A 72,089-nucleotide genomic window follows, 5' to 3' on the forward strand; every position below is an offset into this window, starting at 1 on the left:
CTACTTTATGAAGATAGTGGGACCTGTTGCATTACACGTTTTACCTAGGAAAAACTGAAACATATTCTTTCCTGTCTTAAAGTCAATGGCAGCATCATAATAACCCGAGTTTTCAGTTCTTACCACAGCTTTTCTAGAATTAAACGTTTTATTCAGCAGGCCCCTAACGTGTTTTGGAAGATGTATTTTGTGCTGACAATTCCCGCTTTTCTTGCAATATGCAGAATTTAGAATTGTATTGAATTGTATGTGTGACAGGTCCTGGAGTTGCATAAAATAAAGTGAAATGAACTGTGAAATAGCCGCTTTAAGACAGCCGCTTTCATTACTTTCTCGAAAGCAAAGTTCAGAGTCATTTATGTGGGATACCGTCGGGAACTAGAATTGTAAACAATCATATACTTGTAATTTGCTTGTTAACTGACAAATTGGCAATGTGGTCATTCTTGAGCCACTTTTTGGCGATCGTCTGCTGACCTGTTTGTTTTAGAAGGATTTCCTTGTTTCTTATAATCTTCAAATATTTGCTACAGTGTTTTCAAGATGCTTGGAGTGTCTTGGATATTTCTGCTATACTTCAATATAATTGAAACGAAATTCATGTATACCCTTCGAAATATAAAAAGGTGTCTGTATTTTCTTCAAGGGAGAGGGTTTTTGAGGAGTAGTCGAGCGTTTGTTTTTTAGTGTTGGGAATTTGCAATTTTTGCAGCTCACTTTCTAGATTAACTTTATGCTTATCAGTTTCATAGTCAGAATGGGTTTACTGTGTACTTAAAGAGAAAGAAAACAAAAACATTGGATGTGCACAGACACATTAGATCTCGAATGTAGGCATATTCTTGTATTGTGGCGTCGCTGGATGCTTGTTGGGCTATGAACTTTAATGAGGTGATTTGGGTTTAATTGCAAGTATGGAATAAATGTTGGGGATTGTAATAGCTTGGCCACACAACATGTAGATCCATTGTCACACTCAACGATTACCGCATAAGATAGTTCCGTAACAACATCTTATAGGCAACAAACAGCCATTGTAACATTACTCATCAATGTTGATATGTCAAAGCCGGCATCTTAAAAAAATCCAACATGGTTCCAAATTGTGCTTTCGTTCAGTTCACAACCATCTGATACTGACCTGGCATTTCAATTGTCTTTGTGGTTACGAAGTCCAATCCTTCAAAATATCTTGTGGTGTCTTTGTGATATTTCGGCATGCCATACAATACATGACAGATATTGCTTTGCAAATTCCAACCGAGTACTGGGATCCATGGTGCCCCTGTAGACAGCAAACAGAGTATCACATTATTCGTTACTGGTATGTAGGCCTTTGTAAGTTTGCTCGTTAAGGGGATGGCATGGTTTTGGTTGAGATGGGGATTCAGGTTTTGCCTTTTTACGAGATGATTAGAAACCACTTAAATAGAATATGAGAAAGCATGTATAATTCTAAGAGGAATTCAAAGTTTATTGATGAACATCGGTTTTGAAATGGCTGAGATATCAAAATACAAAGTGGTCCTATTAAAAGATGGGATCCACCCTTTATTAGGACCTCTTTGTTTTTAGATATCTCAGCCATTTCAGAACCAGTTTTCGTCAAATGAAATCTGAATTCCTCTTAGAATTGCATGTTCTTTTATATGGATTATAAGTGATTTCTAATTATCTCGTGAAAAGTTAAGACCTATGATTTCCATCTCAACCAAAACTATACGATACCTTATCAAAGGGATAGTATAGTTTTGGTTGAGATGGAACACAGTAAAAACATCGGTGTTAGATTTAACACCATGAGTGTTAAATCTAACACCGATCAAACTTCAACAGAGGACCACACCCACCGGTGTAGAAAATGCACTTTGATGGTGTTGAAAAGTGTTCACCTGACACTTCGTGGTGTTAATTTGACACTGTACCTGGTGTTATTTTGACACTGTACTGGTGTTAATTAAAAAATGACACCAGATGGTGTTGATATGATATTTGTTGGTGTTAATATCAATGGTTTAACACCCGTCCAGCTTCAATAAGAGACCACACCAGCTGGTGTTACTGTGGTGTAAATTTCTTTTCACATTTTTTCAAAAATCTACTATTTTAATGTGAAATTCTTGATCGTCTTGTTTAAATCAAAAATCAACAAGAAGTACAGTTACTAAGAAACTCTTCAAAAAAAGTTTTATATTTGGAAATGACACTCGGAGGTGTTAATTTAACACCATAAATGAGCACCGAAAATTTAACACCAGCTCGGTGTTCACTATTTAACACCGGACTTTTTGCAGTGAATGATTGTACAATGATTGTACATGTTACCCTTTCTGTCAGTTTCACGTATCCACAATTGTCATTTTTACCTCCCTATTTCTGTCATGAGGATCACTTCTCTGAATGCATGAATCAGCACGTTCTACGTGTATTCGTGCATACTGTATATGATGGTTACATTTTCATAATCTAAAACTCATCCGAACGAGATAGCTGAAAAAAGGGTTCAGCAGAGTCTTGAAAAATGCATCCCTCTGACCTTCCTTTCTATACCAAGCATTGTATTAGCCTCATTTTCTGTTCATGGCAGTATATGTGCACACTATACTGCATGCCTCGAGCAACGGCCTTGTTTCTCATATTCTTTCCTCCAGTGTTTCTATACAGTTTGTATATATATATATATATATATATATATATATATATATATATATATATATATCTACACTGAATCTATAAAGCAGGCAAATTAAGTACCCATCAACATAAAGTATTGCTACTAATTGACATAATTGCCCTTCATCGAATACACTCCGATTTTTCAGTCTTTTGAGTAACAGCAGCGATAAGATCCGAGTATTTATAGTTAAAGCGCTTAGTCTAGTTGACGGTTCCATAGACTCTGTACATGATCGGAAAAGTTGTTAAGTACAAGGATTTTTGCTGATTTGTGTTCTAGAAGGGCATTGAAGTAAATTTAGCTTGGTTGCCATCTTGGCAACTTTTGGCAACTTTTTTTAATAGCCTAATTAGCATAATCATGTAAGCTTGATTTACTTCAATACCCATAACACAAATCAACAGAAAATCTTCTACTAGACAACTTTTCAACGTCATGTACATGGTACCATCTACAGAACTAATAAACATAGGCAAATTAGCGTACTATATATGCTAATTTGCATGTGTTAGGCACTGGCATCATTTCATAATGGAAACTGTTAAGAATGGATTCCTCTTCAAAGAAAACCCTTGAAAAAAATGTATTATCCGCGTTTTCAGGCTTCCGAGATTAGTATTAGCAACATATTCCATATTATACTAATTAGCTGAATTTAATAATTAGACTAATACAGATAATTGCCCAGGGCTGTAAGCTGCTTCTAGAACACGAATCATCAACAACAACAACAACAACAACAACAAAACCTTGTATTCAACAACTTTTCCCGGTCTGAAAAATATCTACCCGACTGTGTCGATAAAGAGCAATTTGTCAATCAGTTGCAATAACCATTAGTATGAAGGAATTAATAATTTATTACTCGTGAATGAGATGGAGGTTCAACTGTTTGTCCCTTGCAATAGCAGTGTGAGCAATGCAAAAGTTATTTATCTGCTCCTGGTTTTAAGTCAAAGAAGTAATTTGACGAAGACCAAAAAAAAAAAAAAAAAAAAAAATCAAACAAACACCGAAACAAAATGACAAGACTACACTTCTAGAAATTCACATTGCTTTTGCAAGCCCATATTTAACAAAAACAAAAACAATAACAGCAACAACAAAATTCTGCTCTAATCGTAGCACGGACTATAATGTGTCAATGTATATTTAGGGGATGGCACATGTATAGTAATAATTTAAAAAAAGGGTTTGTATTATCAAATATCATATTTTCACTTCAAACCTTGAAAGGCTGGTCACATTCCTGATAAAATGATATCGATTCGTGTAAATTGTCAACTGAAACGGAACAAGGATGCAAATAGTATATTTACGAAACAGAAATGGAAAATGTTATATGTATTCAACACTACTGTTTATTTATCATCACTGGTTTTGACCGCAAGTATACTAATGCTTACCTGATAGAACTGCCACAATAATATGGAAAAATAAGCCGTGCATTCGGTTCTCCATCTCAAGTAACAGTATAGTGTTGCAGATTTAGCTATAAATAGATGAAAATGTTGGAAAGGTTCGGGTCACCACTTGCTTACTGCGAAGGTTACAATCGTCGTATTAATATAGGACCAATAATGATACCCTTGGTAGGACTGGAAAATATTCTGCTGCACACTACCTGGTGTGTTGACAAGAATTCAACATATTTGAAGATGCAACCTTTGGCGATGTTCGTGCGCATTAGTCTGTTCAAATAATCATGATAATAACTGCCTCCCGAATGTTTTCAAACTTTTAGGACGCATGTGGGTAAAAATGCATCTGCGACTGGGATGATGTACTCACTGTGTACTGCGCCCGAGTGAACGATACAAATTTTTCTAAACATGCTGCACCCCGCAAAAGAGCGCACGGTGATGAAACCTGGCCAGCCATCGATCGCTTCATGTACGGAAAATTTCATGGAAAGGCATAACCTTGTGATGGTTCAAGGCTGCCTTGCTGAACTTATGGCTCAACGATATGATACTCCGTATTTTGTGAAATACGCTTCACTTTAGATAACAGCAAAGTGGATTAAAAGTAGTTGACCATGGAATGGCTGACAGTCCCCCTCTACGTCCTCCACAAGGTTAGAGACAAAGGCGTTATTGTTCCTGCGATGGTCCACCTAATCAACTAATAGGCCTATATACATCGTTTCGCACCAACTATATACGGGAACAGTTAACGTTTGGGTTGAGAGGGCTCTTCCAGAAATATACAGGGGCGGATCCATGAATTCTGTAAAGATGGGGCGCAAATAATATTTCTGGTGCTACTTCCGGGTTTCATTTCATTTCATTTTTTGTTTGTTTAAACAACAAATAAAGAGTCCGAATCCGCCACTGATATATTATGTACCTATATATTTTCATAAAAGATATAGAGAACATTATGTGAAACTTAAAATCAAAGCAACAACTAAGGTTTATTAAATCAAAATATTGCTAAAGATTAAAAATAAACAGACAAGCGAAACAGAGAAAAAAACAAACAACAACCGAATATACAAATTAAGGTGGCTATGACATACGGTCAGGTGCCCAATCGGATAAAATGCAGCTGGATCATGATAGATCTATCTACTATTTGAGACTCTATTGACACTTTGCGATAGTATTGTTTGTGACACCAAGCAAGTATGAATGATATAAAGAGAATAATGAAGAGAATTCAACATACTTTCATTTTTTAGCATAATGAGAAGGCACTTAAAGGACAAGTTCACCTTCATAAACATAAGGATTGAGACAATGCAACAATATTAGTAGAACACATCAGTGAAAGTTTGAGGAAAATTGGACAATCGATGCAAAAGTTATGAATTTTTTAAATTTTTGTGTTGGAACCGCTAGATGAGGAGACTACTACAGCTTGTGAGTCATATGCGTACAACAGTATAAAGAAAATATAAAAGAAAATTCAACATATTTTCACTTTTTTCGCATAATAAAAGAGCAATTGACTTGCCTCTTTCTAAAGGCAGGGGGAATAATATTACCCATAACATTTATCGGTAACGAGTCAGGGGAATGTGTACTTTTTTCAAAAGATGGAATTTTGTGAAATTCTCTTTATATTTTCCTTATATTGTTGTACGCATGTGATATCTAAGTTATTCATACACTAACAGTAGTCTTCTCATCCAGCGGGTACTGCACAAAAACTTCAAAAATTCATAACTTTTGAACGGATTGTCTGATTTTCCTCAAACTTTCAATGATGTGTTCTACTAATATTGCTACATTCTCTCAATCCTTATGTTTATGAAGGTGAACTTGTCCTTTAAATTACTTCTTTCAGAAAACAGGGGAATTATACAAATCTTGACATGTTAGAATCTAGAGGGACAGAAATTTTCATATTTTGTTTTCCTTCAGAATCGTCTTATTTTTCTTTATATCGTAGTTCATAATATGCTCTACGTCACGAAATGTAGTATTTTCATCCAGCGATGGCTGCGTCGAATTGCATAAATTTTGAAGCGATTCTTTTTTTTTTATTTTCCCCCAAACTTCGTTGATATATATTCTACTGAACTTGCTGCATTTTACTTAATCCTTATACCGTAGTTATATTTGAGATTTATTCCCCTTTGATAGATTTGTCTAGCCACGGTGCTTCTTGGGTAAAGTCACCCGTATAAACTAGATGGCTGAATATATAATAAGAAGACAATTCCATATGGGGCAAATCTACAATCTATACATGTACATATCATGCGTTTCTATGACACATTTACACAAATTATATCAGTAAGCATTATTTGTAATTTGCCCATTCGTCACACAGTGGCCGTATGCCATGCTCAAAATCAGACCGTTATTAGTGAATAAACCTCACTGGTATTAATACCTGTACAATTAATGTGTAATATCGTGCCACGACGACTGCTCGCTTTCCATATCTCTTGCCGTTTTCTGTCGGGCCATGTCAGATTGTTTGCTGGCAGCCACTCATATGAATTATGACAAACAAAATACACTATTAAAAGTTTTTCAGGCTTATCCCAACTTACCAAACAGCAATTGAAGCAAATACGAGATCCTCTAGAAACCCATCATGTATCATCTTCATTCATATTTACTTAATTTGTTCATCTTACTATTGTACAAAGTATTCAAAATCTCAACCAAAAAAGGTATTTAAGATCATTTTGTATACCACTACACCATAAGACTGTCAAGAATAATTATAATGAAAACAAAAATGATGCACAAAAACTTACACTATAAATAACATGACGGCTGTCCCGTGGAAAGAACTGGAAGTAAAAAAAGAAAAAAAGAAAAGAAAACTGAAGCCAATAGATAGCAAAAGGTGCATAAAGATAAAATCTTAATTCTGCAAATTATGGAAAAACTGCAGGGACTATCCACTTTTTGGCTATGATACACGAAACTATGCAGTTATTTAAATGTAATGGTTTCACAACACATAATGTAAGTTTCCCCAGGCTTTAGGACATTTCTTGGCAAAATTAATGTGACAAACAGACCACCTATTATAATACCTGACGCAACTTGCAATGCGTAGGCCTATATGTATTACGCTTCACAACTTTTATCAACCATTGCTTTTTTTTTGTGTGCGAACCTTGACATAATTTGACAAGATTATGCTAGTCTGTGTACATGCATTAAAACGGGATCAGTACTACGATACTTACTACAACATGTGGACTACGAATTACTCTCTCTCTATGTACGTATATGTATGTATATATTTGTATATTTATATATATATATACATAATATATACATAAATATGAAATATATATATATATATATATACACATATACATATATATACATCTTCTGACTTGGAAGTTTTTATTTAGTGGTGTTCAGTCATTCCGACCTTTACAATCGAAAGCCTGCTTCGCGAATAAGGTGTAACTAAGAAGCAATTGGATTCTTCAATGTAAGAAAAACCACCTTTGGCTATTATCGTTGGGGACTCTTCGCGAAGTAGACTGATTAAAATACTGATTTACAGTTCATTATGTGTACACAATTGACAACTCAGAAATATCATGTTATTCGGGTTTTTTTTTGTATATGGTCTCTTACATTCAGGAATTCAATTAGGTGAGCATTTTACACACACACACCCATGCACACATACACAAAGTTTGTAAGATAAAGAAATGTAGAAACACGCCTCATGAAAACTAAAGTTTCTGCTCTTTACACTGTGTACTATGTATTGCGATGTATAGATAATTTATGTGGACTGGAGTTAGTTAAGTTAACGTATCATTGTTTTGTGAATGGATGAAAGTTCTATTCTTCAAACAAGAAACCAGTAACACTGACATTATAACATGCCTGATATATACAATATTAATATGAATGCATGTATAATTATATATATGTATGTATATATATATATATATATATGCATATATACACACATACATATTCTATATTATATACATACCAATATTAAAGGCATAATTTACTATTCGCAGATTAAACAAAAACCAGCATTAGTGCTTTAAAATAGTTCTAAAATGTGAGTTAGGGATAAGGTTAACCACCACTGTAAAAAATTGAATCCGTATAATCGATGTTAAGTATTGTGAAATACACAACATGTGAACAATAGTTATAATAAAAATGTTTCCAGACTAAACCGTCTACAGTTATGGTTTATTGAGAAAAATATTGATATCTCCGTACATTTTAGGCTTTATAGCGAAAATTTTATATGGTAGGATTTTTTGTTGTTGATACAACAGGCCTACTCATATGCATCAAAGTAATGTGATATTTTGAACATTTTTTAAATCACTGCTCCCAAAGGTAAACTAGACCTTTAACTTATATAGTTTTATAGGAGTTTCAGCTTACTGCGATAAACCTTATACATGTGTCATTATTCGCGAGAAATGACAGATGACACTGGAAACAATGATTACAGCTCAATCCACTTAAATTGTTGATTTGAGTACAATATGAAGCAAGAAATGCGATACAAGCCCAAAATACTTGTACTCTTTTAAACCCTCGTGTAGCTAGGTGATAAAGAGGAATAATATTGAAATCTGTACTTATAAATGTCTATATAAGATAACGTAATCTTCATTTGTGAACCTACAGTTAGTGACTATTCAAATAATAATAAACCTCTACATGAATAATAACCTAAATCAAGGTTTAAGTTGTTTAAATGTTCGTGTTTCAGCGTTTGAGATTTGCTATCGTTAAAACAGCTTTGTCACAACTACTCTAGCTTCACTGTACCTAAAGAATATTACCAACACATGAATGTATGCTAGAAAGTAAAGTTTGAAAGATGTTATTACTCTGATTATCTTACTCAACTAACTTACTGAGATATAATATAATCATGTAAACTGTTATGAGTTCGCAAAAATCGCAATCAATATACAGCGTTGTCACAACTACTCTAGCTTCACTGTACCTAAAGAACATTACCAACACATGAATGTATGCTGTCAAGTAAAGTTTGAATGCGCCTTAATTGAAAGGTGTTATTGCTCTCATTATCTTACTCAACTAACTTTCTGAGATATAATATAATCATGTGAACTGTTATGAGTTCGCAAAAATCGCAATCAATATACTGATGGTATAGTTCACAGCTATTTCCCTTACTTCTTCAACTAACCTTATCATTTTGTTTGTCAAATAATATGCTGATCAACGTAAAGGAATGTGATTATATCAACTTTGGAGTATCATGCACTTTTCACCGCATATATCTGTGTCCAGCCTGTGATACTATTTAATACTAATAATCCGGTTAAAATGATATCTCACGAATATAAAATCGCATACCACCCAAAATAACCTCTATGTAGGCCTAATATCCACTTGATATGTAACATAATATTATATTCATAAGCATGAACACGACAGAGTATGATGAATATCACCTGTATAATACCAGTGTTATTCCTTTCTTTGAATATAAGTGATACTAAATCATGTGCAAAAAAAAACATGACATCCTTTAAACACCTTTTCAGTTAGAGTTGTAAACTGTTATAAATCCACTAGTTTATCATTTACTCTCCAATAACAATCATGTGCCCATATCATATTTACTGTACACTTACAATCTCCACTCATATTGGGTTTTTTTTTCTTTCATCAGAACTTCACTGTAAATTAACACTGTTACTGAACACTGATACATTATTACAATCACCTCACGACATAAATTATAGCTAAGGACACTACTTCTTCACTTCTGTGCAATGTAAGCTTATATTTCTACCTTTTCACAAGCATATACACAGCTTATAAATCCTCTCTACTCCCGTACTTGACTTCTACTTTGCCTGTTCTGTACATATAAAAAAGAACTCTTGTGTCTTGAGTTACATGGGCTACCTATACTGGCAGTATAAATCTCGGCAAACCTTACTGTTTGCTCTGACTAGAAAACTGCTTGAAATCACTACTTACTGCTGTATAGTACACATCAAATAATGCTAATAAAAATAAACGGCATATAACTACAATTGTCTTTTCAACCAATTGGACCTGATTGTTGTCCTATCACAAAAATCCGAAACCTTTCTGCAGAAAGTGTATATGAACTTCTCCGCGAAATCGATATACAGTAGCTTTAATGTTATGAACAATCAATTCTTGTCTTGACCACGAGGGGAGAGGGGCCTGGGTAGTGTAAACAAAACTTTCTGAGAAAGGGAGAGTTGATTATATTCTTAAGTACGTCTAAAGCCCTTTCTAACAGTATAACATATGCGTAATATTGTATTATATATTGTAAAATAAATAGTGATTCGATTGATGCCTTGAGACAGTTTGCCTCTTAATACTCCAATATTCCAAACTCAACGTGATAATAGTAAGCAAATAATCAACGTTGGTGAAGGTGATGGGATAAACTATCACTTCCGAGGCGATTTGGATGTAGCTATCTTTCCGAAGCGCAGCTGAGGAAAGATAGCGTACACATTCAGATCGCCGAGGAAGTGATAGTTTGTCTCATTGCCTGAAACTAAAAGTTGATTATTTGCTTTATATTCCACATCTAGGGTCCTAGAAATTCCCATTTTATTCCACATCTGAAACTGTTTTAGCTGTCTTTAGGTATCCTTAGGGCTTAGTCTACGTGTGCGCGTAGATGACAAAATAATTAATTTGCTGCGCGCACCGCGCGGCACCGAAGTGAAAGTGCGTTGCACTGTGTACTATCAATTGACCTAGGTCACATGATAGTCCACAGTGCAACGCACTTTTATTTCGCGCGTTCTCATCTCGCGCTAGGACTGAGTGGACTGTGTGGAGATCAGCGAAACAAAAAGGGACTATCAACATAGAGTGTAACGAACTTTTCTTCTCAGGTGATGTGATGGGCAAAACTACGCTTCATCACGTGATCAGCTCTTGACCAATCCTATTGCAACATTCTTAGTATGTGGAATATAATAATGATAATAATAATATCTTATTTGTCCAGGATAGGCCTCGTCAGTGTTGCCACTGCTCCACCAGCGGACCCTGTCATTATTATTGCCCTAGCGTTGCCAGGTACCCATTTATACACCTGGGTCGAGAGGGACATGATGGGGAAAAAACATCTTCTCCATTGTGGTCGCGCACTGATCGGGAATTGATCTCAGATCCTCCGATTGAGAGTCGAGAGTCTCTTACCACCTAACCACAGCGCCCCCACATGATGACACTCGCAATATCATAAAATTCTACAGGGGCTCTATACTTGATGATCAGAAGAGCCATTATCTACTGAGTACCCGAGGTTTTTAGATTTCAGAATATGTAATAGAATTAGGGGTCATTGTCCATCATAACAAGCTGCGATGGATTTATGCACCTGTTCTCTCACATTTACTCTGTGTGTCGCCATTGACACACGTAAGAAAGTTCCACTTTGACGGGCCCATCATATTGATGGCAGTGTTTTTTTATACATGTAATAAATTGCTGTCCTGCTTTGGTGTAATAAAAATGTGAAAAACTGGAAAAAATGCAGGAAAATAATTCGTGGAACTCTTACAACGTGGAGACCCCCATTCCTTGAGCTGTGTTATTGTTTCTGTTTCTTTTTGTCGATCATTCCATTGTTTGCCTTCATAGCAAAAAAAAAAAAATGACAATGATTGTCATATCAAGATTATTTCCTAACGCTGATGGATAAGCTATGTTTAAACGTAGATCCGACATTCAAGAACCATTGCTCAACATTCATTGCGGATAAAAGGCAGATTAACAAAGACTATAATTCAAGCCAACTATATATTGTAATTGGATTCTAGATGCTGATAGCGTTAGGGATGTCACTTGGGTGAAGGCAAGTGTATTTCTCTTCTCGTGACAGGTTCCTCTCGTCAATCATCCCTCCAATCTTCTCCAGGTCGGCTTGGAACCTGTGGTATGAGAGAAACCAATCATTACACCCAATGTCACCAACTTTGTACGTGCCAACACATTTTATTTATTTCTCATTTTTCCTTCATTTATTTATTTATTTATTTATTTATTTATTTATTTATTTATCTATTCAATTATGTATTTATGTATGTATCTATTTATTTCTTTTTTTTATTATTTGTACACGTTCCCTATGGCATCAATTGTGACTGGGTAGTCTAACTTTACCGCAAAAGTGCGTCAGATATACTCAACCAATGAGCAAGATTCTTATATCACAGAAATGGGCGGAATCCCTACTTTCGGAAACCGTCCATCCCAAGTTCGTGCGACCCTCCGTTCCCATATTGCAAGACGGCAAAATATGCTCAAATTCGATTTGATCACCGCTAAAACACATACTTGACTCCAGGGTCCCAGGTTTCATAAACGTGTTATCCTGCAGCAACAACTGCCACATTTCTATGACAAATATGCTTTCAGCCAATCAGATGTGACGATTTTAGTAGCTTATAACAACTATCGTAACTTGTTATTGATAATAAGTTTGGTGAAAAGGGGCCCACGAGGCAGGTGGCACTCACAGTTTGAGCGAGGAACAGCCATGGGGGTCGTACAGGTAACACATCTCGAAATCTCCCAAAGCCTTTGTGTCCCGGGTGCTGAGCAGCTTGGTGAAAGTCATGACGCTTAGGGTCTCTTCTAGGTCAGGTAGTTGCTGCAAGATGTCCTTCTCCGTCAAAGGAGTCTGGACGGGATTCCCGAGCGGGATTAGAGAACAAAGTTTTCTATGCTATGAACCACTGATGAAATTGCCCACCAAGAGTTTCCCAGAGAAGTACTTGTCGTTTGTTTCTTTGTTTGTTTGAACGCCATAGAGTTAGATAACAGGTGATAAACACAACAAACATTGTCTAAATCAATCCAGCAAATGTCGAAATTTGGTCAATTCGTTGTGAAATGCCAGGGGTGGATATAAATCTGCGTTTATTCTATTGCATGATTTCCATTTTACGTAAGTCGCATGCTGGATTTTCTCCGATCCTAGTCTCAAGCGAGGGTGACATTCCAACGTACCAACAATGTACATTACGGGTCCTAACCCTTTTCTTAAAATTCAGGAGCAAATATCATTATGTTTAACAAAGGAGGACAAAATAAACATTAAAAGACTGTTTCTTTAGTATCGAAAATATAAAAACGAGAAAGAGAAAAAACTGTTTATCCCTTGAACACACCTTGTCGCGAGGCGGCTGGCCGTGCAGCCTAGCGGGATAGCTCGGAGGGAAACCATACTGGTCGTATTGACCAAAGTTGGCGGCTGCATGGCCCGCGCTGCAGATGAAGACAAAGTTGGTAACTGTTTCTGCCACTTCATCAGTGGTGAGGAACTGGCCGCTGTTGGGTAGTCCCTGGGACGGACAAAAATTGTAACAAGACATGCAAGCTGAATTCCGTAGTGACAGTGACATTCCCATTTGTAGACAGGAATGAACAATGATTTCCTTTTTTTTTTTAAATAAGATCTCTCTTTCTATATGCTCCTCCGATGGAACCAATGAAAAACCAGCCATTATAGAATGTTATGATGTGGCAATTTGAATTTTACAGGACCACAGACTGTTCAATGATTTCCAAGTGTGTCAGTTGAATTCACGGTGCTAAGTTACCAATCGCCTGAATTTGAATGAGAGCCTTGTGTGCTTGTATAAAACGTCTTTATGTTTGTTTGAAAAGCATAATTCATTCAGTCATTAATCACTAATATCTGGAGAGTTCAAGAAGGTCCGTCATCAAATAGAACAACAATATAATCTGAAGAGAATGCCACACCTACCTGCATACCAACCGTCGCCTCCTCTGCATTTTTCGGCTCCCCTCCAAGAAACCTACCCCATTCCTGCAACTCTTTGTCTTGTTGGATCTTCTCTGATGAATCTATTGAATAGCATAGAGAACAGACTAGTGACAGCTCTTTCCAATGATCATCCCGTTTTCAGCAAGTTGCTGTTTTTAAATACACTTTCAACGATTTTAGAAGTGAATTTCTTTTGTTCACACTCAAAGCTCATTTTAAAAACATGGTTGGTGCACGGGGGAAAAATAGCCAAAGACGTTTCATTATCAAACTAATTCGGGATATTTATTGTATAGTAAGCCTACCCAAATGATGTTTACGTGAATGACCTAATGCATTTCAAGTTTTGTGGTATGAAGACGGGAGACGTAATCGTGACATCGGGTGGAAAGATGATTCGCCTTTTCATCTCCCTGTGCCAGATTAGCCATTCAGGATTATTTCAATTTCATTTTCAATTTCAATTTCATTTTTTGTTCATATTTCTCAATGCAAAAATACATCAAATAAAACAGACTTAAATATCCAGATAGGAGGCATAATATTACAAAATGAAACAGGGCATACATGATATCCAGCTATATCCTCGGAGACATATATATAATATTGCAACATAAATATAGTGGTCGATCTATGAAAGTTGGAATCTGAGCATGAATGCTAAAGAAATATGAAGGAACATAATTAAAAGCAAGATTGTCGAGCGTAGATCCCAGTTAAAATCATTATCTTCAGGCCTGTAACTAGGATTAATGGGAGCATTCAGAATCAGAAAAAGTGGAACATTTTAGTTCAAGTTTGTGCTTAGTTTAGTTATTAAATTAAATAGGGGCACAAAACACAATATTTCTCGTGCCACTTCCGGGTTTCATCGGCTGACAAAAAAACAACAACAACAACAAGCAAACAAACAAACAAACAAAAGCCAAGTTAAGGACCTTATCATTCACTGCATGGCCTGTCGATACTGGACATCCAGAGCTTGTATAACCTGATAACTGCAAATTTGAATCACACATCTGATACGGAAAAAAAACCCCAAACTTTTTAAAGTATAGTTTACGAAGGCAGCTTTTTGCTTTAATATGTCTGGATATCAGAATCAAATCTGACATAAAAGGTTTGTAACGCTTATAAAATAATCCTTGAAGGAAGCACTTGGCCGCATAACATGGGGAAGATCCGAAGGCTCACAGACTCACAAACATATAAACACAACCCGGTTTTGAATGAATTTGATCCTGCCATTAAAAAAAAAAAAAAAAAAAAAGGTGGATGACAGAAATCAAAGATGAAGATGAAAAAAATCTGATAGCCAAAACAAGAAACAGAAGGTCTAAGAAACGGGTTCGAAAAATTACCTAAAGTCACTCAGTAGTTTGAGATGTCAGGTCTGAACGACTGATTCACTTAAGATTTGACGTGTCTACTCGAGTAAGGAAAGAAAGCAAGTACCCATTGACTGACTGCATTAGATCGATAAGCGATTAGAGGACATTTTGTCCCGGATGAACACTCAGCTGCCTCTGACTAGACCCTACGAACAGGAATGTTGATCAGTATAAACTTCGTTTCACTTATCTATTTGGTAAGCACTGACTTTGTGTTGATATATATATATATATATATATATATATATATATATATATATATATATATGTGTGTGTGTGTGTGTGTGTGTGTGTGTATTTCTTTCTAATTGATATGTTTTACTCAAGAAAATAAGAGTTACCAAGGCTCCTTTCTCTCCCTCTCCCTCTCTTATTCTTGATTGAAAGCAATCATTTCACTTATCTTGAATTTAGCCTTCTTCATTACATCTCGCTCTCATTTCTCCTGGATTACAGCCATGCAGACGTCCAGTGACTAACCGTAGTAACTGTCAATGATGCGCTTTACGTAGTCGAAAATAGCTCTGCGAATAAGCACCGCGTCGTCTCGGTAGTGGTAATTTGGAAGTACTTCCGGGTCAGCCACTCTCCTGTCCTCAAGGTCAGCGAGGAGGGATCCCTGCACATCGAGTCGCCATTTCTGCCACCTTCGTCTGATGATTTCGAACATTCCGATACGTCCAATGGCCATGGTGGTGTCCACCCACCCATTTTCAGAAACCAGCTCATTTACGGCAAGACTGAAGGCCAGAATAACAGAATATAAGCTTATATTGTACGTATATTGTAGGGCCTTTTTGCCATTTTCGAAAAACAACTGTTTGAATTGGTACTCCTAGCTAAAGCACGATGCATATTATTAGTTATTGATCCAACGATTTCAGGTGAATATAACTAGATATTGTTGAACAAAGTCAGGGGAAAACACAAACATGTAACTACAGCTATATAAGATCAAATATTTTCTATCGCTTTTAACACGTGTAAATGTACAATAAACTTAAAAAAAATATTTTTAGGACGTTCAGAAAGTTATGAATATGGAAATCATTCTAAGCCCATTTTGAATTATCTTCCATGAGGCGCGACAAATGATAACTTGTTTCACAATTAACAGATAGATGGTACTACGCCAGTAATCTTTTTCGGGAATATTCCATTATTCCCTTCCGTCAGGTAAATGAGTTCGTATTTTAAGCAAAGTTTGTATTCGTTTTCATTTTGTTGTGGTTACTTAGGTTGTTGACAGAGGCACGGTTTTCAAATGGCCAAATACAATTTGTCAATGAGCTTGCAAAAGAGATAACTTTTCCTCTATTTTTTCCCTCTCTCTCTCTCTCTCTCTCTCTCTATATATATATGTATATATATATGATATATATATATATTTGCTTTGTCGGGAAAAGCAAGTGTCTAAATTGTTAAAATCTCGCAAAACTAAAAAAAAAAACCTAAAAAAGTAATACCTCATGAGGCAATATTTTGTTAGATATTTAGCATTATTTTTATTTCATTTTGCAGTTGTTTTGTCATTGACCGGAGGAGTGTTAGTAGATTCTTCGTTGAATTATAGGCGTAGACTTTTTAATTGCTTTGCAAAAGGACAAATTTCTAGATACACCTGTGTGCCCATTCATTTGCCTAAAGTTATGTTGTGTAGCTTCATTGGCAACATCTTGTATGGTTTACTATAGTTCAGTTGGGTTTGGCTATCAAAAGGACATATCTCAGAAACCATCATCGGATGAGAATCCCAGAATACCACACCAAATGTTATAGATAGGACATTGGCAGACTAATTCAGTAGTATGCAAAGATGTTTTGCGTCGAGTTGAAAAATACATGCTTACATAATATTTATATGCGTATATATGATATTGTAATTGGTATAAGATACGAATTCACATAAAGATATATTCAGCAAAAAAAAATATAAACAATTTTTCAAGCTCATATTTCCAATAGAATACTAAACTACATGTTGATAGAGGCAATTTAATTGACTATCAACATGGTAGGTCGTTAAATCTTTATACATGAGTTAACACATCTGTCTTTTTTCATCCAAGGCGCAAAAGTAAAAAATTGCAAGGATGAACAAGATTAATTCTTATTCATGCGTACGTGATCTTCCATATAACAAAGAATAAAAGAGAAACTAGAAATATCACTGAAGGTGATTAATACCCCCGCCCCGTGACGACAGTCTTACCCAAGGAATGATCTTTCCTTGATCTTCTGCCATTTAAATGCCGTTACCATGGCAACGCAGCTTCCGACACGTCCGAAAAATATGTCTTGCACATCTTCCCACCAAGACTATTGTGTGTGCCACATTTCATAAGCTTTTGTCAAAAACTGAGGAAGTAGTTAAATCCGCAAGATCTTTCCTTGATCTTCTGCCATTAATATGCCGTTACCATGGCAACGTACTTTCGGGTACTGTCAAAAAATGCGTCTTGCACATCTACAACCAAAGGCACACATCTGTACCAAGTTTCATGGAAATTGGGCAAAAACTGAGGAAGTAGTTTGCAACACAATATGTGAGCTGTTACCATGGCAACATACTTTTTGTCACTGTCAAGAAATGTGTCATGCTGACCTATATCCTAAGACAAACATTCAATATGAATTCCATGAGAATTGGAAGAACACTGATGAAGCAGTTTTGCCATGAAGCATTTTGCCCTATATTTTACCAATAACATGCCGTTACCATGGCAACGCACTTTTTGCCACTGCGGAAATATGTGTCTTGCACATTAACATATTCAGATGAACATCTGTACCTAATTTCATAAAAATTGATCAAAACTGTGGGAGGAGTTCGCGACGCAAGATTTGTACCCATTTTTGCCCATAATATGCCGTTACCATGGCAACGTACTTTTGGGTACTGTCAAAAAATACGTCTTGCACATCTACAACCCAAGGCACACATCTGTGCCAAGTTTTATGGGAATCGGTTGAAAACTGAGGAAGTAGTTCGCGACGCAAGATTTGCAACGGACCGACCGCCCGACCGCCCGACCGTCCGCTGATTCCTATATACCCCCTTCAAACTTCGTTTGGCGGGGGTATAATAAAACACAATAACAAACACAGATTAATTTGGAAAAAACTACCCATTGATCTCTATGTCTTTGAAGCCACTAAAGCTAAAGAAAGGCAAGAAATCACGGAGAAAAGGAAAAATCTTCTGTCAAACCAAAATTCAAATGGCATTACAGAAGGGGCGATATTAACAAAAACAGTAGAAGAATTTGAAATAAAATGTTGAATTTGTCTCATGAATTCGTAAATTCCTAAATTAAAAGAGTAAAATATTTTGTGTCCATTTTATCACCTTTGCGGCTTACTTCCTTTGTCATTTGAATTTGAGTTGACAGACATGTCGTATTTCCCCTTTATTCTCCCATTTTGTTCTTGTTTGAGGATATACAGAGATCCCTAATTGTCTTTTTTATCATTGCTATCTTGGAAGGCATTTGCAAATGAATGACTAACTGCCAAATTCTACATATGTTAATTTTGTGCCCTTGAGGACAAAAACGAATGTGTTCACTCATTTCACTCTTGTATCAAACTACCAGGTAGATAGCCCATTAGACAAACTTTAGTATGGTATACATATCCGACGCAAAGATTTTTATCAACATCTTTTATGAAATATCTGCACTGGAAAACGTGTTAGTTATCTTTCTTTTTTCTGAGTGTACAGACAGATATTTGAGAGTACATGTACGTATGTGGTCGTATGTGAATGTGTGTTCAAAGGACACACACACCCATGGCGCGACATTTGCCCAATAATTCCGATAAACTGGGCTCATTGCTGAAAATTCAGTTTATTGGTCGATAAACAAAGTTTTTCGAGACAAAACTGCATTTATCGAGCGATAAACTCAGTTCACCGATAAACTTTGTTAATCAACTGAAAAGAGGATTTATGTCTATCGTGATAAACTTAGTTTTTCGCTCGATGAACAGTGTTTCTCTCCAAAAACTTAGTTCTGTCCATCAAGCAAAAACTAGGTTTATCGAGAAACTTTGTTTATCAAGCGAAAACTCAATTTGTCCATAAACTGTTTATCAAGTGAAAAACTATGTTTATCGTGATAAACTTCGTTTATAACTCGATTTAACAAAAGTTTCTCTCGAAAAACTGAGTATATCGACTGATAAACAAAGTTTTCAGCGATAGACGAAGTTCAGGGCGGTGAGTTGGCTCAGTCGGTAGCGCGTCTGCCTCACGATCACTCGGCCCGGGTTCGAACCCGAGTCTGAACTGAGCAATGTTGTGTGTAAGCATATACCTCTAGCAAGAGGCAAAACACTCTGTCCCTCGGATAGGACATAAAATGGAGGTCCCGTGTATGAGAGTAACAACTCATGCACGTAAAAGATCCCGCTTCATTCATTCATTCATCGTAAAGAGCAGGGTGTTTAACCCGGTGAAGTGGTCCCACCTCAAATCCAACTGGACCCCATGGAAGACCACCTTATTAACGTAGCTGACTATGGGCTATCCAGCCATCTTCTCAGATGGAAAATGAACAAACAAACAAACAAACATATTAATTATGGGATAAATGGCGCGCCATACACACTTGTTTATGGCGAGGAGAAAGAGGAAGTGAGGAGCTAGGAGACGGAAGACCGGATGGGATGGAGACAAACATCGATGCGTTGCCAAGGCGATTGATTCTCCTACATAGTGAGTGAAGCCCAGATGGACAGCCGACTCGTGGACCGAGGCATCGGCGTTGTTGAAGTAACACTTGGCCAGGAGCCAGGTGTACTCGGGATCAGACGGGTAGAAAACCTGTTTCATTTAAAATATCAACGTACAACTACCATTATCAACTTTATCATCATCATCATATTTGAGTTATTTGGTCATTTTAGTAATAGAAAACAGCAAACTTAATAGCCTAGATAGACGTTTGACATCAAAGCTTCACTCTTGGTTACCTGATTGTTGCAGATTTTACTCGGGATCGGTTAATATTTTTGAGAGGTACACACAGTAAAAATGAGTGGCGACACAGCTCAATTAAGTTTCCATGTGGACTTTATTTGAGAGGCGTTTGGAGCCGATCCTCTCTCTTAGAGCGTCAGAATCCAAGTCTTGTTCTCTGCATGTTACACAACTTGTAATCCACTTCATGCATTCAGTCACGAGGGTTACACTGTTACACCAGTTACACTGCTCTAACACACTTTGAATGGGTGAACGGGGGTGGAGTCTTTGTGTTAAAGAGGGGTTTTAATTGGGCAAAACTTTGGCTGTTATAGGAACAAAGGCAGGACTAGTTTTATAGAGGAGGTAATATTCTTGGATTTGATTTAACAACAATTCTAGTAGATGGGGGAAGGGCAGGATGTTTAGGTTTGGCTTAGCCTGGTCGTAAATTAGATGGAGCTAGAAGGATGAGGTGGAGAGTATTGGTAGGGGTCATTGACTGGTCTGAGGGGAAGAGATATATCCGGTCATAGTGGAATGGGAGGGAGTAGTGATAACTTTGTGTATCATTACACAATAGTACAAAATTCATGACAAAATAAACGCTTTCTATTAGGGACAGCTGGCGGCATGTCGCCTGTTTTACATGAATGAGCTATTGAAGGAGGACGTCTTAATTTCTCTGAACACTAGCATGTCATGATGTACTACACAACAAGTTGTGCATATTAGGGTAGCAACAAATATAATTAAGATTCTTTCTCAGTGACATAAGGCAGGCTGGTTGAAACTTCGAGGAACACGAATCTGAGGATATGAGGTTTGCTAATATTAATCGACGGTAGCTTATCGTCCTACGGGTGTCTCCAGATACCTAGCTAATCTCCTGCCTCTCAACACGACGTCACTCGTGGCAATTCTCGATAGCTATGAGGACGTCATGACTTTAATTTTATTTCATTCTGTGAAACACACATCAACACAGCTTCTCGGTATTATTCTCTGGTTCACAGCTATTGGGCATTGAAAAAAAGATTGAAAAGTCATTGTCAACCGAAATCTATTTCCCGCACTTTAGGTTCGCACTTGGCAACTGTGCGAAGTAGGTGGAGCCAAGAAGGTGTGCCATACCTCCTTGATTGAACTTACTGGATTGTTTGGGGCTGGATCTTGGAAGAGCTGGATTGCTATTGGCATCAGGTGCTTGGATTTATCGACGAAGAACAAGGCCATGGGAGCACAAATCTGAGAACAAGAGTGTGGATGATTGATAGAAGGCATCACCATTTAGTACATCGATGGCTAAATAATGATTATAATGATAATAGAAATAATACTAATACTAATACTAATACTACTACTCCTACTACTACTATTATTATTATTATTATTATCATTATTGATATATCTGAATGATGATAATAACAATAATTATATTTATTATTATTATTATTATTATTATTGCTATTACTATCGCTACTACTAAAACTATTATCATCATCATCCATGATACAAATCGGTGAACTGGAAAATTCCTTGACGTTTTAGAACAATAAAGACCAAAACGTCCTGAGCGCCCTTCAGACTGAGTGGCAGTGGCTCAAACGAGTCACAAAACTGTTCTCTTCTTGACTTTTACAAGTAGGCCTATGTCCAATTGAATATAGGCCTATGAACAGGCATTATCATTTACCTATAGATATACCAAAACCTACATCGATATAGTAACCCGAAGAGGACATAACCATTGCCCTTCAATAATCATCTCACTTTCAGTAAACATGTTAAAACGAGTCTTTATTCGACAGAGAAAGGATTCAACAAAAAAATTTATGTACACATTGTTAATCCACTTTAAGGTGACCTGACGTTGAATGAAACACAGTCCATAGATATTGAAATGTGATGACAGCCAACCCACTCCTTGTGTGTGCGTGCGTGTGTGTGTGTGTGTGTGTGTGTGTGTGTGTGTGTGTGTGTTTAACATGCAAAAGACAGCGGAACAAAAGCGATGGAATGAGTATATCAAGACTGGTTGATAAAAGATGATGAGTAAGAAAACAGAAATAATCTACGATGCTTATGTATTGAAATTTCCTAGTTGTATCTATCAAGAATGATAAAAAATCGCAAGCATCGATTACAAAGCTCTAGCTCTTATCACGATCGTCATCAATACAATGTTCTTTGTTGTTTTATTCTCGCCAAAAAAAAAAAAAACGATGATGGCACTGTGCTCACCGTCCTTCCGTCCGTACACGGGAGGTCCTTTAAGAAGTCGTAGTTGACAATGAAGAATCGTTTCCTTGCGATGGCCTCGTCGATGGTCATGTTCTCGATAAGCGGCTGAACGTCCCTTTCGCTCACTGCGAAACTACAACGTGTGATAATGGGACTGACGTGAGGTAGATATTAATCTCTCTATTAAAACGTTTGCATTTCTCCATCTGGTCAAGTTCCATACATTGTATTTATATGGGCTACACATTGTATGTTTACAGCATTTGATACATGCACCATGTTTTTAACATTTCTTTTACTTGCTATTGGGATGTCTGTATTCCGATTTGCTCATCTTCACAAGGTGCTGATTTCTCCTCATGATTAATGTTGACAAGCAGGGTTGCTCAAGTCATCGTACAAGTCTTGCTACTATGCTAGCCAGTCAATATTGGTAAAAAGTACAGAGGGAACAACCAGGAATCATAAAATATCATTTGTCCTTTTAGTGGTAGTAAGCTGAATTATCTTGCGTGCAATCACCAACGTTATCACGATACCCAGTGGAGTCGCTGCTCGGACAAAGAATAGTTTAAAACCTGTTCTGCGTAGAGAATGATCCATTGAATTCTATTCTGTTGTTATATCTTGATAAGTCAACAACAAGCAACAAATTTATTGAACGACTTTATTTCGAGCTTTAGTTTACCATCAGCAACCAAGCATAAAAGCTGTGGGGGGGGGGGGGGGTACCTACATAGAAAGGGGTGTAAGCTGTGGGTGCATTAATCAGGAAACTGTTGTAAGCATGAACTGAAATACACTTTCCAGCAATCTGCCTGATTCATACTTGATTCTTGATGGTTGAAGAAATTGTTTTGCCTAATTTCCTTGGTTTAATGTCTAAACACTGATACAGAAACGAAAACAAATCTGAATTATACTATATGAGAAAAGGAGGAAGCCATTTTTACTTGTCGGGAATCTCGGTGCAGAGTCGTATCTGAGTCGGGTTACAACCATTCAGCCGCTGGTTACCGAACTCCACGTCAGATTTCCACTTTGTCATCCCCTGAGGAGTTTTAGTGAAGCGAAAAGAGCGAGTCAATCACGAACCATTTTTTTTTTTTTGATTTAAGTAAAACTTTTGATACAATCGATCATCAAATTTTGATTCACAAATTATCTAAATTAGGTATAAGAAGGATAGTTCTTTCCTGGTTTAAAAGTTATCTTTTTAATCGTTATCAATTTGTTTTGTTTCAATTTAAAACTTCTTCTTATTCCTATATTACTTGTGTTGTGCCCCAGGGTTCAATCCTTGGACCTATTCTTTTTTTTTTTTTTGGATATACAGCGTGTCCCAGAAAAAACGAAACCCGGTTTCCATGCAACTTTTTACTATCTAAATCATACATTTTCTTTATAAGATATACATCAATGGAAAGATAAACTTTTCTTCTTTTATTTGATGTACAACTTAATGTTCATCGTTCATGCATAACTGAGTTAGAACAATGAACAGTGGTGCTACCAAATTTTCATTTGCACGCGCAAATGACTTTAAGTGAATTTAAGTGAATTTTTCCAGACTTTTAAAGTTACGTTTTCGAAAAAGAAAGTTCATAACCCAAATATTCATATTTTCTTCTTTCATATGAGATCTTACGCGTCAAATATGAATAACGCATGCTTGAGAAAAATTTGCATGAAAACATGCTTCATTTCTAGCGATTCTAATACGGAGAGCCGAAAAACAAGCATTCAACTCTACCGACTTAGCATTAGACAATGGGCTCATCTGCACCATTGAATTCACACAAAACAACCGCAGTGCTACAGTGAATGTTTTTTTTTTTTTGGGGGGGGGGGTATTTACAGAGAATGCTGTATGAGACGGAATGCTCTTTGTTGTCCTCTATTTAGTATAAGCTATGAGACAAATGACCAATAAGTGAAGACTAATATCGTGAATATTCTCAGGTTGCACGCAGTCCAATGGCTATGGGAAATCAACATTACAACAATGATACACATCTTGATGATTTTGTACCCCAAACTTATTTCACTGTTTTCATTCCTCTCTACATTTCCCTCACGCGCGATTAGTCCTTCATCACTGACAGGGTTTTGAAGTTTTTGAAGGGGGAGGTGAAGCAGAAAGAGAGGGTACATTACTTTATTTATCACTGAACTTGCGCTTCTAACATTTCAAAGGTGTAAGTGCAGGGCAGAAAATCGTCTTTTTTTGGGGGGGGGGGGGGGGGGCTCGGATGTTTTTTTTTTTCGATCCGTTACTCCCACCCCACATCCCCAAACATTCCTCTGATGAACACACTTTGCTCTGTAGTTAGCTGCATGGACAGGCAAGCTCATGATCATGTGATAATTTACGACCCTATTCATAACCGAACCGTCTGTAGCAATCCCTTTTACCCCCTCCCTTCATGTTTGTGTAAATTCATTGAAGCATGAAGGTCATTTTTATCTGCCAAGTTGGGTAGGTGTTGGGAAAGCTAACTGGCTCCTTATTTACTATCTGGGTAAAATTAAAGCATATTTTCAAATTACATTTTCTCGCGCAGGCGTTGATCATTTTTTACGCGTGAGATATCGTATGAAAGGAAAAAGAATGGTTATTAAGGCTATGATTTTATTTCTTTCAAAAGATTGCTGAAAAAGTCTGAAAAATTCATTCAAAATCGCCATTTGCTCGTGCAAATGAAAATTTAGTAGCACTATTGTCTATTGTTCTAACTCAGTCGTGCACGAATTTTGAACAATGAGTTGTGCATCAAATGAAAGAAGAGAAGTGTATCTTTCAATCCATGTACATCTCATATAGCAAATATATGATTATGATCCCAAAGAATTGCAATGAAACTTGGTTTCGTTTTCTTTTTTTCTGGGACACGCTGTATATGAATGATATTATTAAATCATCAAATCTTCTTCATTTCATATTATTTGCAGACGACACAAATATATTTTATTCAAACAAATGTATAAATACTCTTATTAACACTCTGAATACCGAATTGTCCAAGGTATCTCTGTCGTTCAAGTGCAATAAGTTGTCATTGAATGTAGATAAGACCTGTTTAATGCACTTTTAGAGCCCTCAGTCTCGTATCAATCACAAAACAGATATCTTTATTGACAGTGTACTTATTAGTGAAAAGAAATCCACCAAAATCTTAGGTGTTATTCTGCATTCAACTTTGAGTGTTTGACTTGGAATGAACATATTCAAAAAATATGTACTTCGATTTCGAAAGCGATTAGTATACTTTATAGGTGGAAATCAATTTTCACAAAGAATGATCTTTTAATATTTTGTGCAATCCTTTTGTTCTACCGCATATCAATTATTGTAATATTGTATGAGACAACTGTAATAAATCAAAAATTGATTTGTTATTTCATTTGCATAAAAAAAGCCATCCAAATTTGTACACATTCACTTTATTTAGCCCATACCGATCCTCTATTTAAATGACTGAAAATATTAAAAGTAAATGATTTTCATATTCATCAGTCCGCTATTTTTATGTTCAAATGCATCAACAATTTACTACCGTTCTTCCATAATACTTTCATCTCAAATAGGAAAGTACACTCTTATCCCACTCGTCATTGCAATGACATTCATCTAAATAACCCGAAGTTACTTGTCGCTCATAGATATATTCGACACAATCAGCTGACCATGGACCGGATTTATGGAATTTTCTGCCCTAAAAAATTAAAGCATGCTCATCATTTTTTTTATTTTAAAGCAAACATGAAAAGGCACATTATATCAAATTATGGGAATTAGGTGATATATCTGATTATTGTAACAAAAACAAGATAAATCTTCAATGTTTTGATACCTCCTCCCCCCTGCCCCAGTCTCCTTGCATCAAACTATTCAATAAACATATTTCAGTTTTCTTATCTTAATCTTATCTTAGTAGAATTGTATTTTCCTTATATCATTATAAATCTCCGAAAAGGTTCAAAGTATTTCATAATGTAATGTGTCAGCGTTTTGGTGTTGTTTATTATGTGAGATCAAATTCTGGTGCAATGGGTATACAAAATACGAGAGAGTGTGTGTATTAGTGGAATGAGAGTTAGAAAAGAGAAGAGAAAGGGAGAGAGAGAGAGAGAGAGAGATGTGCAAAAATATCAAACGCTATTTTTGTATATACATGTATTGTAGAAATTCGAATATAGTATTCATTTATTTATTTAGAGATTTGATGTAATGTGCTGTGTGTAGATTGAATGTATTTTGATATGAGAGTTAATATTTGGGAAGAAAAGATAGTGAGAAAATATTTTTTTTTTTTGTATCAAATTGATTATTTTTGCCGTGTAAAATGTGTTGATTTGAGCTGTATAACAACATCTGTATCAATAAGTATAAATGACCGGTACACATAATTAACATAAATTCAATTTATTTTCAATAATTGTTGAGAATAGTGATATTAGATATTGTAATTGTAATAGGCCTATTTGTTTTTTGGTTTTTTTATTATAGGTTGATCTCATTGTGCAATGGTTAAGATGAATAAGATTGTTTTTTTTGTTGTTGCTCTATGCATTTTTTCATTGCTACACTGTATCTTGTGTGTATTTCTAATGCATTCATGGTCCTTTGTTAACAATGTCTGTAATTCGGCCTCTAATGGGCTGCGATGGATATTGCTGAATAAAACACCTTTTCAATTCAGTTCAATTCAATTCAAATGAAAAGCCCCTAGTACCGCGCGCCTGCAGGGCTCTTTCACTTGCACCAGCACTCACCTCACTCACCTCATTCTCTGTACATATAGTTTCTATCCAATTTGTAATGTCGTAATGTGATGCCAGAATGTCTCTGTTTTTTCTCTTCATTTGTTTTCGATAAGTATTACATGATGTATGTTTTGCCCATTTTCTTTTTTTTTCTTCTCTTTCAAGGCTGTCGTATCTTCAAGCTGTAATAAATTAACAAGCATTATTAAACAGTCCAAACAAATGTATTTTTCTAAAAAGATAGATAATGCTCAAGGTAAAAGCTCAACTATATGGAAAATAATCAATGAAAATCTAAATAAGAGCAAATCATCATCTGATTTTCAAGTATTTCATAAAGATGGCAATACCCTAAGAAATCCGGTTGATATAAGCAATATGTTTAATGAATACTTTGTACATATTGGTCCGCAACAGGGCTCTAAAATCGATAAGAGTAATTGTGATTTCGCAGATTTTCTGCCACAACCAATAAATTCAATCCCATTTTTAAACCTCACTGACTTTATTGAAATATTAAGAATTGTTCGCGCCTTTGAAATTAGTTATTTTGTCAGTCATTATGAAATTAGCACCCACTTACTTAAGCAGATCATAGGTAGTATTTTGTCTCCCTTAGTCCATATTCTTAATCTATCTCTTTCTTCTTGTATTTTTCCATGTTCCTTCAAAATTGCTAAAGTAATACGGATTCATAAAAAAGATGATCCAACATGTGTAACTAATTACCGTTGTTACGGTCAAGTTCACACAAATGAATGCAAGGCGGTCACAGTGAATTGAAATGAACAAATCTTCCGGAGCTTTATTAGGAATTTGCTTAACAATCAGTTTCCAACCGGAATAATGATAATTGTTCAAAACATTACAGCGAAATTAACCATAACAATTGAATGTTAGATCGGATCGTTTCAACAAAAGATAACTCAGAGACAGATTATGTAATACCTGGCCAGGGTTTTACCCTAACAGAACCAACGTCGGGGCCCAACTCATCTGCGACGTGACGGGGAGGCGACGCCAGACGCTATCATATCACGTGGAGAGCGCGTCGATGCACGGGGACGTCGTCGAATCAGCAGGCGACGCTATCTCACTCAGGTCAGCTTGCAGCTCCGCGACTACGCCGGGTAAAAGGGCGTTGGCTGCCAGGTGCGCGTTGCCACTCACACAGTCTCGACGCCCTGGATCGACCTCGGCGTGGCTCCCACTAGTTGCCGTGTAGCAATCACAGGAATCACAGGTGGGCGTTGGCTCCAGACCGCCTGGTGGTTCGCCTGGCCAAGTCGACGAAAACCTATCGACGCCGTCGTCGTCGAAGGGAAACGGGCTAGAAGCAGGTTGGCGTCTCCTGGATTATCCTGCTATTTAGCACTTTAACTCAGTCCGCAGGATACTTGTCTCAGGGAGAGCAATTCTCCCAAGACCATGGACGGGACGTTGAGAAAGTTATAACGGTCCTCTCTAACCGGAGTCTGATTATCGACTGACACGACCAATGCATTTTAACATGAACATTATTACATACATGGAAAATTCCGTCAGGCACGCCCAGCTTAATATATTCATAACATTAAACTCAACCTGGGCGAAGTGTGTAAGGCTGCGGTTCAAAACGAATGACTCAAAAGGAGATTACGTAACTGGTGGTGTTTACAAACATTCGCGATCGCGCACGTGTGATCGCATGCACATGATCATAAAACATAGAACGGCATTGGTAAGTGATTATATGGGCAAATTCGTAACACCCCCACCCCTAAGAGAGAAAATATTACTTTGAAGTAATATTTTCGTTGTATATCAAAACACGTTACAACTTTCAACAACATCATTCTTCATAATTTGTAACAAATTTCAAACATCAGCTATTCATATTATACTGAACTTCTTAGGTTATCATCACTCACAATATAATGGCTTAAATGCACACACAATATACATTATTTAACCAGTCTGGATTATGATAACACGGGAACATTATCGCATGTGTTTCACAACATTGTCTCTTCACTTTGCTATAAGTTTGGCATTCTGTCTGTATCATGACAGACCTGTATTATAATCTTCTTTCATGTTTGCACATAATGTTTTCATACAAACACCGGTAACAGTTTGGGGGGGGGGGGGGGGTAATTACTGTAAACGTTTCCTGTTAAAGGGAAACACCATAATATATCAAAAGGAGCCATTTTATGTCTCTCTTACAAAATACTTTTGTTGGTATCATGTCCTTCCACAAAAAAAAACAACAACAAACATTTGAACATTGTTTGTCCATTCTTTCAAATTCATTTCAATCCTTCCAGTTTGGAATGCGACACAACCTAGTATTTCTCATGATTTCAATTTTCTCTTCTTTTTTTCACTCACAAAAGGAAATGGCGGGAAAGAAACTAACCGTGTGTCTAAAACTTAAGACGTTTGCACACATAATTAACATTCCCTTTCTACTTTTTGCTTTAACGAAAAACTACACTCCTGCTTGAGTTTTCCTAATGCCAACGTGACCTCCCATGGGAATTTCCTGAGCAACTCTCAGTATCTCCCTACGATAGTACACTGGCAACACTATCCGCTATACCACTGACCACTGACCACTGACCACTGACCAGCTTCAATCTCGGAAACAACAGTAAGGAGCCAACGTTCAAGGGTTGGATCTTTTTGCTGCGCTGCAATCAGGGAAGAACGACAACACTTGTCATCACTAGACTGAGCAGAAACATCATCGAAGTTAGCAGAAAACGTGTCTGCCAACCGAACAGAGTCATCTACAGACCCAAAATCATCTGCCTCGTCTTGCTTCGCCTGACCTGACTGTGACCTTGTCACCACACAAACAGGAAATACATCCGGGAATTCTTCAAGCAACTTTTCAGTTTCATGGTCAACTACCGGATCACTTGACACAATTGGTGAGACTGAGACCTTTCTCCCAGCCAAATCGTTCCCCATCAACAAATCAACCCCATCCATGGGTAGACCGGGAACCACACCAACCATAACTACTCCAGTGACTAAATCACTCTTCAAGTGTATCCTATACAAAGGTACAGAAACGTAGGTTCCATCAATACCCTGTATCAGTGCACTAGCACAAGATGAACCATCAGCAGGCAATTTATTCACATCACCTACAAGGAGAGACTGTGCTGCTCCGGTGTCCCGCAGGATTCTCACCGACTGCACTGCACCGTCATCAGACTGCCAAGAAACCACACCCTTTGACATGAAGCCATGGTAACACTCAGACATGTTATCTACACTTCCAGGGTTAATATTTCTTTTTTGTTACGGTCAAGATCACACAAATGAATGTAAGGCGGTCACAGTGAATTGAAATGAACAAATCTTCCGGAGCTTTATTAAGAATTTACTTAACAATCAGTTTCCAACCGGAATAATGATAATTGTTCAAAACATTACAGCGAAATTAACCATAACAATTGAATGTTAGATCGGATTGTTTCAACAAAAGATAACTCAAAGACAGATTATGTGATACCTGGCCAGGGTTTTACCCTAACAGAACCAACGTCGGGGCCCAACTCATCTGCGACGTGACGGGGAGGCGACGCAAGACGCTATCACGTCGAGAGCGCGTCGATGCACGGGGCACGTCGTCGAACCAGCGGGCGACGCTATCTCGGTACAGCTTGCCGCTCCACGACTACGCCGGGTAGAAGGGCGTTGGCTGCTAGGTGCGCGTTGCCACTCACACAGTCTCGACGCCCTGGATCGACCTCGGCGTGGCTCCCGCTAGTCGCCGTGTAGCAATCACAGGAATCACAGGTGGGCGTTGGCTCCAGACCGCCTGGTGGTTCGCCTGGCCAAGTCGACGAAAACCTATCGACGCCGTCGTCGTCGAAGGGAAACGGGCTAGAAGCAGGTTGGCATCTCCTGGATTATCCTGCTATTTAGCACTTTAACTCAGTCCGCAGGATACTTGTCTCAGGGAGAGCAATTCTCCCAAGACCATGGACGGGACGTTGAGAAAGTTATAACGGTCCTCTCTAACCGGAGTCTGATTATCGACTGACACGACCAATGCATTTTTAACATGAGCATTATTACATACATGGAAAATTCCGTCAGGCACGCCCAGCTTAATATATTCATAACATTAAACTCAACCTGGGCGAAGTGTGTAAGGCTGCGGTTCAAAACGAATGACTCAAAAGGAGATTACGTAACTGGTGGTGTTTACAAACATTCGCGATCGCGCACGTGTGATCGCATGCACATGATCATAAAACATAGAACGGCATTGGTAAGTGATTATATGGGCAAATTCGTAACACCGTCCCATTTCCATTCTTTCTAGTTTCTCCAAAATACTCGAGAGAATTGTTTAGGCTGTATGGATTTTTATGTCAGAATGATTTCTTCAATCCTGATCAATTCGGTTTCCGAACTAATCATTCAACTGATCACGCGCTAATGCAGTTATTCGATAGAGTATCGAATGCCTTTGCAGATCGTAAACATGTAATTGGTATATTTATGGATATGAGCAAGGCATTCGATACTCTTGACCACAAAATATTATTATATAAGCTACGAAATTACGGGGTTTCGGGGTACTGCACTTACTCTCTAAAAAAGATCGAGTGAAAATTTTCACTCTAAAAAGAGTGAATACAAAAAAGAGTGAATTTCGAGTGAAATTGGAGTGAATTTTGAGTGAAAATGCTCATTTTCACTCATTTTGGAGTGACGTCAGGGATCACTCCAAAATCTTCGAGTGATCCCTGACGTCACTCCAAAATGAGTGAAAATGAGCATTTTCACTCAAAATTCACTCCAATTTCACTCGAAATTCACTCTTTTTTGTATTCACTCTTTTTAGAGTGAAAATTTTCACTCGCTTTTTTTTTTTGAGAGTACATGGTTTGAAAACTATTTATTTTGTATTGATTCAGTATCCTCGATTGCATTACCTGTAACAAGTGAAGTCCCCCAGGGTTCAATCTAGTCCGTTATAATTTCTAATCTACATCAATGATATTTCAAGCGCATCATCCATGTTACAGTATATATCATTTGCTGATGATACAAATGTGTTTTACTCACATACTGACCTAAACCACCTAGTTACTACGTTGAACAATGAAGTATACCGAAATTATCTACATGGTTTAAAAGTAATATACTGGCACTCAATTTAAGCAAAACTAATTTTATTCATTTTAAATGTAAAAAAGCTGATTTACCAGAATATGAATTGTCATTATTATTATTATTATTTATTCGGCAATTCAATATACAATGTACAATACAAGCTGATATAAAATACAAACAGAAAATCGTAAATATCATGGCTACTACTAAAACACTGATCAATTCAGTGCTTATTTACGTCGATGTAGGGCAATTTGTCAATCAGTTGCAATGAAAATATCTCGACGGAAGAAAATCATGAATTTGAATAACTCTTGTATTGTTTACTCTGTATAATGCTTTGATCCTGCCATATATATCGTATTGCAACATTATTTGGGCAACCCACAAAATAATGTAACACAGACCGTACACTTCTTCTGCAGAAAAAAAAAGCAATTCGAGTGTGCAGTCGAGCACGTTCTCGAGATCACACCGACCCATCGTTTTTCCAGCTTAAATCCCTTAAGATAAATGACATAAACTTTCTCCAAAAAGCTATATTTATGTTTTGCCTCAAGTCAAACCTCTTGCCTCCAATATCTAACAAAATATTTCGGTCAAATTCAGAGATTCACCCTTATCCTACCAGATTATCCACAAATTTGCATTTATTTAACCCCAAAACTGCACTCGCGCATCATTTTATCAGACACTCCGGCCCTGACACTTGGAATTCCCTTTCCACCGAAATTAAAAACATGACCACTATGTATTCATTTAAGACGGCTGTAAAACTTCACCTAGTAAAGCAGCATTCCCCAGGATAACATTTTGATTTCTTTCTTGTTATGTGTTATAATCAAATGTATATAAACATGTACGGGATGTATGATGCATGTATGTGCGCATACACATATCTATCTATTTATCTATCCATATATATATTATAAACATGGGTATGTCTGTGTATGTATAGGATAGATACATAATAATGAGCATGTATATGTATGTGTCTATACCATGTGCCTTATTTACTGTGCACATTTAACAACGATATATTTTGTTATTTCATGTCAGATAACCTCATGTAGAATGCTTTGTATTCATTCATTACTATTTTCATAGTGCATATATTCGGTCATTACTACGGCAAAGGCAACTGAACGTGTTAACTTTAATAGTAGATTCATCTATTATCATTACTATTATTGTAAAGTAGTTGGAGTGGTACACATACACTCTGTAATTTTCCCTTTCCCCCTACCCTTCCCTCTCTCTCTCTCTTTCCCTTATTCTATCCAGAGTAGCTAAGTATAGGGTCTCCATACCGTCAAGCCTCGGCTTATTTTGGAGACCCTTCTGTTCAAGTTCCCTAAGCTGTTTGTATTTGTTTTGTTTTGCACTAAAAACTATGTGTCGATACACTGTTTCTCATATATGACTTGAACACAATTATATCTGATGTAACGGAATTAAGAAGAAATAAATCAACAAATCAAATCAAATCAAATCATATAAAAAGTTTTAATTTAGTTCTTTGGACTATGATACGGCATGGTTATGTTTCGCTTAAAATAGTATCAGTTGTGACCTGAGGGGGAAAAGAGGAGGAAGACGAGGAGGAGGAGCAGGAAGAAGGAAGAAGGGAAAGGAGGAGGAGAAGGAAGAGAAGATACGGATACTTACAGTTGGAGGAGGAAGTAGATGATGCTGGTAGATGGTTTCTATGTCTTTAAGAGACTCCCACTTGTCCGTGGCGAAATCCACTATTTTGGCCTCCACCTTCAACGCCACCGCATTGCGTACAAGGTTCCACTACGATTCAGTTCAGTTCAATTTATACATTTAGTAATAAAAATCGTTTGGATATAAAATGTTAAAAAATGTAGCAGGTACAGTTCTGAGAAAGCCAGAGGCATGTTAAAAAGAATGTACCCTTGAAAACAAATCGTACACATATTGCAATTTAAACATTGAAACACCAAAATGATAAAGGTTACCAACAATATGAAAGGAGCACAGAAAGAATAAAACATATTAAAACAAGCACAAAATTAAAATTGACAAAAGTTACCGAAAACATCAAGGGAGCATGGAGAGAATAAAGCATACTAAGACAGAGGACAAAACAAATAACACCTCATGAAGCAAAACAAACAAAACAAAACGACGTATAGAACGAGACTACAAATATACGTGTTCATAGTACGAGAAAGCATTACCGATTGCAGCACATGTCAAATACATGATAAAAAATGTAATTCAAATTTCATATTTTGACTAAAATGAGGAGAAGGCAAGAACATATCGTAGTTTTTCCTTGAAATTGTGCAAAGGCAGCTTTTCCGAAATTCCGGAGTTCCAAATATTAGATCCATGAAACCTTATCGTTTGTTTTTGGGCACGAGTTGTTCGGAAACAAAATGGATAAATATTAGATGGATGCCGTGTGTTTTTTGAGTGAATTTCATTACAACGTTTGAAATAATCCATAAAAACAGATGGAAGTTTATTATGTATGAACTTATGCATAAAAATTCCAGTCTTATACAAAACCAAATCGGACAGAGATAAGACGCCGAGGCGTCGAAATAGATCATGTGTATGCGCACGATAATGTGAGCCAGTAAAAAGACGAATAACTTTCTTCTGTAACACCCCACTAGTCTCTTTAAAAGGTAGGCAGATGCACGACCCCATATGAGATTACAACAGTTATAGTAACGTAATATAGTGGTGTTGTACAGTGCATGCAGGGCGTTTAATGGTAACATCGTACTTATCGTATGCATGTTACCGAACAGAGACGGGTGAGAGATGCTATTGCTTGAGTATGTTGTATCTTGGTAGGCCCATCTCTTGTCATCTGTTTCGGTTTTATTTCATCAACAATATCATGCCAAGTGTGTTTACAGAGTCACATATAGGTAGGTAGGACATGTGCATGCACAGGAACTTTTGTACCTCCAAATTCCGGGCTACAACTCTTGGATAAAACTATTCGGTTCACACAATTCCTTCTGAGCCATTAAAACCTGCAAACAATAATTGTATAAGAAACAATGAGAACCCTTCATTTTGGATCATCATTTACATGTGGTATCGTTGTATGTTTGAATCTATCTTAAATACATGAACGTAGCGTCTAAAGTTTGAACAAGAATCATGGATTGGGCGAATACGTATTCTTGTAAAAATGTTAAGCACAAACTATGCAGGAAAACATTTTTTTAAAGAGTGATGATACTCACATCCTCATTGAAGGAGAAGGACTCGTCAGATGGTAGATGCGTACTCTGAAATAAAAAAAGTTTTATTTCTCATCGTTAATCACATACAATATATTTATTGCACTTCTTTTTTCTCTCTCTCCCTCTCTCTCTCGTTTTAGGATGCTTAGATGCACTGTTGCACTACGTTTGCAAAATTTCAAATGAAAGCAAAGATAATAGCTTTTGTACAAGCATATCCTGCCAACGTATTACCACAACCCTCTCTCTCCCTCCTTCCCTCCTTCTATCTTTCTATCTTTATCTATCTATCTTTCTTTGTTTCATTGTTTCTTTCTTTCTTTCTTTCTTTGTAAGACCTTTGTTGAAATAATGCATACTGTTTGTTTGTATTCGAGTTAAAAAAAATAAACGAACAGAATAAATTTGTATAATGGACATGTGAACATGTACAATTATTACGGAAAGTTGTTATGACGAGTGTCACTGTACAGGCGTGCTAGCCTGGAACCATTTAACTGCACATTACTTGAATATGAGACCTTTCTGAATCAAATAATTTTCACACAACAATAGATAATACTATGTACTCTTAGATGAATCCCACAAAAATTGGAACAATCATCCCCCACCATTCCCACTGATTCCTATTGATCAGTTACTAGCCATCCCCTTTAAGAAGTACTCCTAGAACAGCCCAAAAGAATTCAAATGCTATGAGTAGTGCTTAGCAAGGCTTTCAGATGTCATCGTTTCTTGGCATCCTAGTGTTCCGTACAATTACTTTAAATCCGTTTACTTTTGTCAAGAATTTTCAATTAATTCCCCATAGACCTTCCAATTAAATATCTGTTATATGATAGCCAAAGGATCGAATCATGAAAATTTCCTTCATTGATATTCTAAATTTGAATTTACAGTGTACTATACCTTCATGGCTACGCATGAGCTTTTGCAATTGTTTGCTTAACAATCGTCCTGCTCAATAAACAAACATTCCATTCACATCAATTCCTTCTGTATTCTTTCGTTGATATGATTTACCTGTAGATTTTTGTTAGTAATTATATGTTATACAATAATATTTCATGAATTGATGCTATATCAATCTATCTATTAATTTATTTCAACAGCGCCCCACTGCAAATTATACCACACTCAGATTATACTGACTTGACCCTCTAGCATTTATCCTACCTTATACTAATAAACTTCAGCTAGATTTACCATTAGCATAGTTGTCTGATGGTCCTTGTGGACACTGTAGAGTTTGGCCTTCCTCTGCAGCTCCCATTTTCTCTGTAAGCAAATTTTGTCCTCCTGAGGTAGAACCATGTCGAACTCACGAATTTGCAGCCTTCTATCGGCTGGTATCCACCGATTGACGGGGAACTTGTGGACCACTTCGGTATTCAGAGCCTGGACTTCGATGTACTCACAATACCAATGGTTGAGCAATGCCCATTTGTCTAGCCAAATCTCGATGAAAGCCAGAGGTCCAAAGTTCTCATTGTCGATGTAGATATCGAATTCGTCTAATTTTCCCCTCTTGAAATCGAAAAAGAACGCCTTGTCCAGCTTGAAGTCACGTGTTCGAAAACCATCCGTGTTGTAGAAGGCGATGTAGACGTTCGCATTCGTTCCCATGCCAACTCGATCGCCAGTCTTGACGAAGACTTTGTGGTGAAGACCTCTTGGAGCTATAGATGACCTGTTGCACAACGGTATTGCTCTTCCTAAACGGTTTAAAAGTTTCCTAAGCTCATGACCCCAAAAGGTGAGAGAGAATATTCGCTGAACTACGTTACTCATGATTGTGTCGATATTGTAGTCTGCAAACCGCCCTACCGAAACTCCTGAACTGACGACACCCGTAACAGAGATGGAATATTTATGCTGTATTGTTAACTGAGGAGGTGACTGATGCGAAATATGTGAGTCAATCTTTCTGAAGTCATGGATATGAAGTCTTTCAAAGCATGCCACGAGCCCACTCAGCCGTCCAGTGCTTGAATTTCAATACTGCCCTATTTCTGCAGAAGGAAGCAAGTGACATATTACTGACTTTTTTTTTCATGGAATTGGCATACTTGAATTGGCAAAAGGAATCAAGTTACACTGGCAAACAATTGACCAATGATAGTCCACCAATGATACTGCTTAGACCCTCCTAATTCTTCAGCAGCCAATCACAGCGCCCAACAATGATTGCATGTGCATACACTGTGCATGGCTGGCGTGACCGGGGGTGGGTGGGTGGGCACTTTTTGAGCATAACACATGGGAATATGTATGATGTAACTACTTGCCTCTCCCCCCTTTTTTTTTTCTACCCCGGAAGTGGCACCACAACAAACAAACAAACAAACAATATGTGGTATAAGCTTCGATTGTTAGTCGATGTCGATCACGACAGAAACCACTCCCAGGTATTGCGAGAACAGTAAGTGGAAAATCATTTATATGCAGACTAGAATGACAGGACGTAGCGATAGCGTAATCCATTCTATGATAGATACAGAACCAAAAGAGTAGTTGCAATGTGTACAAGCCAGTTCGTAATTAGCTCATGTGCACGTTGGTACAAATGACCTTTGTATTTTCTTAGTTGGTTAGGCACTTCACTCATATTCAAAGCAACATAATGCCAATCTGTAAGTTTGCACGGCGTAACAATTTATGGAATTCGTGTTAAACAAAAAAGGATATTGCATAGCGAGATCAGGGGTGCGTTCGAGCGCTATCCTAAAGCGTACCGTACCGTACTGTACCCGCGCCAGAGGAGCGCTCGAACGCTCCTACGTACTGTACCGAGCAAAAAGTGGACCACTTCCCGATGTGCTCCAAAAGCGTGCCAAAATCGTACCAAAAGTTCGATGTAAAGCAACGATAGTGAAAATAGTAAAGATAGTAAAGCGTCTTTGCTGTAAAGCATGCGCATACAATTGTACGTCACAATGCAAAAACATCATTCTCTTTGTTCGGGACAGGTGTAAGTAGTTCAAACGGAAGGTGGTTGACATTCTTTCTACAAAAATGCGTGACCTTTTCTAAAAATATTTGAGGTACGCTTTCTCCAGAGAGCGCTCGAACGCTCCAAAACTGGCACAGTTCGGTAGGCCTACGGTATACGCTTTGGTTCAGTTCGCTTTGGTTCGCTTTAGAGCGCTCGAACGCACCCCAGGTGACCAGAATGGTCCGTCAAACAACCCTCGGGGGAAGCATCCATTTCTTGTTTTGTATCGAATGCATTAAAATATGTTTATATTCGTATTGCCAAATACTAGGTTTGCAATCAGGTGGATGTAATGGCAAGTATCATTCACAGGGATTGCACAGATAATCATTATATGACAGATGCTTAACGAACCTTCGGAACAACGCCACAAAATGCTCGGATTAACGAACCCCTTTTCCTTTTCGGATTAACGAACCTCTAGGTATAGGGAATATGTGTGTTTCGGATTAACGAACCTTCGGAATAACGCACCTTCGGAATGACGAACCTTGGAATAACGAACAGCACCCAAATTGGTAACGATAGCCATTGGGTAAACCGAAAAAAATTTGACAGGAAACGTCTATAGCGAACGGCATTGTCCTCTGATTAATATGTAATATTGTTAATATGCAGTGATAATAACAATTATTACCTGTACGAGGGAGTTTTGAGAGGCAATTCCAGTTATTTTGCAGGGTTAAAGGTCAGGAGTTGTTATTTTGCGGGGTTAGAGGTCAGCAGTCAATATGCTTTTCGCCACGTCGCTGCGTGTCGGTTACACACACCGCACCGTACACAAAACAATGTGTGCAAACAGTGCAGTCTTCCGGTTTGGGGAGGTTGGAAGAGAGAGAGAGTGGAATCTGTCTCCCCACCTCCCTGCTTTAAACGTAAACATTCCGATCGACCACGAAAAGAAAACTTTCCACGACGTCCAGAGTGTCAGTTACACGCACCGCAGAAGAACGCTGATAAATCAGCTCATACAAGGTCGACCACTCACAGCAGCACTAGGCAATGACTAGTCCATTTGTGCTCAGTAATTACACAGTGACCATCAGTTTTACAACTCTCCAACTTTAAACAGAGAAGTAAAAATAAAGTGTAAGAGCGTTCAGAAGTTTGAAGTTTGCCTGTTACAACTTCATATGTATCTTTGAAGTTGGAGTTGAATGGTATACATTGATGAACACTTTTGCAATTATTCAACATGTTCATGGTCTACAGGTAGTCAAATGTGGCTTGATCTGTATCAGTGTATAGCCGTATTCACATATTTTCTTAATTTACCTAAGGGATAGGTAATAATTATGATATTGACTGGCCTTTCTTTCGGGAGGTACCAGATAAATATTGCCCGCACTGAAAACATATTGCCCTCGTCTTCGACTCGGGCAATATGCTTTCAGTTTGGGCAATATTTTCTGGTACCTCCCTCAGGGCCAGTCAATATCATATAAGTATTACTCATTCTCCAACACATTGACATCTGTTTCTCAGGTAAACCGAGGTCATATCGTCTCTATAACATTCAAATTAAAATTCACCCTGACAAGACTTTTAGATGACCAACTATAGATTTAATCATGAAACGCAAGTGAATTGTTTAAGCTTGAACCCTCATGTGGAAAAGGTGTTTGATTTTTGTTTTTGTTTTTTTATTTTTTGCTGATGAGACACCGAAAAACGGTTCAATAAACGAACCAGTTTTTATTCAGACTAATGTGCTTCAACTTCCTTAATATTTCCTAAAATCTGTAAGCCTATATATATATATATATATATTTACATACATATATATATATATATATATATATATATATATATCGTGAAAACTTTGAGCAAAACAACTTTGAGCACACAATACAGCTTCTGACCACACGAGCAAAGAGAGTTAAGGGTTTGGGACGAACACCGATCTAGGGCTTTCAATAGCTCAGTATATATATATATATATATATATATACGTGTATACATGCATTTCTAGTACTGTGTTAATCCTGGTTCAACTTCTGAGGAAATCATATTATTTATGGGGAAAATGCTACAAATATATCACGATTAATTCGTGTGTTGTAAGGCTGTAACATCACAGACTCATCACAGAGTTAACAGTTTTGCTAATGATTTTCATGGCTTTCTCGATTTTTCAAGTCACAGAAAAATCAATCAGTTATCATTTCGTTACGCACTTGATTTTCCTCAAACTTGTTTTTTAATATTTTATTTGTATGATCATTCTGCCTTTTTTTTTCAGAGCAATGCATTTTTGTGTAGCATATCAATACCTATGTTCATCAATGGTACCAACAATCTCTTTTCATTCTACTAACTGATCTGGCTTACTCTTCATCATGAAATAAACTCTGCCTCTACATGTAACCAGTTTTGTCTTCAATGCAGTTCATGAAAAGGCCATCCTTAAACCCAACGGGCATTATGTCACTGTTTGCATTACAATGAGCTGAAAAAAAAATATTCATTGCAATGCTCCCCCTGAATAAGTTCCTGTTGTATTATCTGTTGTCAAATGAAGAACAATTATATGTGACTATAATAGCTGATGAAGGAACAGGTATGCGTGGACTTTATCAAGCAATAAAAGACACGGATACAAAATGTACACATAATGATAAACACTGGCTCTCACATCTTAAACAGACATACACAAAATGTGCAGCACTCATTATTGAAAAGGAAATATGTGTTTTCCCCAAAAATTGCTAAAATTTAGATTCTGAGAACTTCTCCCGGGGCAGATCCGGTTTCAATATCGACAATAACTGTTCGCATTAATACTAATATATAATAATAAATAATAATGATAATAACGATATAATGTACAAATAGATTGAAACTGGCGTTTCTATCTTTACGCTGTTTATATGTATGCACATGATACATCTGTTTATTATATATAGTTATGAGCGTATATCTGTGTATGGTTATGTTGATGAAGATAATATTTTAGTAAAAAGGGTATGTTTCATTGATTTTTTTTTCTGGACTCATGGTTTTTAAATTTGTTATGATATACACGCATGTATTCCCTGTTGTAAGTGAATGTGTACAGTTTACCTACATGGTATGTCCAATTTCATACTCCCACCATGTGATATATATATATATATATATTTTCTGAAGTGCAGTGCAATAGTAATATGATACTAATGATATATAGTGCTGAAAGGTGATTTGATATCAGTGCAATCTCTGTTTGTTTTATTTTTCAAAGATATCAACTGTTGTATTTTCGTTTTTTCATATATGGCACTATACATCCGCTGATTTAATTTCGTTGTTTTTTTATTCGTTATGTTGCATGTGGAAATTTATTCTACTCTAGCCATAGTACATGTACATATTGTCTGTTTTTGAATGTCTGCATCTTTGTTTACAGCAATATCACCACATGTGTAATTCAGTTTTAATTTTGTGTAAATATAATGTGTAATAATAGGACTGTAAGGAATACGCTTTGTATGATATTGGTATGACTGAATAATTTAATAGGTTTGGTAACTTTTTGATTTTTTTCTTGGATTGTGAATGTTCTGTAATCATGCATGTATTTTTATTCTGTACGCATGACACTATTAGTCTACGGACTAACTGTTATGCTTATTTTGATTTGAAATAAAACCGAATTGAATTGAATTGAATGAATTGAATTACAGCATAGGTATTCAACGAAATACAACCGTCGAAGCGAAAATAAAGAATGATCAAATGGACAGCATTGAAATAGTTATCTATTTATTACAATGTTGGTGTAAATCAGAATTGTGCGCAGCGAGTGGGGGTGTGGGGAGGAGCAGGGAGGTGGGAAGAGACCTCCCTGGGAGGAGGGATTTGTTCAAGTCTTCCTAACGGTTTAGCACTCAGTTTGATAGGTGTTTACGACAAATTTCCCATCTGATCAATAAGAATGTCAGCAAAAATGTGACACAATGTATAGTCATGAGTAGTCTATAGAAACCATGTTAATATAGATACATGTAAAATACAAATAAATATGTTAAATTGGCAACGATAGCCATTGGGTAAACCGAAAAAACTTTCCAGGAAACGTCTACAGCGAACGGCACTGTCCTCAGATTAATATATAATATTGTTAATATGCAGTGATAATAACAAGTATTAGTCATTCTCCTACACATTGATATCTGTTTCTCAGGTAAAGTGAGGTCATAATCGTTGTCTCTACAACATTCAAATTAAAATTCACCCTGAAAAGACTTTTAGATGACCAACTATAGATTTAATCATGAAACGCAAATGAATTGTTAAAGGTGCGGTGCCAGGTAAAAATGGCAGGGGTAAAAATGGCAGAGGTAAAAATGGCAGAGGTAAAAATGGCAGAGGTAAAAATGGCAGGGGTAAAAATGGCAGAGGTAAAAATGGCGGAGGTAAAAATGGCAGAGGAAAAATGGCAGAGGTAAAAATGGCAGGGGTAAAAATGGCAGAGGTAAAAATGGCAGAGGTAAAAATGGCAGAGGTAAAAATGGCAGGGGTAAAAATGGCAGAGGTATAAAATGGCGGAGGTAAAAATGGCAGAGGTAAAAATGGCAGAGGTAAAAAATGGCAGAGGTAAAATGGCAGGGGTAAAAATGGCAGAGGTAAAAATGGCAGGGGTAAAAATGGCAGAGGTAAAAATGGCAGGGGTAAAAATGGCAGAGGTAAAAATGGCAGAGGTAAAAATGGCAGGGGTAAAAATAGCAGGGGTAAAGATTGCAGGGGTAAAAATGGCAGGGGTAAAAATGGCAGGGGTAAAAATGGCAGAGGTAAAAATGGCAGAGGTAAAAATGGCAGAGGTAAAAATGGCAGAGATAAAAATGGCAGGGGTAAAAATGGCAGAGGTAAAAATGGCGGAGGTAAAAATGGCAGAGGTAAAAATGGCAGAGGTAAAAAATGGCAGAGGTAAAAATGGCAGGGGTAAAAATGGCAGGGGTAAAAATGGCAGGGGTAAAAATGGCAGAGGTAAAAATGGCAGAGGTAAAAATGGCAGAGGTAAAAATGGCAGAGGTAAAAATGGCAGGGGTAAAAATAGCAGGGGTAAAGATGGCAGGGGTAAAAATGGCAGGGGTAAAAATGGCAGGGGTAAAAATGGCAGGGGTAAAAATGGCAGAGGTAAAAATGGCAGAGGTAAAAATGGCAGGGGTAAAAATGGCAGAGGTAATGTCAGAGGTAAAAATGGCAGAGGTAAAAATGGCAGAGGTAAAAATGTCAGAGGTAAAATGTCAGAATTAATTAGAGTGATTTCGTCAGAGATAAACGTATGAAAAGGTTTTGATTGATAACCTAGCCAGAGCAAACTGTATCGAATTATCAAATTCCAACTGCAGGTTTGAAGAATATTTATTGAATTATGTTTTAAAAAGATTAGAGCACTCTCATTATTCTGAGTTTGGTTCAAGTGCAGTGGCGTAATCTGTCCGTTCAGAGGAATAATAAACCAGCTAAGAGCCTAGTAGGCCTATGGGAAATTTTTATTATTCTTATTATTCTTATTCTTATTCTTATTATTATTATTATTATTATCTTTATTACTATTATCTATCATTATAAGGGGGTTCCAACAATGCTGCAAAACCCTTAAACAGTATAATCCTATGTTGTTTCGCCCAATGAAGTTATCACACACACACACACACATACACACACACACATACACTCACGAACCCACTTTTGGTATAAACATATACTTCTATACGCAGATATACATACTCTCACATACACACTCTTACACAAACGAATTCCGCTCACGTCCAGGCTAGTATATTGTCATTATTTTTCATTTTTTGAACTGTTTAGTGTAAAGAAGTAAAGGAGACATCAGTAGTCGAAGCAAACCGCTAATTTTTCACCTGTTCTATGTTATTTTCTCACATTCAGGTTTCGTAGGAGGCTATTTATTTCACAAGGCCTGATCACGACATAATGTAGAAATAAAAATACAAAACGCAAAAAACAAACTACAGCAGATGTATCGGCAGACATAGGTAACTCTTGCAAAATATTTTATTACATTGTTCAAGTATCACATGGCGCAAAAACAAATATCTCGAAGTTTAATGAACACTTTGTGGTCACTTAACAAACTTATAGTTATTAAAACTGGAGACGAACTTTAGCAATAAACTGTTCAAGTGAGAGTAAAAACCGATAGTTTGTTTCTGTGCTGAATTTTGCAGGTAAGGTATCTGCTTTATGGATTTTCAATGTTTTTGTGGTCGAGATAAATCTCATGGTGGTCGTATTAACACCAAGGACTAACTTAGATCTAGTTTTAGTAGGACCCATACCTCGGAAGAGTGGCCCGACCACGTAGATACAAACAGTGCCACCGCTTCGCGATCCAAGCGCTGGTGTAGGCATAGTGCTAGAGTACTTCCGTATCCATGTAGTGTTACGACCAAAATCACTCCGAGAATGATCGCACAAAAGAAACAATCAACTGATGTTCAGGCGGTTTATTAACAGTGATATTGTTGGTACAGACTGGTAATCGGCGTCACATCAGTACAATGATCAATAGAAACAGTTATAAATCGGTAGTGGAATCACTTACACGTATTAAGTAATCCTTTGAAAGTGTCCAGATACGATGCTTGATGCACAAATGAATGATCCGTGATGCACCGATTAATGATTCCTTCGACGTAAATCCAGAGGCACAGGTTACAATAGTCCGCGTTATAAATCCAGGGTATAATGTCCACAATAGATCCACAGTATAATGTTCACAGCGAAATGTGCAGAATCCAACGACCACGTCCAGTCGATGCGTTGAATGATGATTCACTTTATATTGTCCAGCTAGGAATCCAGCCCGTCCCAGCTTTGCAGTAGCAATGTCCATTGACTTAAAAACATGGAGTCTATCTCCAATGAAGGCAAATTCATTCTCTGCAGGCAAAATGTCTCCCCGGCCTTATCTCCACAAACATAACAGGTCAGCAGGTAACACAGGACTGACTATAACAAGTCGCTTCAGAGCCAGAAGTGACGTAACTCTCAGAGCAGAGGTGTTGGGTACTCTGCCTACTGCAAAATTTCTCTGGCTTATATACTATCCATTCACCCCCTTCTAGCACATTCTATAACTCTCTCCAACCTACTAGCCAGTCCAAATTCCAGGAAACCTGGATGACTCACTGCCTAACTATGTACAAAACATCATTACCAAAAATAACTACCAATCACATTGGGCTACAGGGACAGTGCCTCACTCAGCCAAATATGTAAGCACTTCCCAGAACTTTCTGGAATGGGTGAAATCAATCTAGATTGAGTGAGCTATAATGTATTTCCTGCTACAAGCATGTACTGTGTAGTTACATTGTATACCACCTAGAAAATTCTCCACTGATCTGGTCAGCCTGTATGTACTATATCTATACCACATAGAATGTTCTCCATTAATCTGGTCCACCTGTGTACATACACATTAAACAACCATGCATACAGTACATCATACATGTACATAACTACTAGTGTGTACATTTGTGACACCATCCCCCATGGGAAAAAGAAAGCCTTGCTGTAGCAAGGGTTTCTTTTACCTTCACAATTTCTCATTGTTATTTCCAACGAATGTGAGGTAAAATCCAAATCAAGCCACAATAACCACATACTATCACATGTCTTTTGGATAGCTGTATTCATTCCATGTTCTCTTTTCATGGATACTATTTACAATGATATTGCTTGGATTCTCGGAGCTTATACAATCATATCAAACTGTTTTGCACACATTAATGGATATGCTAAACACATACACTGTAAATGATATATGCTGGTGAAAACTTTTCACCCTTAAATTCTACTTAGCTATCCACTACCTATGTCACACCAACTGACTTTCTGTCATAGCACTCTTTCAGCATATTGACATGACACATCCTTTGATCATTGCCTCTGTCTGGCGTACTGATCACATAGTTCACATCACTGAGTTTCTTTTTGACACAGTATGGGCCACTGAACTTGGCTTTCAGTGGTTCACCTTGTATAGGCAGCAGTACAAGAACTTTGTCACCTGGGTTGAAAGTTCGGGCTTTGGCATTTTTGTCTGCCTTTCTCTTCATAGAGTCTTGCGACACTTTCAAGTGTTCCCTAGCTACCTCACAAGCCTTTGAAAGCCTTTCACGAAACTTTGACACGTAGTCAAGTAGGTGGACCTCATCATCCTCAGTCATGAATTTCTCTTTGATGAGCTTCAGTGGGCCCCTAACTTCATGACCGTACACCAACTCAAATGGGCTGAAACCCGTCGACTCATTTGGGGAGTCCCTCGTTGCAAACAGCAGGAAAGGGATGCCCTTATCCCAATCCTCGGGATACTCCTCACAAAATGCCCTAATCATTGTCTTTAGGGTCTGGTGGTAGCGCTCCAACGCACCTTGGGACTGGGGATGATAAGCTGACGACTTCAGCTGCTTCACACCCAAACGATACATCACCTCTTGAAATATGCCTGACATGAAATTTGACCCTTGGTCAGACTGCACTTCCTTGGGCAACCCATACCTAGTGAAAAACTGCACTAGAGCATCTACCACAGTCTTAGCAGTGATATTTCTCAATGGGATAGCCTCTGGAAACCGTGTAGACATATCCATGATTGTCAAGAGGTACTTATGACCCGACCTAGTCCTAGGCAAAGGTCCAACACAGTCAACTAGAACCCGACTGAATGGTTCTTCAAACGCAGGTATCGGAATCAATGGCGCCGGCTTCACTGAATGTTGTGGTTTACCAGCCACCTGACATGTGTGACAAGTCTTGCAAAACTCAGCCACATCCACATTCAACCCTGGCCAATAGAAATGCCTCATGATCCGATCCTTTGTCTTTCTGATGCCTAAATGGCCGCCAACTGGTAACTCTTGAGCAATCCTCAAGATCTCACTGCGGTAACTAGGAGGGACAACAACTTGACGGACCACCGTCCAATCCTCGTCAGCTGGCCTATGGGGAGGTCTCCACTTCCTCATCAAAATGTCATCTTTGACATAATAGCACTCAGGGACCTTTTCAGCCTCAGCCTCAGAACACGCCGTCTGAGACAAGCCTTTCAACTCAGAGTCTGCCTGCTGTGCTTCAACCAAGGAAGACTTGCTAAACAGCCCATCACTGTTAGCCTCGGAGCCTAATACAGCAACCCCATCATTCAAATCCTTGAAAAAGGTTTCTGCCAACCAAACACCGGAATTCTCCTCCACATCAACAGAATCCGCATCATCTTGAACAGCTCTACGAGCCTGAGACCTAGTCACAACACAATCTGGGAAAATCCCAGGAAACTCCTCCTGCAACTGCTCAGTTTCAGCAACCACCACTGGTTTATGCGAAACAACTGGAGACGCAACCACCTTGTCCCCAGCCAAGTCATTCCCCAACAAAAAGTCAATGCCTGCCATGGGCAACTCAGGAACAACTCCAACAGTAACAGGACCAGAAACTAGGTCACACTTCAAATCCACTCTATACAGTGGCACTGACATATAACTGCCATCAACAGTCTGAATCAAGACTTTTGCATTAACTGCACTATCTGGTGGAAAAGTCATACCACCATCCACCATCAACGACTGAGAGGCCCCCGTATCCCTCAGGATGACCACTGGCTTACCTGCCTCACCAGAAGTACATGGGGTCACCTCACCATCAAACAAAAAGCTACGATAGCTCTCATCCACCTGCTTCATCCTATCTTTGAATTTGGGAGATTGACTTTCAACGGCCTGTGTTTCACTGAACGGGACACTGTTTTCGGGTAGGACACTTTTTGACATGACAAATCCCAAGTCCTTCTTTGTTTTGTTTTGCAACTTCCAACATTGTGACTTTACATGCCCTGTCTTGTTACAGTGAAAACATTTGATGACATTTGCACTTGTACTGGACCCTTTGTCAGATTGAGGCTTTGGTGCCGATGAAGTTTCAGAACTCGTGCCTTTTTCAGAACCAGCATTCTTTGGATTGCTCGACTGAATTTTGTCTCTCTTGTTTCCAGAGAAATTCCTGAAAGGTGGTCTGTTGTCATTTTTGTGGGTCAGCTCATACTCATCAGCCATCAAGGCTGCTTTATGCAAACTTGTCACTTTATGATCATCCAAATGTGACCTCACACTGAAAGCAACACTCTTTTTGAATTCTTCCAAGAGAACAACCTCACGTAGGTTATCAAAGTCCTGATCCACTTTCAGGGACCTGTACCACCTATCAAACATCATTTCTTTTTCACGAGCAAACTCAACATGTGTCTGGCCTGGTTTACGGTACGAATTTCTGAACTTATGTCTGTACGCCTCTGGCACCAACTCATAAGCATTCAACACTGCTTTCTTGACTGTAGCATAGTCACGTGATTGCTCTTCAGAGAGAGATGAGTACACATCGGCTGCTTTGCCGACAAACACACTTTGCAGGAGCAAGGGCCAAAATTCCTGTGGCCAGTTCAAACTGTTAGCCACCTTCTCAAATGACACAAAATATGCATCAACTCTGTTTTCTTCAAACTTTGGCACCAATCGAATGTTCTTGGCCAAATCAAATTCAGAGGGAGCCCTTTCACGATTTCCAACAGTCTGTGCATGAGTCAATTCCATCTCACGCAATTTCAGTTGTTGCTCCATTTTCTTCTCTTCAATTTCAAGTTTCCTCATTTCAATTTCTCTTTCTCTTTCCTTCATTTCCATTTCTTTCTCCTTCAGTTGCAATTTAGCAAGCTCAAGCCGTGTTTGATCTGAAATTTGAGCTCGATCTGGAGTGTCAATTTCTTCTCTGAGCTCCATGTGACCAGCTACCAAGTCAAGAATCTCTGCCTTTCTTACACCTTGTGGAACATCTACACTTAAATGCTGTGCAATAGCAGTCAAATCACATTTGCGTAACCTTTGCAAATCTTTGAGGGACAAATCTGTCCTCTGAACAAATGCCTGAACATCCATTGTACTGATTGACATTGTCGCAATGTATTACACACAATATGCAATTGAACAACCAAGTCAACAGGTATTTTGTCTGTACCAATATTCTGGATTCCGGAACGTTCCAAATTCTAAGTTTTGGCTTAAATTCACTTCCCGGACAAGCCCCCAATTTTGTTACGACCAAAATCACTCCGAGAATGATCGCACAAAAGAAACAATCAACTGATGTTCAGGCGGTTTATTAACAGTGATATTGTTGGTACAGACTGGTAATCGGCGTCACATCAGTACAATGATCAATAGAAACAGTTATAAATCGGTAGTGGAATCACTTACACGTATTAAGTAATCCTTTGAAAGTGTCCAGATACGATGCTTGATGCACAAATGAATGATCCGTGATGCACCGATTAATGATTCCTTCGACGTAAATCCAGAGGCACAGGTTACAATAGTCCGCGTTATAAATCCAGGGTATAATGTCCACAATAGATCCACAGTATAATGTTCACAGCGAAATGTGCAGAATCCAACGACCACGTCCAGTCGATGCGTTGAATGATGATTCACTTTATATTGTCCAGCTAGGAATCCAGCCCGTCCCAGCTTTGCAGTAGCAATGTCCATTGACTTAAAAACATGGAGTCTATCTCCAATGAAGGCAAATTCATTCTCTGCAGGCAAAATGTCTCCCCGGCCTTATCTCCACAAACATAACAGGTCAGCAGGTAACACAGGACTGACTATAACAAGTCGCTTCAGAGCCAGAAGTGACGTAACTCTCAGAGCAGAGGTGTTGGGTACTCTGCCTACTGCAAAATTTCTCTGGCTTATATACTATCCATTCACCCCCTTCTAGCACATTCTATAACTCTCTCCAACCTACTAGCCAGTCCAAATTCCAGGAAACCTGGATGACTCACTGCCTAACTATGTACAAAACATCATTACCAAAAATAACTACCAATCACATTGGGCTACAGGGACAGTGCCTCACTCAGCCAAATATGTAAGCACTTCCCAGAACTTTCTGGAATGGGTGAAATCAATCTAGATTGAGTGAGCTATAATGTATTTCCTGCTACAAGCATGTACTGTGTAGTTACATTGTATACCACCTAGAAAATTCTCCACTGATCTGGTCAGCCTGTATGTACTATATCTATACCACATAGAATGTTCTCCATTAATCTGGTCCACCTGTGTACATACACATTAAACAACCATGCATACAGTACATCATACATGTACATAACTACTAGTGTGTACATTTGTGACAGTAGATATTTCAAAATTCACCCAACCAAATTGCACCAAAATCACAAGAAGTATTTTATGACTCATGTCCACTTGCTCACGCTAATTGGAACCAAATCGCAAGTTGAGAAGCGTAAGTGAAGTTGTCGACTTTCCTGTCGTCGCTAAAAACAATCTGCTCTGTACGACTAAACAAGAGTGATCGCGGCGTAGTGGCCCTACTTGCCTGCGCACGCACAGACTGAAGTTAGCCATCTAATATCATGGGACAAATCTTTCAAGTAATCGGGAGCAAGAAATCAATTTATAAATTATTTGAGCTAAATAAAGTTCGTAAATCACACAAATCGCTAAAATCATGACATTTTTTAATTTAGTTCCCGCGTAAATTCCCCGTTCGAACAGCACTAGTCGGCTAACTTCAGTTCTAGATTGTGCATATCGCGTTTACCAAGATCTCTCGCGAAGTGTGAGGGTTTTTTTTAGTGACAACTTGAAATTTGGCGTCAATATTGATACTTCTCGATTACCGATTTCGTTCAAATATAATACGGTATTTTGAAATGTGCTTAGAAGTATATCCTGTAATTTTGGTGCGGTTTGGTTCAGCGAAATTTGAGACAGCTGCATGGATAGGACAGTACACAAGTGCCGCCTGCTAGCTAAATTGGGCCTAAGCGTCGTCTGCTACTCGGCACGATTTAACGCACGCGTATGCGAGGGCTTGTAATCAGTGAAACATTTGGCACCTGTGACATCACGACATCCGGGCTCGTCAGTTCATTAGCATATTTCTCGCCCAAAAATTTCCATTTTCAACATGAAATTACGGACTAAATCGTTATGAAATTTTGATTCTGTTTGCACCGCTGGGTCTTTTAGAATTAAAAGAACAACATATAAAAAAATAAAAAAACCGGTACAATGCCCTTTTAAAGGACAAGTCCACCTTCATATACATAAGGATTGAGAGAATGCAGTAATATTAGTAGAACACATCAATGAAAGTTTGAGGAAAATTGGACAATCCGTTCAAAAGTTACGAATATTTTAAGTATCTGCGCAGTCACTGCTGGAAGAGAAGACTACTACAGTGTATGATGTCACATGCGTACAACTATATATCAATATAAGGAAAATAAAAAGAGAATTTCACAAAACTTTACTTTTCGAATAAAGTGCACATTTCTTCGACTTGCTACTGACGTATGTTAAGGGTAATATTATTCCCCCCGCCTTCTGAAAGAGAGAAGTCGAGTGTTCTTTTGTTATGCGAGAAAAATGGAAATATGTTGAATTTTCTTTATTCTTTCTTTATATCGTTGTACTCATGTGACATCACAAGCTATAGTAGTCTTTTCATCCAGCCGTGACTGTGAAGAAACTTCAAAAATTCATAACTTTTTAACGGATTGTCCGATTTTACTCAAACTCTCACTGATGTGTTCAACTAATTTTGCTGCATTCATTCAACCCACATGTCTATGAAGGTGAACTTGTCCTTTAATTCTTCAATCCTCATGTGGAATAGGGAATGTCAAGGGAAGAACAATTATATGTGACTATAATAGCTGATGAAGGAACAGGTATGCGTGGAATTTATCAAGTAATAAAAGACACGAATACAAATTGTACACATAATGATAAACACTGGCTCTCACATCTTAAACAGACATACACAAAATGTGCAGCGCTAATTATTGAAAAGGAAGTATGTGTTTTCCCCCAAAATTGCTAAAGATTTAGATTCTGAGAACTTCTCTCGGGGCAGATCCGGTTTCAATATCGACATTAGCTGTTCGCATTACAGCATACAGTGGCATATGTATTCAACGAAATACAACCTCCGAAGCGAAAATAAATGATCAAATGAACAGCATTGAAATAGTTTTCTATCTGTTACAACAATGTTGGTGTAAAACAGAATTGTGCGCAGCGAGTGCGGGTGTGGGGAGGAGCAGGGAGGTGGGAAGAGACCTCCCTGTGAGGAGGGATTTGTTCAAGTCTTTCTTACGGTTTAGCACTCATTTTGACAGGTGTTGACGACAAATTTCCCATCTGATCAATAAGAATGTCAGCAAAAATGTGACACAATGTATAGTCATGAGAAGTCTATAGAAACCATGTTAATATAGACACATATAAAATACAAATAAATATGTTAAATTGGCAACGATAGCCATTGGGTAAACCGAAAAAACTTTCCAGGAAACGTCTACAGCGAACGGCACTGTCCTCAGATTAATATATAATATTGTTAATATGCAGTGATAATAACAAGTATTAGTCATTCTCCTACACATTGATATCTGTTTCTCAGGTAAACTGAGGTCATATTGTTAACATTCAAATTAAAATTCACCCTAAAAAGACTTTTAGATGACCAACCATCGATTCAATCATGAAGTGCAAGGGAATTGTTTGATCTTCAACTTCATCTTCAACTTTATTTTCATTTCCATTAAATAAACATGGAAATCATATACAATGCAGTAACTGGACACAAGCAAACTGGATACCATGATGTGAGATAGGAGTAACAAGACGCACCCTAGAAAGATATTGCGAAGAATTGGGTACATATACCGGAAAGAATGCAGAAGAGCGGACATATAAAAAGGAGAGAAGAGACACAATGATACACGGTTCGATAACAGTAACATAATATGAGGAGGACCTTTTGACTTATTATTTTACTCTATTAATGGAAAATATATATGTAATTAATTAATGCATATAAAAGAAAGATGATGACTTAAATGAGATAATGAAACAAACCTAATTCAGTTGTATGTTATAAGATTTCAATAAAAAAATTCAATTTATTCTTGAAAGAATTCAAAGTTCTTGCTGTTATTATATCGTTAGGAAGGGAACTCCAATACTTTGACCCATCGTAGATGAAGGTGTTCTGAGCCAGCAGAGTTCTTAAAAAGGGCATATTAAATTCATTCGATCGCCCTGTTGGATAATTGTGAACGGATTGATTTCTTGGAAACATTGTTTCAAATATAAAATATGTGGAAGATTATTTTTATCATGATTATACATAAATTGTCCTAGATTATACAAATATAAATCCTTAATTTTCAATATTTTGTTTTCGAAAAATAACGGATCAGTATGAGAAAAAAATGCAGTATGACATAAAATACGGAGTGACTTCTTTTGGTCCCTCATGTGGAATAGGTGTTACTTTTGTTTTTGTTTTTGTTTTTTTGCTGATGAGACACCGAAAAACGATTCAATAAACGAACCCGTTTTAATTACGACTAATGTGCTCCACCTTCCTTAATATTCCCTAAAATCTATAAGCCTGCGCCCTTACTTCTCCGTCGGAAATTCAAGATGTCATTGTCCTGCAGACCATCACATATTTGTTTTCTAATTTCATCGACGTTGGTGATATAAGTCCGATTTTCTATTTAAGGGAACCATTTATCAACAGAACGATACATGTAGAATATGTCAACATGAACTTGAAATCTTCCGCGTCTTTACATATTTGATTTTTTTTTCTTAGCACGGCAAGTATTTTCATGAACAAATGAACTAAGGCTAGATATTTCTCTTCTAAAGAGACATGGGGGGGGGGGTTGCATTATGAGTAAATTTACCTCGGATTTTGATACAATCAACATGCGCAATGTATATTCAGCGGACTAATAATATCGTGCATTATGTCTATAAGCAATTAGCCATGATACATGATAAAACTGTACTTTTACAAGGGCTTCCTCGTCAGAGTGAACTTGCTTTCAAAAGAGGCAGGAAATAAGACTCCCGTATTAAAAATAGAAAATGTAAATTGAGGTAAATCAAACAACAGAAATGTTCAGTATATTTGTACGTGTGTGTAAACACAGTTGGATAATTACTATCCAACACTATCCAAATAAAAAAGTATTTAAGCTGTGATCACAAAAACCTCCAAACTCACTAGCCTTTTCAAAGTGATTTATGAGGAATGTGCAAACAAAAACTTGAACTTACACTAAACAACGACAAAGAACTTGCTTAGAATGATAATTATGAAATGTAAATTATCAAGTTTTCGAGACAAAAGAACAGTGATGAATTATTTCATATAATTTATACAAACACGTTGAGATTTCACGTATTGGCTCCATGAAGAAATGAAGAAACAAACTGGTAATGCATTTTTGGTCTATAAAACACGAGTCTATTCGACTCAAATTTTCGGCGTCCTACACTCCTGAAGAAGGCGTAGGACGCCTAAAATTTGAGTCGAATAAATTCATGTTTTATTGACCAACAATGCATTACCAGTTTGCTTCTTCATTTATGTATGTATGTATGTATATATAAATATATATATATATATATATATATATATATACATATATATATATTTATTATTATAAACACTCAGCAAAAAAAGTAAACACTTTTTCGAGTTCATATTTTTCATAGAAGATTTTGATGAAAATCGATATATTATATACCATATTAAAGGTAATTTAATTGGCTATCAAGCATGTAGGATGATACAGAAGGAAAATTTATGCGTGAGTAAAAACGCTTATAAGTTTCTTCTCCAAAGCACAAAAGTAAAAATTTCAAAAATGGACATGTTAGCTTTCTTTTGCAAACGCCCTTCTCGATTACAATGACAACAAAAGACCAGTATTACACAATGAGAGACATGAGTGAAAGAGCAAAAATAAGTTTTTATTCACTTTATCTCCTTGTAACCTCTAACATATATATATCTATCTATATATATATATATATATATATATATATATAATAATATGTATATGTAATATATATATATATATATATATATATATATATATATATATATATAAACGTATCACTTACACACACACTTAGAAGAGTGTGGTACACGGTACGTGTGGTATTAAATTCGGACATGTATACAATATTCGGTCTGAAAATGTGGTGCATTGTGCATGTACAGGGAATCGGCACTAGTTTACATGAATACCATTTAATCTATGTGTGTAGATTGTCTAACTCATAATGAATTCTGTTTCATAGAAATAATCTATTCCTTGTAAGTTGTCAGATGTACTTCACATAAGTAGGCTTAATGTGTGAGTATATTGCATCCCAAAATCACTTCCATCACTTCATCGCAGTACATGTAACACACTGAAGACTTAAAGGACAAGTCTGCCTTCAAATACATAAGGATTGAGAGAATGCAGCAATATCACTAGAACACATCAGTGAAAGTTTGAGGAAACATCAGACAAACCGTTCAAAAGTTCAGTTTCAGTGTCATAATCGCTTAATGAGTATACTACTATAGTGTATGACGTCACATGCATAGAGCAATATAAGGAAAACATAACGAGAATTCCCCAAAATTTCAATTTTTTTCAAAAAGTACATATTCCCTCGACTCGCTACTGACATAATTATGTTTAGGGTAATATCATTCCCCCTGCCTTCTGAAAAAGGCAAGTCAAGTACTTTATTATTATGCGAGAAAAGTGGAAATATGTTGAATTTTCTTTATTCTTTCTTTATACATTCTATGCATGTGACATCACAAGCTATAGTAATCTTCTCATCCAGACAGGCCAGAAATGAAAATTTTGAACGATTTTTCTGATTTTCCTCAAACTTTCACTGATGTGTTCTTCTGATACTAGGGAGTTTTAGATTTTAGACGTGCGGACGTTCAAAGGGGAAAAAATGCTCTGAGCGTGCGCAGAAGAGCGCATCAAGTCAATCTATTTTCAGCTTGCGTCTCCTGAGTTTTTCACTACGCGTACTGGGCTATTTTTACGTCCGCACAGTTGGCAACGTAAAGCCCCAGTCACATAATGCTCTGCGTCCGGCGTTACGTCCCAAAAACGTCATTTTTTCTGTGGACTCCCGCGGATCCTTTGCCGACACTAGAAAATTTATTCAAAACATACCAGGCAAAATGCGGGCGATACGGACAAATACGACCAGATGCGAATACTTGCGTCCACTTGCGGATATTCTTACGAATTGGCAAATAATAGTTCTGAACACTTGCGGAGAATTGCGGATATTTTTGGATAGTTACGGATAGTTACAGATTGTTATAAATAATTATGGACAGTATTGTTTTCTGTGACGATCCCTGCTAAGTCAGCGTATTGTGACAGCGAGGTTATCACATATTGGACTGTCTTACATTGTACACTGGCATGACTGGGGAAAACTGAAATTGAATTACGTACAAGTTGTGAAAAAATTCGTAATCCTTTAATTTGCTTTACAGTGATAAAAGATATATGAAATTTTGAATTTGAGGTTTGAATTTTATTTGTGCAAGTCAAATATGAATAAACTTCATAAATGTAAAGAATACATCAATAATTATACCACAAATATAACACAATATAGATCGATAAGTTAAACATTAGAGTAAGAAAATTTTTACTCACAGTCATGGAATAGACAAACTGTGGTTACGTTGTCGTTGTGCTGCGATATTCATGACTTATTGGGTTATGTTAAGGAGATTTTTATAATAAAACAATGCTTATTAAATCTCCAGAGAAAAAAAGACATCAAGACTTCTAACACCCCTCCCACACCCAAGTACAATATACATTCTGTATATACAAAAAAAAAATGTAATACACATTCCATGGAGCGTAAAATGGGTAACACTATAGAGAAAAATTCGTTCTCAGTTTTCAAGTTGATTTATGTCACTTCCAACTAACAAAATAATTAGAAATACAATGAAACACTCGAATACACAGATGTCAGGAAATCAGTACCACAATGTTATGAACAGAATAGCGTTGTAAAAGAGATACAGGTAAATTATCAACATAGATACAAATAACTGTTACGTCACTGTGGTGAATGCATAAACAATATTGCTGGAAATGGAGGGGACTGCTAAAAAAAAACAGGGCTTGTAGAATGCAGTCCCCTAATACAGAAAAAATATAATACCAACAATTTCCGTTAACGGTATAGTAAAAAAAAAAAGACAGAGTAATACACACATACATGCACGCATACAAACTCACATTAACAAACACAAAGCGGCTCTCTTGTAAGGAAAGATTGATGAGAGGATAGAAAGATAGTAAGGAAGGTAGGAAGTCCGAGGTGGACAGGGGGGGGGGGGGGAGGAGAGGGAAAATGGTGGGTCATAACCAGGGCACTGGAGGCACAGGCTCGCTGATAAACAAAGAGTATTACCGACGCAACAACGATTTTGAAAATCAAAAGTAAAAAAAAAAATTATTTAGTTTGCTGCATACGAAGTTTTTAAATAATTCTTTAACTTTAAAGAAAATGTATTAAGAAATAAAGCTTCTTTTATATTATTATCAAAAGAATTCCAGAATTTTGGTCCAGAAAAGGAGAATAAAGATTTTGCAAAAACCGTCCTAGTCAAAGGCAAATGATATTCATGGGATTGACCGGTTGGATATGCATGAACAGTTTCCATTCTTTAAGAACATGGAATCAAACACAAGGGGGAGAGAATGGTTGGTGAGTTTATACATGAATTGTCCTATATTGCAAGCGATAAAGGTCAAATTTTCAACATATTATTTGCGTGAAATAAATTATAAGTATGACTTCTCCACGATTCGTGACAAATGATACGAAGAGCTTTTTTTTTTCTGTAATAATAGTATTCTTTCTGTATAAGTAGAAAAAGTGTTTCCCCATGCGAGTATACCATAGTTTAAGTAAGGTAGTATCAAAGCAGAATATAACCTAAGAAGTAAATTTTTGGGAAGATGAAATTTAACTTTGTTTAGAATACCTATAATCCGTGAAATGACACGACATACAGAATCAATATGCAAAGCCCAGGTAAGTTTATTATCCAGAATCAAACCTAGAAATTTGATGGAAGAGACTTCGTCTATGACCGTGTCTTCCAGGAAAATATTTCTCGGTAGATTTTCCAGCGAATTACTGAACAGCATATATTTTTTCTTGCAGTTTTTTGCGAATTTATTGACAGTTTGTTCGCTCTTATCCAATGGAGTAACTTCGTTAATTCACAGTTTAAAGTATCATGTGTTAATCGATAAGAATCAGAATCAGATAAAACACATTATTATCATCCGCAAATACTAAAAAAGAGAGGGTGAACATATCATTGACATAGAGAATTTTGACATGGACATAGAGAATTTTATGTAGTTATCGCTGTCACACACCTTTCCCGGCCAGAAAAGTGAATGAAATGCTGTCACCCCTTTCCCTAATCAAAATATTGCCTTTTCGAAAAATATACATTCAAAGAGTGCAAGAAAAAAAAGTTCCGCACCAAGGGTCAACAGCTGGTCAACCGATGTCATTGAGTATATGGGTGCCACCTAAAATGACCATTTGTGGTAGAAATGTCATAATTTGACCATGCGGTTCTGCCTCTCCACTGCTCCGACTGTATTGTAGCATTCCTTCAGGTAAATGCTCTGCAGCTTGGCAACACGAGTTGTGTGGCTTCCCACGAGTCTCTGTGCTCCAAGGCGAGTGGAAAACGGAAAACGTCGAAGGACGTAATCTTCCGCAGCATCCGTAACTGTCCGCAAATATCCGTAAGCGGACGAAAGTGTTGATATACGTTAACTTGCGATTACTTTCGGATACTTACGGTGGACGTAAACGAACGCAAACGGACGGGAGGTAAAATTTTTTGCGGATGGTCTGCGTCCAGGCTACGGATAGTTACGTTCAGTTACGGATAATTACGTTTGGTTACGGTTACTTGCGAAAGTCTGCATCCGTAGAATCCCTCTGCGAAATTTTGAACATTTCAAAATTTCGCAGGCCTGGCGCCGTCATTTTGCGTTTCTTTACGGATGAATTACGGACAGTTACGTCTACATACGTCCCTGCGGATGCCTGCGTCCACGCTGCGTCCCTATGCGTTCACTCATCCGTATCTATCCGCGGCGGACGTAACCCATCGCAAAGCACTGTGTGACTGGGGCATTAGTGAGCCTTTTCTGATCTTCATTTGGGGTGTGAACTCTCTTTTTCTTTGTCTTCTCCAATTACAAATGGTAAGATTTGTGCAATTGAGCTGAGTGTGTAACAAAGCTTTCAACAGTTTCTTCACTCCCAAAGCAGAGTTCAACTGGAGCAGCATTAATGGCTCGGAACTGTTCAGCATTGGACATGAATGACTTGTAGGCATCTGTCTTGTCACCACTTGCCCTTGAACTCTTCAAGAGACATTTCAAGGGTTGAGCCGTGTCTTGCTGGCAAATCACACAACGATCCCATGCACTTGAATACCATGACGGATCACGTTCTTAAAAGCAAAAGTATTGGAATTTAATCCAATTATTGTAAAAACTTTGATGTCCATCGCATCATTTCACTTATGGTGGATTGGAGTAATGTTGTCATGCATTTGTCAGAGAAGACATTTCTGGTAAAAATTGATCTCTAAGTAATATGTACTCGTATGTATTGCCTTGGAATGTTAAAGCAGAAAGCACCGTATGTACATGAAAAAGGTGCGATCCTCTGGGGGAAAAAGACATTTATAGTTTCTTGTAAAGCGACTATGATAGTCAGTTAGTTCCTTTCGTCTAATGAAACATTCTGCAAAATAAACCTCCCTCAGCATGCAAACGCAACTTTAAACATATTTAACCCAAATATATATTATTATGGCCAGCACAACTTTTTATGACAAGACATCGTGTCTATCTTTCTGTCCTCATTTGGTACAATTATCAGTAAAGTTCCTGGTAAAAGATAAAGCTCACCCATAATCTCAGAAGGGACATTTTCTGGTATACTGAGACACGGTCATATCAGTGGCACAAGAAGAAAGTAGTAGCAGTAGAATGCACCCCCGTTATAGCGAACATCGTCGGGACCGGCAGCTTTTTTCCCTGTTATATCGACAATTCGATTTATTATAAACAGAACAGTAATGTATAGAAAGATAGATGAGAGTTTTGGGACCTGATTTTTACTTACTAGTAATTGTTACGAAAATTCTTACCGCGTTCGTCATAACGGGAGTGCACTGTATCCACAAATAAATCTTACTGCACTGAAAAATTATTTCAGTGTAAAATGATTCTTAGAGTCTCAGAGCATGGGAGTAGCAAGGGTGGATCCAGGAATTCCATGAGGGTGAGGGGCGCCTTTGCAAAATTAAAGGGGGCGCAAGCCCCCCCCCCCTCCATGTTTACTTTGTATTTCTTTGTTTTAACAAAGAATAGAAGGGGCGTGCCCAGTGCGCCTCCACGCACCCAGATCCGCCACTGAGTAGGAAAACTGTTTATTCTAGAAACTATCTTCTGTCTGTTTAAACTGTATACATTATATTTGACCAGTATATAATATAGGTACATAATATTTGATCAGTAATTAATTCTACCAACTCCATGTTTCAGATGCTTTGATGTTAATCATGGACTCAAGTTTCGGTTTATATTTTCAGTTCCATGACAAATAAATCAATTCACAACAGATCTGAACTTATATGTTATGACATTCCCTTACTTACGCAATACAGTGTATATATCATATCATAAAGAAATATTGAAATTCAGCATTTTCACCCTAAAATTCGAAAAATTCCTGAGGGCTCCTATTCTAATATCAATGGGTAGGTTCTAGGGGATCACCTCTCCAAATTTGGTGCTTTTATCCGCTCTAACTAACGGTAAGCCCAAATGTTGACATTAAGCGACCTGACTAAGGGAATGTGATAACATATAAGTTCAGATCTGTTGTGAATTGATCTATTTTGGAATTTGATTTCGTGTGTGTGTTTGTGTTTTCCTTAAAAATTGCAGGAGGACTCTTACTCTAATGAGGAATCCGTGCGCCAAATTTGATGCTTTTTTCCACCGTGTTTAAAGCAAGACGGCAAAAAAAAAGTACGCAACAGAACAAGCGAACCACCACTTTTTAAGTTGAGGGCCACCCCCTTTGCCCTACCCTCTCCCCCAGCCATTCGCTTTACATTACGCAAGAATATAAACAATGCTCCACCCGCAATCTCCAAATTCAGGTTTTAAGCCAAACCAAAAATAAAGATATATACCAATATTGTCATCATATCGACGATTCTATATAAGTAATATCACATGAAAAGTGAGGGGTTTGCCATAAGATCTTGTGTGTGTGTGTGTGTGTGTGTGTGGTTAGTCTAATATTGTTTCTTATTATAGTCCTCAAGGAATCCGTGCGCCAAAGTTTACGTTTTTATCCCCCGTGTATGGAGCAAATCGAGAAAAAAAAGCATGCAAAACAACAAGCGAACAACCTCTTCTTTTTTAAGGAAGGGGGGGGGGGGGTCCCGCCCCTTTTGCCCTACCCCTCCACCAGCAGTTCAGAGACTTTACATTACACAAGAATATAATGCTCCTAACGCAATGTTCAAGCCAAGGTTCTAAAGCAAACCAAAAATACAAAAACAAATGTAATATATTGTCATCATATAAACCATATGACATGAAAAGTGAGGGTTTTGCCAATTAAGTGTCGGCCATTTTGAAATTTGATCTTTTTAGTGTTTTGTCTCCAAAAATCCCGGAGGGCTCCTACTCTGATATTGTCTAATAGTCCTAAAGGAATCCGTGTGAAAAAAATGATGCTTTTGTCCGCCGTGTAATGGTAATTTTCACTAAGCGACCTATTACTTACGCAATACAGTTTATATCATATTATAAAGAAATATCAAAATTCAGCATTTTCACCCTAAAATCGAAAAATTCCAGAGGGCCCCTACTCTAATATTGTTTAATAGTCTTAAAGGAATCCGTATGCCAAATTTGATGCTTTTATCCGCCGTGTAACGGTAATTTCACAAAGCGACCTGTCTATTACTTAAGCAATACAGTATATTATAAAGAAATATCAAAATTCAGCATTTTCACCCTAAAAATCGAAAAATTCCAGAGGGCTCCTACTCTAATATTGTGTAATAGTCTTAAAGGAATCCGTATGCCAAATTTGATGCTTTTATCCGCCGTGTAACGGTAATTTCACTAAGCGACCTGACTATTGCGAGTAATCTGTCTCAGATGGTTAATACAATCTAATAATCTACATTACTATAGGTGTTCAAAAACCCAAATATTTTCCACCTTTGATCCTTAGGCCCCAGTCACATATAAACACGGATTCTCAAGGATTTTACGGGATGATCTGGGGAGATCCGGGATAGTTTCGACCTCGATGGAGCGTCGACGAGCGTTGATATAACTGTATACACGGTATCAACACGGCAGCAGCTTTACGGATAAGGCCGGAAGAGCGCGCCGTCTACACGGACAAACATGGCATCTACATACACGGATCAATACGACATCTACACTGATCAATACGACACGGATCATCCCAGATTGTTTGGCCAACAAGAAAAACGAATAATAAAGGGAGGAGTGGACCTCAATTTGCGTCTAGCATAAACATTTTAGGGACTGTAATATGCGATATATTTGTTGTGATTGCTATTCCATTATCATGATTATATCATCTAAGACCAGCGATGTACGCTAGGTGTTTTCAGTAATGTGTTTGGTTTTAACCTATAGCTAAAATTGTCCAACATATTGGCATACTTACATGTACTTGTATGAATATTGTTTTCTAGAATACTCAAGATTACGGTTTGTCATTTTTCCTTGACTTTCTTAAAACCAAATGTGAACAATATTGGAAGAGAACTTGCCCCTGTTCCCCACGTCCCCATTCACCGCACGCAGTCTTGTTGTACACCTCCCCTGTAACAGAAAGAAAAAATATTTCAATGCTTTCGTTTTGATTATTCAATCTAGATCTGTATTCAATACTATTATCATGTTCGCCAGATTGAATTTACACTCTAATAAAGGAGCTGCACGCCACACAGAACTTGTTTTCAAAAGAGGCAGGAAAATCAGACTAACATAAAAAGTCAACACTATTATCAAGCCAAACGAATGTATTTTTCAAAGCAATTTATCAAGCACAAAAATGACATCAAGAGTACGTGGAAGGTCAAAATGAAGCGCTGAACACTAAAAATAACACCGAACCCTCTAGGCATACCATTAATAATGATAATCACATTGAAGATCAAGCTGATATGGCAGAAGTATTCAATGAATACTTTGTAAGCATAGGACCTAATCTTGCCAGTAATATTTCGCATTCAAACACTGATTTTCATTCCTTTCTAAAACACCAGAATCAGCAGTCTTTTTTTCGAACCAGTCACTGAAGAAGTAATCACAGATATCGTGCAAAATTTGAACACAAAGAAAAACTGTGGATGTGATGGAATCACAAGTTTTCTCCTTAAAAACATAATTAATGAAGTAGTTTCACCATTAACACATATTTTTAATTTATCGTTATCTACTGGCATAGTTCCTCAAAAAATGACAATAGCTAAAGTAGTACCAATTAAAAAAAAAGGACAAAAAGAATCCGTGACAAATTATCGCCCTATTTCTCTGCTATCTTCATTTTACGCGCACACACAAATTTCTCGAAAAGTGTGAAGTTTTTTGTAAATCCCATGCAGTTTGGTTTTAGAAAAAACCATAGCACGACCCATGCCTTACTGACTTTTATCCATAAAGTTGCTCATACTATAGATGATGTCTCCCACACCATTTGAGTTTTTATTGATTTTTCGAAGGCATTCGACACAATTGACCACGATCTTTTGATTTACAAGCTACGACATTATGGTATACGTGGGAAAGCGTTGGACTGGTTTCGAGATTATTTATCAAACAGAAAACAATTTGTGACTATAAATGGCCGTGATTCTCAGTTAAAGTTAATTTCATGTGGTGTTCCACAGGGCTCCTTATTAGGCCCAAAATTGTTCATTTTGTACACTAACGATCTTCCTAGTTCCTCGTCAATTCTTTCCTTCGTATGTTTTGCTGACGACTCAAATCTGTTTTTGTTTTTTTACACACAGAGATCCTTATACTCTTGTTAACACAATGAATAAAGAACTTAAATCTGTTCAGTCTTGGATATACGCCAATAAATTGTCACTCAATATAGATAAAACTCATTGTATGCTTTTTTTAGCAACAGTCTTAAAACCCTTCCTTTCATATTAAGTTTAATGGAATTGAATTAAATCAAGTTAGTAGTATAAAATTTCTAGGGCTTTTCATTGATAGTGACTTATCTTGGAAATCCCACGTTAGTTATTTAAGTAATATTCTTTCTAAAAACACGGGTGTTCTTGATAAACTTAAGAGTGTTTTTCCAAGTCAAATCTTGCTTAATCTTTATTCTACTTTGATTACTCCGTACCTTAATTATGGTATTCTTGTGTGGGGGAACGCAAATAGAAATCTTCTTGATAAACTGTTCCGTATTCAAAAACGCGCCATCAGAAATTAACTATGTCGGATACTTGTCCCACACGAATAAATCATTCTTTAAAAATAAAATACTGAAAACATCAGATCTGTTCAGTTACAACGTCGGCATATTTATGTATAAATTTTCTGCCAAGGAGTTACCGGATGTTTTTACTCGCATGTTCAGGAAAAACTATTTGATTCATACACGTCCTACCCGCCAAAGTGCCGCATTTTACGTTCCACGTACTCGAACAATTTTCGCTAAAAAAAAGATAATGTATATACGGGCTCCAGATACTGGAATGACCTCTCCCCCGAAGCTGCTCGTCTTTATATTCCTTTAAACGCAAATTAAAAGAGTCTTTATTGAGTGCATATCTTGCAGACACTGAATAATTTGTAATGTCTTATGTATATAAGCTATGTTCACACGTACCGTCGTGGTTACGAAACTTAAAGTTTGGGATCGTCGAAGTTTTGAAACCACGACCCTTATCAAACAACAACGCGGGTTCACACACATTTAGACTACACCGCTAACTTCGAGTGAATCATGACGTCGTGGTTAATACCGGAAGTAGTGCATGTATACTGTCGGCGCGCGCTTCAGATGGAACTTGCACATGGACATCTTCCAGCTCAAATGTATAGCTGCTAGCCACGGCCACGCCTTGGCCTAGGGCCTGGGTACGTGCGGTGCAGGTAGCTGCTGCAGCTGGCTACCGCACTACCACAGTTGACAAAGAACTAAGAGCTGACCCGGAAACGCAAGGTGGAGGGAGAGGTCACGCTAAACCTAAAGTTTCGAAACTTCGAGGTTTGTTGTGTCCACACGTACGCTAACTTCGATGGAGACCCCCGCAGCTCGTAGTTTATCGCGATAACCTTACGAAACCACGAGTTGTTCACACGCACTCTAAACTTAAATTTAACTTAAAGTTTTGAAACCACGAGTGAAACGTAAAGTTTCGGGCTATTTGTGTGAACCCCACTATTGTGGTATGTTATTACCTCCCCCAAGGGAGGAGGTTATATTTTCTTTACCGTTGGTTTGTTTGTTAGTTAGTAAGCAAATAATCAACGTTGGTGAAGGTGATGGGACAAACTATCACTTCCGAGGCGATCTGGATGTAGCTATCTTTCCGAAGCGCAGCTGAGGAAAGGTAGTGTACACATTCAGATCGCCGAGGAAGTGATAGTAAGCAAATAATCAACGTTGGTGAAGGTGATGGGACAAACTATCACTTCCGAGGCGATCTGGATGTAGCTATCTTTCCGAAGCGTAGCTGAGGAAAGATAGCGTACACATTCAGATCGCCGAGGAAGTGATAGTTTGTCTCATTGCCTGAAACTAAAAGTTGATTATTTGCTTTATATTCCTCATCTAGGGTCCTAGAAATTCCCATTTTATTCCACATCTGAAACCGTTTTAGCTGTCTCTAGGTATCCTTAGGGCTTAGGCTACGTGTGCGCGTAGATGACAAAACAATGAATTTGCTGCGCGCACCGCGAGGCACTGAAGTGAAAGTGCGTTGCACTGTGTACTATCAAGTGACCTAGTTACTAAATGATAGTCCACAGTGCAATGCACTTTTATTTCGCGCGTACTCATCTCGCGTTAAGACTGTATGGACTGCCAGAGATCAGCAAAACAAACAGCTGTCTTTATAGATGACAAAACAATGAATTTGCTGCGCGCACCGCGCGACACTGAAGGAAAAGTGCGTTGCACTGTGTACTATCAAGTGACCTAGTTCTTCTCAGGTGATGTGATGGGCAAAACTACGCTTTATCACGTGATCAGCTCTTGACCAATCCTATAGCAAGATTCTTAGTATGTGGAATATAATTAGTTATTGTTAGTTATAAGTTTGTTTGTTTGTCCGTGTGCAAAATAACTCAAAAAGCTGTGCACGGATTTAGATGAAACTTGTAGCAAAGGTTGAGAATGACACAAGGAACAGATGATTAAATTTTGGTAGTGATCCGGAAATTTTTATGGGTTTTATGAAGGATTTTCGATATTTTGCCACGTAAGTCAATGAACTTGGGAGTTCAAGCTGCGCATTTTTGAAGTTTCCATGCGCGCACTAAAGTGCGTGCTCTAGTTTCTGATCTGCTAGGGCGAGGCGCGCCGCGCATCTGAGGGTTTATGACGTAACAAAGGCTTCTATATTGGGAAATCGGGCGATTTTTCAGTGGGTGGAAATCACTGATCTCATGGAAGAGCAATATCATCGATGGAAAGTAATTGCTTGGCGGAGGTCTGCGCTCTCGGAGTGCTTTTCAAGTTGTCCGATCAAACATGCTCGTCAACACCCTGCAAATTGCATTTTGGGCCTTGCCGTCAGGCTCTCCGAATTCATCATTAGCAATTCCACACTCTACTTCGTTTCCCTCCCTTCCTCCTTCCCTCTACCTCCTTTTCACTTTCTACCCAGAGCTTGACGGCAGGCACCAAATGAAGGCCCGGTCACACTGCCCAAAAGTCGCGTAAACGCATGAATCACGTAAGAAATTCGAGCCTTATGCGATACATGCGCGATTTGCGCATTTCATGAGTTTGTCTGACGTGGAACCTTCGTAGTTGTCCGCCGATGTGCGCCGGATCGGTGCTTTACGCAATTCCAGGTTTTGAGCAGCTCAAAACTCGGCTTCCCGTAAAAGTTTACGCAGTATTGCGCTGTTTTACGGAATTTTTTGTGTAGTTTGCGTAGTTCTTACGCGAACAACGCGCAAAATATGCGTGGAATATCAGTGATCGTTCGCGAAAATGTTGCCGCTATCGCGTTCATGCGCAGTTCATAGTGATAATGCGCAGATTATGCGTGGTTTTCCGTGGACCTCAGTGGTCGCGCACAACCACGAATTCGCCCTATTTGGGGCCTTTGCGTGCCTATGCGCTGAAAGTGCGTGGTTTGTTAGGGATTTTTGCGTGATCATTCCGTAGTTCTTGCGCAATTCATCGGTGATTTTCATCGCAAAATTTCTTGCGTGATTCATGCGTTTACGGGAGTTTTGGGCAGTGTGACCGGGCCTATGGCTATACATGTTACTTTTTTGAGTCTTACTGATCATAACTTTGTGATACCTTTAATGCAACAACAGTTTATAGTGTATATACCAAAGTAGGCTTTATATGCAAATCATGTTCTACTCCGGAAACCAAAGATAGCTCGGCCACAGTAATGGTTCACATTTTAGTATATATATATATATATATATATATATATATATATATTTTTTTTTTTTTTTTTTTTTAATCACATAGGCATACCCCGCTTTTTGGTACCATTAAATAGCCTGGTCTTATCTTCTATCCGTTCTCCGTTTCTTTTTCACAAGTACACTGATTACTAGGGGCTTCCAGCCAAACAAGCTAGCTTTCATGTAGGTCCCGTCATTCTTTTCTTTGTTCAACCCCATTTCGATTTTGACCAGTTATCATTACAATTGCTGTGTTATCATCATGTATATTGTTTGTTTTCTGCACATTGTTTACAAGGTAAAACAACTTGTATTATTATTTCTGTTGTAATATTCATAAATGAGAAGTGTGAAAATAAAATGAATTGAAAAAAATGAATTGAAGTTTGCCATATTCAAGTTGCACGCAGTTTTGTTTTACACCTCCCCTATATGTAACAGAAAGAAAAAAAAATATGTCAATGCTTTCGTTTTGATTATTCAATCGACATATTCTGTATTCAATACTATCATCAAGTTAGCCTGATTGAATTTACACTCTAATAAAGGAGCTGCACGCCACACACAACTTGCTTTCAAAAGGGGCAGGAAAATCAGACTACTATAAACAAAAATAAGGAAAATCAAACCACTGACAGGAATGTTCATTATTTTTGTGCTTGTGTGTAAGCACAACTGAAAAATATAGTCAAAATCACTATCTTTCCCTATATCCAAACAAAAAGTTTAGTATGTGATAACACGGCCTCAGAACCCACTAATCTACTTTTTTCCCCACAAGAAATATTTTCCGGGTTTTTTTGTTTGTTTGTTTGTTTGTTTGTTTTTTAAGAATGTGTTTTATACGGAATTTTGACCCAGCTGAACTTACAGTGAAATGTGAGTTATCACTTTTGGCGGAAAAATATTATTCAAAATTAAGATAGACACACGAGAAAATTGCGAAACAATAATTTGGAAAAGGAAAGACATTTCTTTCCCAAAAAATTGCCAAAAATTTGATTTTGATGGTGTCCTTGGGGCAGATCCGGTATAAAGAGACAACAGCTTTACATATAACAGCATGTTAATAAGGGAAATACAACGAATAATCAAAACGAAGGTATTGAAATATTTTCTTTCTGTTACAGTAGAGTAGGTGTCAAACAAGTCTGCTTGCGGTGAATGAGAGTATGGGGAACAACCGCGCACATTACGGAAAATATGTAGCGTACGGCGCTGGTCTCAGAATGACGAAATGGAATTCATCACATATATTTTCCTACATACTAATATGTTTAGGCTACTCAAGCAAATTGAGGTCAAGTCTTTCCTATATGTTATATTTTCTCCACTAAAATCTCCCCACAACAAGATTGGAATAATCAATTATCCAAATTTTCCAAATTAGTAGCTCGGATCTGAAGCAGTGATATTACGAACTCACAACTCACTTATTATCCCTATGAATTACATTCATAGGAAGTATTTCAATTTTTATCTAAGAATATGACTTGCATGGAATATGAAAGAAAGGTGAACATTCAGTGAACAAACAAAAATTGCCAAGATTTTGAGAAAAAGAAATATTGAAAAGATTCCTATAAATTTTTTGTACCACCCTCATCCCGAAAAGTGTTTCATCATATTATAATATATAAATATGTATGGTTTGAAACTATATATACAATATAATGTATGCACTTATACGTATGGTTTGAAACATACATGTAATATGGTAATAGGTCCAAAAATGTATTACTAGTAGTGTGTTAATCCTGGTTCAACTTCCGAGGAAATCATATTTATGGGGAAAAATGTTACAAACATTTCACAATTAATTGGTGTGTTGTAATGCTGTGACATCACAGACTCATCACAGAGTTAACATTTAGGCTAATGATTTTCATGGCTTTCTCGATTTTTCAAGTCATAGAAACATCAATCAGTTATCATTTCGTAACGCACTTGATTTTCCTCAAACTTGTCTTTTTTTATATTTATCTTGTATGATCATTCTGCTTTTTTTTTCTTCAAGTCAATGCATTTTGTGTACCATATCAATACCCCCTGCTCATCAATGGTGCTGTTATTCTGTTTTCTTCTAACTGATCTGGCTTACTCTTCATTATGAAATAAACTCTGCCTCTAAATGTATCCAGTTTGTCTTCAGTGCAGTTCATGAAAAGGCTATCCTTAAACCCAACGGACATATGTCACTGTTTGCATTAAAATGAGCTTTAAAAAAATTCATTGCAATGCTCCCCCTGAATAAGTTCTTGTTGTATTATCTGTTGTCAAATGAGGAACAATTATATGTGACTATAATATCTGATGCAGGAACAAGTACGCTTAGAATTTACCAAGCAACAAACGACACGGATACAAAATGTACACATAATGATAAACACTGACTCCAAGATCCTAAAAAAAAATGTACGACACTCATTATTGAAAAGGGAAGAGGCGTTTTTCCCCAAAAATTGCTAAAGATTTAGATCGTGAGAACTTCTCTCGGGGCAGATCCGGTTTCAATATCGACAATAGCTGTTCGCATTACGGCATACAGTGGCATATGTATTCAACGAAATGCAACCGTCGAAGCAAAAATAGAGAATGATCAAATGGACAGCATTGAAATAGTTTTCTATCTGTTACAACAATGTTGGTGTAAAACAGAATTGTGCGCAGCGAGTGGGGGTGTGGGGAGGAGCAGGGAGGTGGGAAGAGACCTCCCTGGGAGGAGGGATTTGTTCAAGTCTTCCTAAGCTGGTATCTCATTGAGCGGCGAACGTTTGCGAACGTAGCGAATTTGAGATTCGCCAACTTTTCTAACGAATGTTTGCGAAAAATCAAGGTTCGCTTCTGCCATTAGCAACAGTTAGCGACTTTTAGCGATGTTTAGCGACAATTAGCAACACTTCAGCGAATGTTTGCGAAAGTGTTTGCGAAACACAGGTGGCGACTATTAGCGACTGTTAGCAAATGTTAGCGACAATTTTGCGAATGTTAGCGACAGTTTTGCAAATATTATTAGCAACTATTTGCAAATCCTTTGCTACAATTTGCGAATGTTCTGGGACATAGAAAAGTACCAGGCGATTATGTATAGTCAGACCCATAAAACGAACGTACAACCTTCCACTGAATTCAGATCTCTTGTGACAACCGTTCAAGATGGATTTCCAGTATATGGAAATAAATTTCTGCCAAGAAGAGGCTCAACGTGCATGGGCGTCACCAGGGGGGGTGCGTTGGGTGCGAACGCACCCCCCTTCAGATCCAAAAAAAAAAAAAAAAAAATCAGTCTGCGAGCGACCTCAAAGCCGGACGCTAAATAATTACTCTTACTCTTTTCTAATTTGTTTTTATATTTTGCACCAGGGGCACACACACACACACACACACACACACACACACACATACACACACACACAAAATAATGATAATTCGCACCCCTGGTTCTGGCAGCACTGATTTTGTACATATCTATTAGTATTCTACAGTGTTTACTATTTATCGACCGTACTGTACATCCGTACGATACGGAGCACTAATACACGTTTGCCCCATCCCACATAATCATAATTCCCGCGATGAAAAGATTTTCTTGCTTTTTTGTTAGAATTCAAGAAATCTGTCCAATTAGTTCACCCAAAAGCAGTGGCGTAACTACGGAGGGGGGGGGGGGGGGGGGGGAGTGCGCCCCCTCCCAATCCGCTGGCAAAAAAAAAAAGACTTACCGAAATAGTAATTCTATGTTGTTTCATTTTGAATGCATTT

The 72,089-nt window shown here is 37.6% G+C and overlaps 1 protein-coding gene across 1 annotated transcript; it reads right to left on the reverse strand.

Moving 5' to 3' along the window:
• Nucleotides 1-11,938: 11,938 nt before the first annotated feature.
• Nucleotides 11,939-37,431, reverse strand: LOC139725576 (polyunsaturated fatty acid 5-lipoxygenase-like). Its single transcript, XM_071636665.1, has 11 exons — nt 36,847-37,431; nt 34,076-34,204; nt 23,470-23,567; nt 22,517-22,649; nt 21,425-21,520; nt 19,920-20,134; nt 15,787-16,046; nt 13,895-13,995; nt 13,296-13,469; nt 12,642-12,805; nt 11,939-12,053 (listed from the first exon to the last, which is right to left on the reverse strand). The coding sequence occupies exons 1-11, from the start codon at nt 37,429-37,431 to the stop codon at nt 11,939-11,941; spliced, it is 2,070 nt and encodes a 689-aa protein (XP_071492766.1).
• Nucleotides 37,432-72,089: the final 34,658 nt, after the last annotated feature.

The sequence above is a fragment of the Diadema antillarum genome, unplaced genomic scaffold (genome assembly GCF_040938485.1).
Source record: "Diadema antillarum isolate AM-2024a unplaced genomic scaffold, OU_Dant_1.0 seq00000049_RagTag, whole genome shotgun sequence".
Classification (NCBI taxonomy): Eukaryota; Metazoa; Echinodermata; class Echinoidea; order Diadematoida; family Diadematidae; genus Diadema; species Diadema antillarum.

Excerpts from the sequence above, each read along its gene's own strand:
- LOC139725576 (XM_071636665.1), bottom strand. The coding sequence starts at position 37,431 with ATGAGTAACGTAGTTCAGCGAATATTCTCTCTCACCTTTTGGGGTCAT. Across the intron at positions 23,568-34,075 it reads ATCTACTTCCTCCTCCAACT|GGGATGACAAAGTGGAAATC; the intron begins GTAAGTATCCGT and ends AAAACTCCTCAG. Across the intron at positions 16,047-19,919 it reads TTTCTCCTCGCCATAAACAA|TCTTGCCGTAAATGAGCTGG; the intron begins GTGTGTATGGCG and ends TCTGGCCTTCAG.